Below are 72,089 nucleotides of genomic sequence, written 5' to 3' on the forward strand. Positions count from 1 at the left end.
CAAACATGACATGATGACATCACGTGACAATAACATAACAAACATGACATGATGACATCACGTGACAATAACAAAACATACATGACATGATGACGTCACGTGACAATAACAAAACATACATGACATGATGACATCACGTGACAACAACAAAACATACATGACATGATGACATCACGTGACAATAACAAAACATACATGACATGATGACGTCACGTGACAATAACAAAACACACATGACATGATGACATCACATGACAATAACAAAACATACATGACATGATGATGTCACGTGACAATAACAAAACATACATGACATGATGACATCACGTGACAATAACAAAACATACATGACATGATGATGTCACGTGACAATAACAAAACATACATGACATGATGACGTCACGTGACAATAACAAAACATACATGACATGATGACATCACGTGACAATAACATAACAAACATGACATGATGACATCACGTGACAATAACAAAACATACATGACATGATGACATCACGTGACAACAACAAAACATACATGACATGATGACGTCACGTGACAATAACAAAACACACATGACATGATGACATCACGTGACAATAACATAACAAACATGACATGATGACATCACGTGACAATAACAAAACATACATGACATGATGACATCACGTGACAACAACAAAACATACATGACATGATGACATCACGTGACAATAACAAAACACACATGACATGATGACATCACGTGACAATAACATAACAAACATGACATGATGACATCACGTGACAATAACATAACAAACATGACATGATGACATCACGTGACAATAACATAACAAACATGACATGATGACATCACGTGACAATAACATAACAAACATGACATGATGACATCACGTGACAATAACAAAACATACATGACATGATGACGTCACGTGACAATAACAAAACATACATGACATGATGACATCACGTGACAATAACAAAACACACATGACATGATGACATCACGTGACAATAACAAAACATACATGACATGATGACATCACGTGACAATAACATAACAAACATGACATGATGACATCACGTGACAATAACAAAACATACATGACATGATGACATCACGTGACAATAACAAAACATACATGACATGATGACATCACGTGACAATAACATAACAAACATGACATGATGACATCACGTGACAATAACATAACAAACATGACATGATGACATCACGTGACAATAACAAAACATACATGACATGATGACGTCACGTGACAATAACAAAACATACATGACATGATGACATCACGTGACAATAACAAAACATACATGACATGATGACGTCACGTGACAATAACAAAACACACATGACATGATGACATCACGTGACAATAACAAAACATACATGACATGATGACGTCACGTGACAATAACAAAACACACATGACATGATGACATCACGTGACAATAACAAAACATACATGACATGATGATGTCACGTGACAATAACAAAACATACATGACATGATGACATCACGTGACAATAACAAAACATACATGACATGATGATGTCACGTGACAATAACAAAACATACATGACATGATGACGTCACGTGACAATAACAAAACATACATGACATGATGACATCACGTGACAATAACATAACAAACATGACATGATGACAACAACAACAATAACAGCATAACAGACATGACAACAACATAAAAAACATGACATGTACAATTATGCGTAATCACATGTTTCTGAGCCTTTTTTTAGGATGGAGATGCATGACCATGACCACGTCAGGGTTTCTGTAAATTACCCTGGCGTAACATATATATGATGAAACATCTTAGGAGATGAGCAACAACACAGTAAAGGAGTATAGTTTGGTCTGCTGTGTGGTGTTGGACAGATGTTTGCAGCTGTGTAGCTCACAGCGCTGAGTGCAGACTGCTGAAGTGTAAATGATTTGTTGGTGTGTGTTGGGATGTTATCGACAGACTCTGGCTGGAGTGATGAGCGTGGGAGCTGCATTGAAAGAGCATTATGGCCTGTAGCTGCTTCACTTTACAATTCATTACACTTCCAAGGACAAATGACTGCTAAATAACTCTGTCTGCCTCTCTGCCCCTGTCGCTGTCTCTCTCTCTCTCTGGCTCCGATCCATCGTCATAAAGTAACAAGTGTAGAGACAACAACAAAAACAATCCCACACACACTTATTTCATATTCAATTTCTAATAGTTCTGCCTCATCTATCGTCGACAATTATGATAAAACACAAAAACAAGCAATGACAGCAGGATTGATTGTAATGTAAAAGTCAAAGGCCCTTTTCCTCTTCCATAAAACAATACAACTAGATCAAGTATTCTAGTCAATCTAAAGTATATTTTCAGTCATAAAAGATGGGCGGTCCGTGTTGTATTTCTCTCAGTATGGTTTTGGTTATCATTCTGGTGGATTGTGTCTCCAACTGAGGAAACAGCTGTTTCATCAGCACAACACCAAACACAGTAGAGATGTGGGCAGCCATTCTGAGAATGCTAAAGACTGCTTACATATTTTCAGTACAACGTTCTCCGAATATTTTGACAAACCTTTTGCAGATAAGACAAAATGTTGGCATTGTACGTTTCTGCAAACCATGATATGTTGCATGACTGTATTCATTCTTTGGGTTATTTTGGTCAGAGCTAGTGGTGCAACGGATCGGATCGGATCACGGATCAGAGTCAGATCGGATCACAGATCGGATCAGCACAAAAGAAAAAAGGGAGCAGGTATAACTTTTAGAGATCCCTGATTACGTTCGTTTTGCCACCAGTACTAATTCACTTTTTCAACCGTCGCAAAAAACATTTCAACCGCTCTGAAGTCAGTAAACCATCAAAAATGTTAAATGTTACACTTTTACTTTTTTACTTACTCTCCACTTAATCTCCACATATATTAAACTGTAATCCTGCCTGCAGTAATAAATGTGTTTCCATTGTGCATGTTCAGCTGATCTGCTGCGCACGGACTAAAAGACTCTCCACGAACGATTATTTGGAATGAATTCATTTGGAGGTGAACCAACTGAACATTGTCTTTATTATCCCACCCAAAGTTCAAAGTTCTTCCATGAACATTTCCTGGAAACCCTTTACGGACCTGTATAATAGAGTGTTACTCAATTCACTGAGCCCGAGTGGTGAGCGGAAGGTGGAGGGGATGGAAAAAGCAGAAAAGAAGGTGGAGGGGATGGAAAAGGAAGAGATGGGGAGGAGGAGGAGGAGCAGGATGGGTAGTTGGGCAGATGTTGCTTTGTTTAAAGACTGTTGTGTAATTAAGGACAGAAGAGCAGAAGCCTGACCCATTTTCTCCTTTTGATCAGCTGTCAGGGAGACAGGCAGGGGGTCTGCTGAGGGACGGCCTGTCTGTCTCTCCGTCCATCCATAAAACTTGTTGCCGTCTTGCGGACGATCTGTCTTGTTCCACATGATGTTCCACAATACACAGAGAGGAGGAGGGAGGACTAAATGAAAGAAAAGAGGGAGAAGGAGGCAGAGGAGATGAAGTGAAGGAGGACATGGAGACTAGAGGTGAGAGAATGGAGGAGGAGAGGTGGAGGAGGAGGAAGAAGAGATGAAGAAGGATGGGGAACGAGGGGGGGAGGTGAAAAACGAGGAGTTGTAAAGTGAAGATGTAGTCGAAGATCCAGATGATAGAGAAATGGTAGGACGAGGAGGTGGAGGAGGAAAGGAGGGATGAAGAAATGACCGACATGGGAGGAGGGGTTGGGGGTAAGGGAGGGGGGGACCGTAAAGGAGCAGCTGCAGGGGGAGGAGAGGAGGGAGAGGAAGAGGAGGCAGAGGAGGAAGTGATAGAGTTTGTTGTCAATCTGGAGTTGTAAGCAAAACGCTGACATCACAGCCGGTCAGTGGCTAAAAGCTCCAACCCCCCCCCCCCCCCCCCACAGAAAGATTCGTTTCATAACATCCAATTTTAAATTTTAACACTATTAGTGTCCAACAACTACAACTCCCATGAGTCTTAGCCACAAACTTGCTGTCGAAGCCTCAAAGTTTCCTCACACTTTGCCCCCATGAAGTCACTGAAACTGTCCTCAGTGTTATTACAGGTCGACTGAGATGAGAGGCCGAGAGACACTGCAAACAAATCCTACACACACACACACACACACACACACACACACACACACACACACACACACACAGACAGAGAGAGAGAGAGAGAGAGAGAGGAGGGGGGGAGAGAGAGGGGGGGGAGACAGGAATTTCAAGTGGAAAAATAATGAATTACTTTTCTATTACATTGCTGTCAGATCTTGATTTTGAAACAACACAACTGACCGCTAAATTCAGTGCTTTGTAATAGTACGTACATTAATTCAAAGGACAAATGTGTCTTCTCTTTACTGTCAACAAATCAAAACCAACAAGGCGCTGCTAGAGTCCGTCTCGCTCAGAAAGCTGTCTGTGGCTCTCTGACCCCTGTGGTTCCAAGTGAAGACATACATTTTCAAAGTGGCTCACGAATAGTTTCATTTTGTCAGTAATTTCCCAAAACAGCTGCTGGGCTGCTGGGCACTGTAGTTTTGTAATCAAACGTAACTCAGACAGGAGGAAATAGCGCTTTTGTCGGGGACTATTTTCATCAGCTCCGCACAGAGGATGAAGATGTATCAGGTGGTGGTCCTGGGCAGCAGGATACATTCGCTGGTTTGGGTCTGCACCAACACAAACAGCACATTTCAAATACACGAAAGATATATATTGTGCGTAACCTTGTGCAATTGTAGCACATGTAATTAGTCTGTTCTTGAATAGACTGCAGTGTTGTGGGCTTCATGCATGCTTGGTTAAAATGTCCACGTGGTAAACACTGAATGTGTTTGTGTGGAGAGTGAACTGTCTGGACCTGATCCACACTTTCATTTCAATGTTTAAAAGTGGCTTTAAACATGGAAGTCAAAGTTTGGGGACAGAGTTGTTTGCATAGCTGACAGTAGCACAGTGCCTGTGTGTCTGCTGAGATAATCATTAGCCTGTTGGTCTGCTCTGTGAGCCACTCTCACTGTCTGAAGGACAGTTCTCACCTTGTGTTGCTGTATTTCTTGTTTTTTTTATCATTTGTATGTTTCAGACACATTTTATTTATTATTATGATTTTTTTACAAATCTTCAATTATAATGCCGTCAGCAGAACGAAATACATTTGTTACATCTCTCAATCATTTCTCTTCTTCAAGCTGCAGCATGAGTTTTTATTATTGTTTCATACTAAACTATAAATATACTAACTACGATTACATTTTGTATTTTTGTGTTGTCGCCAAGTTCCTTTTAGGTCGTGCAATTTAAAATTGCACAACCATAATAAAAAAAGCTTGTTCAAATGTCCATTTAAAAGGATTTCCAAATGTATTTAAGCATTTAAAAAGTGAAGATTAAATTGGTAAATGTTGGGTTTATAAGCAGCGTTGTCGATGCTTTAGTAACCAGCACTGGTTTTTTTGGTGACAGAGCCGGTTCCTCCGGTGTCCTGGTGGGTCATAGAAGTCGAGGCTGAAAAAAAAGTGAATGATGCTGCAGAGCTGCAGGTTGATCAGAACGTTTCCCTCTCTCTCCTCCCTCTCCCTCTCTGTCTCTCTCTCTCTCTCCCTCTCTCTCCCTCTCTCTCTCTCTCTCTCTCTGTCCCGGGCCATCTGCTGTGTACAGAGCAGCAATATTGATCTGCAGCTTTGTGCTGGAGACCACATGCTAATCTATAGCGTTAGTGACAAACACTGCTCCGCTTTCCCTCGCATCTGTCCCACTGACAGAGTCTCTCTCTCTCTCTCTCTCTCTCTCTCTCTCTCTCTCTCTCTCTCTCTCTCTCTCTCTCTCTCTCTCTCTCTCTCTCTCTCTCTCTCTGTCTAAATGACCCAGCAGTTTTTGTGCGGGGGTCCATCTGTCCGGCTGTGCACTCTTCATCCTCCTCCTCCTCCTCCTCCTCCTGCAGTGGTTGGTTGCCGGTGAGTCCGGCTCAGTGTGTTTCGGTGTTTCAGCACGTTTGGTGTTTGATATAAATGATGATGAGTTGTCTGTGTCTGCATCCCTCCTTGTTGAGAGGAGGAGAGATGCATTTGTTGTCTTTAAGTTGGGTTTTACTGCGATATATGGAGACAATATATTCACCGTTATAGAGCTAGAGCTATCTAAATATAATAGAGACATATGTAGAGATATGTTAGAGTTTGATGGAGATATATTAAGGTGATCTTCCAAGATTTATATACACTAATACAGCTTATATACACACACACACATCATATACAGATGTACAGAGACGCATGCAGTATATTGAGAAACATTTATTTTGTTATAATACTACGATACTAATATAATGAGTTTAATCTAGAGATCCTTGTTAGACAAAATAAAGAGATATATTTTAACCTGCTGGTAAAATAGGGATTTATTGACATACACACAAAGGGATAATATGCATTCATGATTCATAGAGATACATATTTTGAGAAAGAAAAATAACATGATGAGGCTTACAATACTGGAGATACTGTATGTAATTATAATACAGCTGTTATGAAGATTTATATATATATCATTATATATATATATTATAACAGCTTAATTTATGGAGTTACCTAAATATATATAGTGATAAAAACACATTTAAATACAACACATTTAAATATATGGAACAGGGATACAAATAAGATATGTTGGTGTTTTGTATATATATATATATTTAAATATATGATGACAAGATAAAATAAGAGCTTTGTAAATGCACATACAGATACAACCCAGTGGAGATTGAAACACTGTGATTTAAAAAAGACAGATTTTAAAATGTTTTATTGAGGATGGAGAGACAAGCTGAAAATAAAATGGAATAAAAAGAGATGACACATAAATGTATTTTTTTTACATGAACGCGTGTAGATTTAGACAAATATATGGAGGGGATACAAAGACTTAGAGATAGTAGAGCAGTCTAGAGAGTGATGGATGTACTTACTATATATATACTGTAGATAGAGACACACACTTGTGTAAAATATGCAAATGTAACAATATGATAATGATAATACTGCTGTATATCTATTCTTAGTCATTTGGGACAAAACTGACAAAAGAAAAGCACACTTCCATCTTATCATCTCCCCCTTTTCTTCCTCCCCCTCCTCCTCCCTCTCTTCCTCCTTTATTCTCTTCAAGCTTTTTCAAACTTTTTTCTCGGACCTGCTGCCTCTATTGTTGCGGTCCTGTTGGCCGTGAAACCGGCTTTTAATGGGAGCACAATGGCCACGTGCGGAGTCGACCCGCTGTATTCTAATGTGACCGCACGCCATTCTCGCTGCGTTTCTCCCACTCTGAACAAACACCCATTTAACAGCCTTTCATCTCGCACCTTCATTCATTTCTATGTTAGCCGCTGTGCATTCTGGAACTGTCGCATAGCTCCAGCTAATTGCAACGAAAACAGTCTTTTAAAGATATCTGACTTTTGTGGGTTTTTGAACATGCAGATTCAATTGTTAAATGACTGACCATCCAACCAAAGGGCCTCACGAGGTGAAGGGTTAAATGACAGTCAAGGTTGACTCCTGAGAGGATTCATTATCACTCTTGGATATTACACGAAAAATGGAAGCAAGGAAAAAAAGAAGAAAAGCAAATTGCTTATAAATAAATCAAAGGATTGTTGAATTCATGAACTCGCATTATTATTTTATTGCATTCATTTTTCTAACCTATAAGGACAAAGTAACGTTTGTTGTGAAATGTTCTAAAAGTGACAAGTCGAGCAGCACAAACTTTGTAAGACACTAAAAGGACAAAACAACACAATGACCACATCCAGCACCTGCAGTGAGACGGAGATAGAACTAACATGTTGTTCGTGCTATTCATTTGTAGTAACAGTTGATGCAAATGAAAAACAACGTGAGCCGTGCAGCACCAAGCCATAAGTCATCGCAGAAATATGAATACCGCATCGTTCAATGCTCACACATTCACAACACACTCAGTAAATAAGCTCAATACATTCTCCTTTTTCTTTACTTTGTTCTTACAATTTGGGACATTAACACAAAGAGCACATTATGAAATCTGTAAATGTAAATAATTGCTTTTAAAAATGTCAGGAATTTAGAAATACTGAGGTCAGGAGTCCAAGTCCCAGGTCCCCCCCCCCCCCCCCCCCTCAGAATATTCCCCAAAATAAAGTTTGAAGTTTTCGTCTTCTTTTATTTTTTTTAAGTTAATTGTTCAATTCTTTAATTTTCTGTAAAATGATGAATTTGTGGCAAATCATTCAATGGCTTTAAATGTTTCACCATTTGAGAGTTAGAACGTAAAACTCCCCCCAAACTGTTAACAATGACACAGGACATGCCCAAGATTTAAAATTACATGATTTGCAGCTACAAACATTGAATTTAGTGACGCTAGAACTTCTTGTGTTTAAATGTTTATGATGCCATTACTCTATTTACATTGATGACACATTTTAAAATCTTAAAGAGTTCACACAAATATACGGTAAAAAAGACACAAACAGAAAAATGAACAGCGGCACAGATTAAACAATTAACAATATACAAAAACAAAAATATGAATCAATTTCCCCCCTGAACATCTGAGATGAACAGCTTTTAGTTTTTGTAATTGTCAAATTAAACAAGAAAACATGTTCTGAAATGATATTTTTAATTAGAATATTTGTTTTGTTTTTATAATTCACACCATTAAAGAGGGCTCATCGCCTTCCCTCATTAAAATCACTTCAGTCACACAGCTTGAGTTTGAGTGCACACACACACACACACACACACACACACACACACACACACACGTTATAGCAAACATCAGAGAGAGCATGGCCACAGGCAGCGGCAGCTCATGCTAATTCAGATCAATATTAGTGATACATTTCCATGTGAGCTCGGTTCTCCTCTCCGAGAAGCAGCTCGCTGATCTGAGGGCAGCTTTACCTCTCCTCTGCGCACATTCATTAACAACACTGACCACTGTGTGTGTGTGTGTGTGTGTGTGTGTGTGTGTGTGTGTGTGTGTGTGTGTGTGTGTGTGTGTGTGTGTGTGTGTGTGTGTGTGTGTGTGTGTGTGTGTGTGTTTGGACAGTGTGATACAGTATTTTCCATATGAGTGGTTGTGGACAGACCATGCTGTCGAGATCATGTCCTCTTACATTTTATTATTTAAAGGCAGATGGCAAACTCTATCTTTCAAACTTAAATGAAACAAACACACACAGAGGACGTCCACCATCGTTTCTTAAACTCTGTGTTGTGTTCACATGAATCGTGACTTGGTTGTTGTTTCCCTTTCTCGCTGCATAACATCACTCTGTTCTCAATGCTGGCAGTAAACTGTCTGACCGGGCAGCTGCTGTAACGGTACGAGACATGACTAATGATTTGTTCATCATGATACAAACTCAAACACTGCTGCCATTTATAAATCTGAAAAACAATGTCACACACACACACACACACACACACACACACACACACACACAACCAACCAAAGATTTACAGGATACATTTTGGAAAAAAAAGAAAGAAAATAATAATAATTACAATAAATAAATAAATAATAATAATGAAAATAAATGAGTGACACGAGCTTCAGTTGTTTTTGACCTCACGAACTGAGCTGAAGTCTGACAGATACAAAAATTTGTATTTTTGTGCGTTCACCATGTAAAGCATCATAAATTATGATTTATAATTCATATCTGGTTTCTCAAAGTCGGTGGTTTTCCGTGTGCAGCTTTGTGACTTTCAATGCTTTGAAGTGTAAAGTTGTGGATGCTTTAAAGATGGAAAAAAAAGTCAGCTTCAGTTTCACTGTGTTGTGTTTTGGGAACTGTTCTGTTTTAGATTCTTTCATTTTTTTTGAATGCCTGTTCCTCTTTTCTGTATTCCTCTCTCATCTCTCTGTGTTTGTGTGTCGCTGTGATCAGATATCTTCATCGGGGCTCTCTAAATAAAAGAAAGCACATTTTGATTTGTAAGGAAGAAGCCCGTTAAATGAAGCTCTGAGCTTTAAACTCATCAGATCAGAAGTCAATGTTCAATATAAACCTTTCAGTAATCTATAGCGTGACAAAAGAAAACGCTGATCTGATCCTGGAACTGTTATTATTATTTACAGTGAATTTTGTGTGTAATAATGTGGGTTCATATTTAGCCCCCCAAAAAATGGTGAAGACAAAGCAAAAGTGAAAAATGATAAAAGTTAAAGAAAATACAAAATACATCAAACTGACTGTAAATGACAAACAGGGGTACGTGAATATACGCTGGCTTGTAAGACCATGACGACACGTCAGACAGACAGCATCAGTACAAAAACATCAAAATATCTCTCAACCCAACTTGCAAAATGAACCAACCCTCCCCCCCCCCCCCCATTATGCATTTTCTGCTCAGTCGACATTATTTTACACGTCACATATATCCAAACGCCACAAAGAACAGAGCTTTATCATATACGTCCTTGTTGACAAAGTCATTTTCCCCAAATCACAGCACAGAGTCATCACTTATTAACCACAGGACCAAAGGAGGGGGGGGGGGGGTCTTCCTCCTGCTGCTCGCCCTCCTCCCCGCATGATTATTTAATGTCCTCTGGCATGTTGCTCTTTTAATCATAACATTTGATTTATTGATTTCCGAAGACGGCGTCGACAATCAGCACGACGGCTGCAGACCGAGGCCGCCTTATTTCTCTCTCTGAGTTTTCACACTTCTGATCAAAGAGAAGAAGAAGAAGAAGAAGAAGAAGAAGAAGAAGAAGAAGAAGAAGCATTAATATTTCAGATCTTCGCACAGTCGAATGGGAGACGACAGCAGATTAGCAGAGTGGTTTTTATGTGCCAGAACACATTCACACGGTGAAGTTAGAGATCGATGTTTCTCCAGCGCTTCTCATCGCAGACGATGAGCTCGGCTCCTTTCTTTGACGCTTTTTCTTCTTTGTTGGTTTAGACCCAATTAGTTGCTCTAAGACTCTGAGTCCATATATTTAGTCAGAGGGCAACACCATTTTAGACTTTTTATTTGGTTGTTTTTAAAACATTTTCTAACTCATGTGGAGTGTGTGGCTTCCCCTCTGCTTTCATTTCACTTCACACGTGAATGATCCCAGACCAGCGCTTTGGATTGAAGCTCCTTTGTATTTCTTTTCAAAAGAAACAACAAAACACACATTCATACACAATTAACATGATTTACAGAACTCTTTACTTCCATTCTTTTTTCGACTTCATTTCTTACCTGCATCTCATTTAGATTTCAGTATATTTATACTGTTTGTATTTGTCACTCTTCTTTTAGTGCAGTGACCTCGTTTCCGAGATAAAAGGCCATTTGTTTTATTATATCTCTATTTCATGTGCTGCTTCGTTTATTTTTTCATGCTCATTGTGACTCGACTTTAATGAATCGTTTTTGATTCTCCAGTTCCAGCAGTGACGTTATTGTCCCACACAGATCAATAAAGTTTCATCGTTAAACATTTGCTGCCGGATCATAACAAATCCTTTTCACAAAATAAATGACAGGTCAATAACTCTATGATATGAAATGGATAACACATTTATTGCACATTCATTTCATTCCAGGAAGATTAAAAAAAATTATATATATTCTTTAAAATTTTTTAACAGCATCATCTAATTGTTCTCAATAGTTCCACTCACCAACTTGTACAATATCAAATGTGTGAACGTTTACAAATTGTTTTGTTCAAATGAAGGATCATCCCATTCTGTGAGATGACCAGGGCCTGTTTCAAATCCAGTGTTCTTTCGTCACCAGCTGATGACATGAAGCAGCTAAAAGGGTCAGAGGTCAGAGGTCAGCCACCCCCGGCGCATGCCATCTGACCTCTCTTATTTACATACACGCTGACCTACATTCTTGTGACGGTTGTTTCTGGTCTTGTCCACGTTGACAAAAGAAAGAATTTGAATTTTATTTCAGCATCAAATATTTTCTGTAATTAACATCAAAACTAAAATGTTCATAAGATTATTTAAAAACTAATTTCTAAACATATTTCTTCATTTTATTATCTTTTTGTTGCTATGGTAATTGTGGTTGCTCATTTAAATGTCACTGTGGTCATTATTGATATTTCAGATCTACTGGTAGCAGATAGTAATTGATTAGAACTGTGTGTGAGGAGAATGATTGGTCGATGTGCAAGTGAGTAGATGATATTATAGAAACACACACACACACATACACACACATTTATTAACAGGCCATTTTTCTTTTTGAATTTAAAATGCTGTAATTTACTTTTGTTGAAATAAATCGTTGCAGCCTCATATCACAGATTTAGAGATATTTTAGTTTTTTAGTGCATTCTACTTCTTTTATTTATTTTGCATTCTATGAATCCATTCAAATCGTGAAGATCGTACATGTTTTTATTTACTTCATAAAACAAATAAAAGATACTGTTTTAAAAAAATGATAATTTCTGACAAAATTCCCTTTGACTGGTCCTCTCTGAACCCCCAAGCTGTTCAGAAGACGCTCCCTGACCTCTGACCTCTGACCACACTCCCTAAAAACTATTAGGACAGTATCGACCTGCAGGCTGTTGCTGCCTTACATCATCTCTGTTTGCATTTCAGAAAAAAGTGTGTGTACACACTCCTGTTCTTCTGTCTTTGATGTTGAATTTTAAGCAAGGACATTTCTTTATAAAGTCAGGACATTTGTGTATTTTCAGAAATTTTGACTTTTTGGTAAAGTGCGCACATTCTAAATATCGTGTGTGTGTGAGTGTCGTTCTCATGTTGTCAGATCAAAGTTTTCCACTGACAATCTTATTCTGTTGAAAAAAACAAAAAAGACAGAGCACTGTTTGACTCTGTACACAAAATATATGAACGATCACTCTTCACTGCACTCACTGCTGATGCCGCTGTCCCGACCGATGGCTAACCCTCCGGTTAGCACTGTTAGCTCTTTCAGCACTGTTCAAGTAGTTTGCACTGTTAGCACCGTTAGCTTCAAGCCACCGATTTTGTGAGCAGCTTGGAGGCAATACATATGCTCTTAATTCTGTAATGAGCGCATCAAATACTGTCCTAAACAACGGACAGCATGCTTCACTTAACATCCACTCAAAACAAGACAGGAGTCACTTTGTCAAATGGATCATTTCATTCATTTTAATGACTAAATGATTCAATAAATACAGAGTATATATATATTTTCTTTCAAGTATTGGATGAATAAAACATATTTGTTAAACTACAGCATATTGCGTATGATAGCTAAATGTGGTTTTAGTATATATTACCCTTCATAGAGTAATCTCTACAGACATGATGGAGCCAGCCTCATTAATATCATTCAAAATGCAAAAAGTACATTCTGGAAAAATGTTACCTGATACCGACTGATATTCTACATTAAAAAAATAAAAGGTGACACAAATAAAGAAAATCCACATCTTAATAACTTTAAGTCAAGTAAGTAATGTGCTCAAGTCAAAGAATAACACCATCACTAGAATTATTAAATGGTGAGTTTAACCTTCATGCCAACAATCTTTTTGTCAAAGTCCTTAAAATGTCACGTTTCAAGTCATAGGCTCATAGTCTCATTTCGGAGACGAAGAAAACAACAAACAAAAGGTGAAACAGCTGAAGTTCAGCTGCAGATTACAAAAATAGTCCCAGTTTATCATGTTTTTGTTAACAAAAGTGTTAACACACTGCAGCAAATATGTAAATACATGACAAAAGAAAGCACATGTCAGATATGATCGTTTACATTTAATACGCCTGAAAAAAAAACATGTGAGTGTTGCATGTAAAATGTGTGTGTAAAGTGAACATTTGTAGTATCAGAAACATATATCAGCTCCCACGCACAGTAGAAAAAACACAGGACCAAATATCATTGATCATTTCAAATCATTAATTCTAATCAACCACTTATCACATACTTGATACATACCTTCATACCACAAAACACACACACGTTTTTCATTGTGGACTCAACCGGGGTGAAGGAAAACTTGCCCGAAACCTTAATTTAGCCAGAATTAGGACCAATCTCAAAATAACGTTTTGTTTGATGAAAATCTCAGCACTGTCCTCACTACTTCCCTGAATAAAGGGGCTGCTGTATGATATGATACAAAACATTTGTAGTGTATGTACAAATTGGAATTGAGAATATGTGGCTTTCCCTCGTCTCACGCTGTCTTGTGTTGGACATATTAAAATCCTATGAACAGGCCAACAAAGTGAGAGTAGGACTCAAGTTCAAAATCCTTTCCTGCTGTTATCCGTTGCTCGACCAGTTTCTTAACAAAGGAAACATCTAATGCTCACATTTTTGTTTTTGAGCGGAACATTTTTTTTCAGTCATTTTAACACCAATACACTTATTGTTCTATTCTGAGAATCGGATGATGCTTAAGACCTTCGGGACACTTTAGGACATTTGTCAGATTTGCGATGCAAATGACATAAAACTAGAATCAGTCCAAATTGGGAGGGGCTGCTCCCCCTCAATATTGAAAGTATTGGATTGGCCCAGTGTGACAGGCACTGACATCAGATAAACAAAACCTCTATGACCACCAGCCGCTTTCGGCCTGGAATTGATCGGCAATTTGGAACTTTTCCAAAACTTCTCGATGACCAGTCTTCCTCTGGCAGGAGGTGTCCTGCCCTTTATGTAGCAAAGTGGAAAGTAATGCAATGTTCATACTACGAGCGACAAAGCAACACTCTACAAGTCATCTTCAACGGAGGCCTGTGACATTAACTACTAACTGACGCCCGACACACGCACGATGAATCAAGGTTGAGCTGGCTTCAGATTTCTGGTCTCCTTTGCTCCAACATTTGCTTCCCTGCCAGAAATCTCCTTCGGTCTTTAGGTCCTTAGGTTTAGGAAAAGATCATGATTTTGGGTTAAAATAAACCCTTTCTGGCATAAATCCCTTCAGGAAAACCTTCTCACCCCACACTTCCTGCACCCTCCACGGCGACGATGTATTTGGCCACGCTTGGCCATTTGGTTGGTTTGTCCCTCGTAATGTGAACATAGCATTAGAGTGTGGAGCACGAGGTGCTGGATGGGGAGTAGCGCATCCAACATTTTTCCAGGAGACCAGAGTTCCTGTTTCTGCCTTCTTGTAGATTCATAATCTGCACTCTCTCTCTCCTTGGCCCTTTTAGTTGATTATGTAATCATTGAGCAATTTAAGGATTTACAGTTTTACAATTTGAAAACAAGTACCGGTACACAATACGATTTTTGTCATTAACCCAAACAGATTCTCAAGAGATGGACTGTCCTCTGGTATCTTTTACACTTCCTATGAAAGCTAATGGATCGATTCAAATCCTCTCATACTCTGTAGAGTCCCTCACCAACGCCTTCTAGCAGCAGCAAATGTAAAAAGTAAAATAACTTTGTGTGAATGGTGAAAGTTCATTACTATGGGGAGTGGTATCGTGGCCGTTGAAGAGCTGGGTGTATTTGGTAGGTGGCTCGGTTATGAATCACAGAGTAACCCATCTAACCCCATCTCAAGACACACAACATGGGGAAAGAAATCGAAGACATTACCACAACGCAGAAGAAAGACATGGCAGCATACTGGCTGAACGTGAATCTTCCTGATAAATTGCATAGTGCTGGCTACACAACCAGCTAGCTAGCATTAGTAATCTTTACAAAATAAAATAATTTATTTCACATTTACTCAAATATATTTGAACGCAACCCACAGAGCCTTATCCTCAACTGCATTGCAGATGTTTGTTCGTGGTGCCTCTGCTTTTTTCCAACAGTGACTTTTCAGATTTGTTGCCATGGCAATGTCACCGTTCATACAGTTTACGAAGTCAGCAAACAGCCCGATACCTTCATCCGCAATTTTGACATGTATGGTCCTGTCTGTGCTTCTTCTCGTCTGTTAAAGATGTTTCATGGACACACACGCGGACTCAGTCTTCATACAGAGTACGGTTGTGCTCGATGTTGCTGTGGTAAAGTGTAAAATGTTACCAGACGTTAAATAGCCTCGGCTCTGATAGTTTATACATAAATTTACTCTTGTGCAGTGCCATAGAAGAGGTTCTACTGAAACCTCAGACTTCTCTTAGCTTTAATTGGCAAACAGTTAATGACTTGCTGGTGAAGAAAGTGGAGAATTAAGCAGCCAAAGAGACATATTTCTCCCAGGAGCTGGTGGAGACCAAAAATAGAGCTAAAAGAGAGTAAATACTGGACTTACATTCATCGGATGGACTCAAAAACAACTCAAATGATGTTAATGTTCCTCTGTGTCTGCTAGATGTTTACATAGGAAGCTTGTTTGCACTTGAGCTGCAACAGCTTTATAAGGTGATTTGTTAGTTTCAACTGCAGCTTTAACAATCAACCGACTGATATCTGTACGAGGAATCAAATGTTTTTATAGACCTGTGACTAAATGTTTATGCATGTGACTTATCTATGGTTGTTGTGTTTAAATTTTGCACTCATTGTAAGCTATTGTTCGACCACATGCCTAAATTGAATGGAGCAATGGAGCAAACACAACTGCTGCCTTGTTCTCTTTTGTACTGTTCCTGGTAGATCCAAATGTTTCAACATCCAACAGCGGAGGTGACACACCGATGGTCTGTGTTGGTGGTCACTTCAGGTACTAGTGATGCAATGAAATATGATTCAGAAAGTCCACTTTGAGTAACTGATTCATACGGGTGAAGGGTTATCAGATGCCAAAACACTGCACAGCATTTTATAACAATACGAGACAGGATTTTACAAACTATGGAAAGTTGTCAGGGTGACAATCTCTGCATTTGAATCTACAAGCAATGTGCGCTGTCAGACATCGGATCGGACGTGTTCAATTTCAACAAAAATTGCGCCAGATTCAACTTTTCAGTTTTCAGGGCCCCAATTGCATCAGGACCCAAACTGCGTCAACCTCATAGAGCTGGAGGAGGGATCTACCTTCTCTGACGCAGCGCTCACCTCAGTCTGATTTGTAGTTGCAGTCCTAAGAGTGACGAGCGATTAAAGACACCATGAAGCAATTCAAGGTTGTGATATTCTGACACAAAAGCAACATCACCCGAAAGTTCAGCCGCAGCCACCTTTTCCAAAACTGTAGTCTTCTGCGTCTTTAGATTCTTGAGCAGTAGAAAAAGAATAGACTCCTTGTTACTTGCACTGTTTCGTCAAATGTGGCTTTGGGGCTGAAAAGAGTTTAACCCATTGCACCAACCACAAATTATATTGAAGTCTTCCCTCGTCTGCCTCGTCATTTTGACAATTCTGGCCCGAGGAAGTGCTGGAGAGGAGTCCGGAAGGAGCGCCGCACCTGCTGCAGTTTGTAGCCCTAAGCACAGTGGGAGAGGGAGAGCTTCAGCAGTCCCTCCTTGTGCATCTTGTAGAGCAGTTTGAACTCGGCGGGCAGCTGGTGGGACTCCTGCCATTTGGTGGTGAACTTGGTGCCCTTCTTGTCGTAGTAGTGGTACGGCAGCTCCTTCCCCGTGTTGGGGTCCCAGCCAAAGGGCCAGAAGCCGTACAGGTGGATCTGGTCGCACATGGTGGACGCCAGCGTGTACATCAGGATGCCGGTGCTCAGGCGCTTCGGCGACAGCTGCTTGGTTTTCCAGTAGCTGTTGAGCACAAGTGAGAACAATTATACATTAACGGAACCTTAGATATTTCAACGTGGACTGTTTGATTGCATTCACACCAAATCAGGCATTGTGGCAAAAATGCCAGTTTCTTTGAACGTGGTTAGTGCACCACGCTTCTACCTGTTATTAATATTATATCTGGCTATATATGGTGGAATACGCAACACATATATATATATATATATGTATATATATATATGTATATATATATATATATATATATATATATATATATATATATATGTATATATATATATATATATATGTATATATATATATGTATATATATATATATATATATATATATATATATATATATATATATATATGTATATATCTACTGACATTGTGGTGAGGAAAGCCTTTCTGTATATTTTCGTAGCTGTCAGACATTTGCGGTTTGCAGCGTCTGTCCACACCAGGCGCCAAATTCGGGTTCTGCCGAGTGAAGCCAATACAGAAGTGTCTCAAAACTTGCATTTGGGCGACCGGCGTCACTACGTAACTCCTCTGCATTCCAAATATGGTCACTTCTCTTCATCGGTACCGAAAAAAACCAACATGGTGACGGCCGTAATCCAAGATGGCACCGGCGAAATCGGCAAACTCGAGCCTCGTAACAGCAGTCCACTAACCAATGGGTGACGTCACGATGACTACGTCCACTTCTTATAGTCTATTGTCCACACCAGGTATAAGATCCCCCCGTTTCCTTAGGTTTAGCCCATGTTAGGTTTTTAAGTAAGGTGAATTGTTACTGTCAGTCACTAAAAATCTGATAATAAACTGTTGACAGCAATGATTTCAGAATCTGAGAAAAGAACAAAACCTAATAAGACTACTGCTGATGTTTTTTATCAGGCAGTCCTGCTCCGTAGAAACACAGAGGGGGAACTCTCCAAACCGGCCTCAACAAAACCACCTCCCAAGAGTCCTCGAGGTGCTGAAAGCCGACTGAGCTGCTTGAACGCGGTAATTCTTCCAGAGCAGGTAGGTTTAATGGGATTGGTGAAGATTAGGCCGCTACTGTACGAGCGGCCTATTCTGCTGCAACAACACTAAGCACCGGATTTAAACCCCTCTCCACACACACACACACAGTCCCAGCTCTGTGCCATACCTTTCACCAAATAGCTGTTTCCTTATAATCCGGCTTTGGAGCCTAAATCTCCTCTTTGCCATATAAGAGTACAGCTCAATACAATGCAACCACACTAACTACTACAAACAGGACAGAGATACATAGGGACAAAAAACAGACATCAGAATAGAGCGAGAGAGAGACCGGTGGATACAAATGTGTAACATGTGTGCTACCTTTTATAGGAGGATACAGCTTTTATTGTTTTTGTATGATTTGTAAATATTCTGGCAGGTTGTAATATATACACAGAGGATTGTTTCTGAAGAGGAAAACATTTGCTTTGTTTCGTTGATTTTTGCATTGACCATCTTTACCAGGTGTAAATGTGTCTAATTGTGTGCAAGACGAGCAGAAAAATGACTGAGAGGTGCAGTGAACAGTTAGAATTGCACCGATTGATCGTCAGACTATCGAAACCGGACGCTTTTCAGTTGATCACTACAGGTTACTCTCACATTTCATGTTCTTTTTGCAGGTTACATTTACACGTGTGTTGCATGATAGTTTTACGTCGGCCCACAGCAGCACCGGCATCACAGCCACGCAAACCTACAGCGTGTCGCAAATTGTCACAACGGCGAGTCCAAATTAAGCGGCGGAGGAACAACCTTGAAAACATTTGGAGCGACTAACTTAATCAGGCACTTGTTGTATTGTAATTCATTGCCATCGTACTGGTCAGAGTCATCACAGTGACCAGCTCGTGTGCATGGAGTCTCTCCATAGCACAGTCCTGCTTATAACGGAGCTAACGGCTAACGTTAACGGAGGTCGACTTAGCTTGCATTATGATGAGTTCAAGTTGTATAAATGAGTATTGGGGGGAGGTGAATTATAACGCTGTCATGATGTGTTCAAATGTAATTTGTCGTCAGTTTACACAGACTTGACATTATTTTCCAGACAGGGGTGAAAAACGTTAGTCTGGAGCAGTGGTCGCCAACCCGTCGATCGCGATCGACCGGTCGATCTCGGAGACTTTCCCTGTCGCTCTCCAAAATAAAATAAAACTAAATTCAGAAACACATTGGGCCTCATTCTCGAACATTTTCTGAAGTGTCTTCTGAAATGTTTTCTTACGGACTTCGGAAGACCGACGTCAGAAAAGATCTCCGCCTGAAAATTCTTAAATCGCGTGCACCTGGATTTGCATACAGAAACGCCCCGCCAGCTCCTTATAAGGGCATGCACAATCGGCAGACTTCACAGGCAACGCGAAAGCAACTTCAGACTAGGGCTGGGCGATATGGCCTAAAAAAAAAATCTCCGATTTTTTTACAAAAAATCCGATTCACGATTTAAATCGATTTTTTTCCCCCAAAATTTTTTGCAGATGACAGAAGCTGTTGAAAACAATTTTTTCTTTTATTTTGTGATGATTTTCCCAAGTAGGTTGATAAAAATAAAGTGCAAACAAAACCTGAACATTGTAGAAAGGTGCCTGTAATATACAAAAAGTATTTGGTCACTCTTTTGTTTGCCTGAATCATTTAAATATAAAATTAAATTAAACATAACATTAAATGGCATTAAATAGTAGCCTTCCATTGTAAACAACTGTGCAAATGTAACTTTTTACAGTAAGCTTTTCTAACTGAATACACTGATACAAACACAGCATGAAATAAAATGTATATGACCCTTTAACATTCACATTTTCAAAAGTGCAACATCTGATCTAACATCAACATAACATATTTTGCACAGTAAATAAGTGCATGTAAACAAAATCAAGTGCATTCACAACATAACCAACAGTATTAAACAGTAGTGCATGTTTTTTCTAAATATTTTTTGCCAGGAAGACAAGCCTGTCTACTACCTCTGGCTTCAGGCATGCACGGTGGCATGTAACAATGCCCCCCCACACACTGAAAAGCCTCTCAGAGGGGGCACTTGTAGCTGGCACAGAGAGGTATTTCTTTGCTAAAGTACTTATCCTTGGAAAGTTAAGTTGGTGACGCTTCCACCAGTCAAGTGGATCGGTGTCTGGGTCAACCTGCTGGACCACAGGTCAGTTGTTGCGGAGTAGAATGACATCCCCTCCAGCTCCGCAGAGATCCTTTGGCGTGTACTATTGTACAGCCGAGGCAAGGCAACGTCAGAAAAATGTTTACGGCTTGGTAGCACGTACCTGGGGTCCAAAGCTTTGAGACGGTGAATAAACCCCGGCTTTTCCACGGTGTATATGGGCACCATATCTTTTGCGATATACATCGCGACTGCATCCGTGATGGCTTTCCACCGGGCACTCTTCTTCTCATGCGGAGTACAGTTGGTGAATGTCTCCAAAATGCTGGGTTGTTGTTGTGAGGTGGCGGCGGCGGCGGCGGTGACATTGTTTTAGTTTGTAAACAATGCGCGCGCACTCTACTACGGGAACCCAACGGGGGGGAGGGGTGGGGGCGATTTTCTCGATTTTCAATAAAACACATCGCCTTAAAGCACACATTCGAATTAATCGATTAAATCGATTTATCGCCCAGCCCTACTTCAGACTGATTAAAATCATGTCAAAGCGGAAAGTCCTGTCCGGATCTGGTCCTGTAGTGTTTCTCTCTGTACATTGTAATCCTAGTTTGACTTGGTTATAGTGAATGCATTGGGTGCCTTCCATTTCAGCCCATCATACAATATTTGTCATTCGTTAATTAAGATGTACTTGAAATGTGTTCTTTTATTTTTGTTATTCATGTTTTTTTTCTCCATTGAATGGTATATTTGACACTGAACTAGTTCATGTTTATCTCAGTGATAGTGTCCAAATTAGCATAAAATATCACTGGTATGTAAAAACTACACGGACAACAAAATAGATGTAAATGTTGATCAAAATCTGATTCCCTTCTGCATAAAACAAGGAAACAACTCAAAAGTTGACACTGTCAGGTCCATTCTCCATCCATTGTGTGTGGCCCCTTTAAGAATTAGGATTTGGGAGTGACGCGGATATGAAAGCTAGTTTATCCATCTTTCCTTCACAAGCAGGAAAATTATTTCTCTCTCTTTATTTGAGAAAAGGTCATATTTGTGTTGTCAAATTTCACTGTGACCCTTAAATTCTGTCTCTTGTGTTATCATATACTGAATGGATGCAAGCAGAACTACAGAGCAAAATCACACTCTTTCTGATTGAACCAATCTATGAACTGTCTGAAACAATGGATTTTTGCGGTCCTAAATAGGCCCCAAAACAATTTGCCGCGCGCTACGGCCGCAAACATGACACGCTCCCCTTGGGGCTAAGCCCCCCCTTTCTTTGAATCCCTTTTCTCTCAACGCCTCAATAGGTAGATCTTGCCTGTCACCAAGGCAGGGGTCGGGGATCTTGGGCTTAAAAAGGTTGGTGACCACTGGTCTGGAGCCTTGCTGTCGATTATAGTTCTTAGAATGAAAATCGGCCATGGAAATTGCAATGGATGCATCTCTTAACAGTTTATTTTGACTCAATACACCATCCTGCTGCTGTTAACAGTCAGCACCAAATGTGTATTAATCCACGGCTGAAAATAGTCCCCAAGAAATGCACCACTATAGCATAGGGTACACTGGACTAATGCCGTTCCTCAATTTCTTAAGGCGGCACATGGCAGACCCATGTCAATAACATCTGCCGTCTTAATAAATGACGTAGCCTGGTGTAAGTTCATTCGGATTCTCCGCTCATCATGGTGTAAATGCAAAGGCTGCTGTTAAGATGTCATTATATAATATTAATAGAGGGGGCTTTGTTGTTAATGGACCGCAGTCTTACTGGGTGTCTTACCTGTTGACATATTGCATGATGTTTCCGGGCCAGGCCAGCTGGACCTTCAGCTGACCTCGATGTTCCACGAAGAAGTCGACCAGCGTCCTCGTCACCGTGGCCGACGTGTGGAAGAAAAACGCTGGGATCCACAGTATGACGCCGTCGAGCTTCTTCAGGCTCAGGAAGAAGTTGTTCCTGTCCTGCACAGTCAGCAAATTGTTGTAGTATTTCTCCAGGATGCTGGGGTTAAAGGTCGTCATGTTGGTCCGCCGCCCGACGTCCTTCTTAAAGATCTCGGTCGGTGCAAAGTTGCATCGGAAGACAAAGTCAAACTTCTCGATCTGGGTGCCGCAGCGCGAGCCGGTGAGGATGCCGCTGTTGCCGACCACGGCGCAGACGTTGTAGTGCTTGTTGAGGATCGGCGAGACCTCGGGGAGGAGCGAGCGGAAGTTCTCACCGATGGAGAAGACGTACTTGTGGCTGGAGTAGTCGTAGTGCATCAGCTGTCCGATTCGGACTGAGTCTCTTATCAGTGTGAAGTTGTGGGGGATGTCGATGTATTCAGCGATCTCGTTTCTGCAAGACATTTTTGTGGACACAATAATAGCAACACCTCCACAGTATAATGCTGTTGGATTGGACAGTAGATGGACAAAATACTATGAACCCTCCTCCTGAACATAAAGCAATGCAATGCATGAACACCACTGGTATACTACAGGTGTTGATGTTAATATGTCCACCTCCTGCTAGTTTTAAAAAACAAAAACAGTTCTTAAATGAATAGATATCAAAGTTAAAGGCACAGTTCACCAGAATTACACAAAAATAAACATAAACCAATAACTTTTAGTACAATGTTAGTACATTTTTGTGATAACTGCATCTGAATTATACAGTATGCACGACTAAATGCGTGACCCTTTAACATTAAACACAATCTTTCAGAATTGCAGAAAGAACTGCTGAGCCACAAAAATAGATTTAGAAATATTTACTTTTTTAAAAGTATGACTGCTCTTTAATGTTGCTTATCAATGAATTTAAGCTTAATTTACAGCTCTGCTCATTGTATGGTACAGTCACAACTTCAGACGAGACATTTGGCACAGTAACCAAGACAGAATGTCAACATGATAATGACAAACAGTAGATTAAAGGAAAAACAAACCTATGGGGGGTTTAGACCCAGTGATGAAAGACCTCATGAACTATAAACAGTTAAACCAGTTAATGCCATTTGTGCAGTTAAATCTGCATTAAACATGATTAATGTGCAGATTAAGCAGACTGTCGATGTCGATGCAGTTGTTCTCTTGTATTGTTGCTGATATTGTTCTTCACCCTTTGGCCCCAACAAACCTGATAAAACCCCATTTTGTGACATTAAAATACATCAGAGTGAGCATTTTAATGCTCTCTCTCATCTGATGGTCAGTTTATCTGAACGTGATCTCAGCTCCCTGGTTGCACAAAATATATTTCTTCTTCTACCAGGACTTCCACTTGACTCTGATGTGATTTGACTTCAAGCTCGTAAGCAAAGACATCCAAGCCGCAACAATGAACAAATACATAAGACAGCGGACCTGAGACTTGATTTGAGACTTGCTTGGACATGACAAAAGGCTTGACTAAAAACTTGGCTGGGACGTAACACTTACTCTAGCTTTGATAAGACTCAATTCTTGACATATATTTGTCTCGACTGACTTTGACTTGACTTGGACTTGTCTCAACTTGACTTGAGAATTAACTTGGACATGTCTCAGCTGACTTGAAACAATACTTGGACTGGTCCCAGCTAACTTGAGACTTGACTTGGACCAGCCCTCAACAATGGCGACTTGAGTTATGATGACTGGGTTTATCAAGACTGAATACTTGACATTTACATGTCTTGACTGGCTTGAGACTTGACTTCGACTTGTGTCAGCTGACTTGAGACTTGACTTGGACCAGCCCTCAAGAACTGTAGACTTGAGTTAAGACTTCGTCAAGACTAAAGACTTGGCATGTACTTGTCTATGACTTGAGACTTGACTTGGACTTGTTTCCAACTACTTTAAAACCAGTGCTTATAGTCACTACAGCTGTTTGGGAAACAATCTCCTGATCGTGTCTCAGTTTCAGTGGTTTGACTTTCCAAATTAAACTTTCGTGCTTATTGTATAAAATAAGACATTTTTTACAATATGTTCACACAACATATATTATTCTCGAATTCAATAATATTTCCACCACTAGTGCTCACTGCTGTGAGCATTGGAGGCCTTTGGGGAACAGCCAAAGAAACTCCACCACAGACAGAGTAACCTACTTCAGCTGTAGAAAAGCAGAACTGTTGTAGGTCCATTTCGAGGCGTTCTGCATGTCCTCGCTGAGAGCGCTGGTCAGAGGAGTGAAAGCTGGATCCAGATACTTCAACGCCAGCTGGGAGCTACACAGACGAGGAAGAGGAAGAGGAAGGGGAGACACTGAGGTTAACCCAGTCCTGAGGTGTTCAGAGGAGGTCGGCTTCATCCACTTGCACTTTAGAATGTTTTGAGGAGCATTATAGCTCTTTTAAAACAAGGTGTGTAGGTAATGAAAAAAATATCCTCATTTACCTGCATTGCAATGCATTAAAAGTAATTTGTCTGACAGGCCAAGAAATACAAGCAGTCAAGTTATAAACAAGCCAATACCCTAGAAATCTTATTGTAATTATTTGGAGTTGTGCGCAAACATAATACATAAATCTTGAGCAAATTGACTCCAAATCTGAGATAGGATTGTAACCTTTGTTTGCATCCAAGCAGCAGCAATGATGCTATTGTGTTTTGTTTCTTTAGGAAACCAGCTGCAGTGAAAAACAGATTCAGACACTTTGATTTACACTATCAGCTCAGTGTAAACGCAGCCTCTTGTCTAGAATCAAATCAAAGGTAGAAGGTAAGCAATGTGGCAAAAACTGTTGCAGGAATTCTGTCCATCTTAGCAAGTTGTCATAGTTCCTTTGAGACTCTGTATGTAGAGTGAAACAGATCCCCAACAACCAAATTTGGTTTAATTTCCCTTCACTTTCGAGATAGTTTTAAAACAACCGCCCACATCTTGAAAGGCGACCATGTTTACTGCATTTTAAGACATTTAAACTCCGATCCAATGACGTCACCTTGTTGGTAAATTTGATCTCATTTAAAGACTGAACATGAGGTTGACCTACTTGATAAGATGAACACTGTTTGTTTTTTGCAGTGCAAGAAGCATCAACTCTTCAAATGCTGTAAGTGAAAATATAAAAACTGAGACTTAACCAGATTACCAGTCTATTAATTAACTTTCTAACCTAATTGAAATGTGTCAGATTTTTGCATGGAAACCTTGACATTTTGAATGCATTTGACTCTTTCTTGTCTGTGCTGCGGTTTACTGGTAGCATTCCTCTAAACACAACATTCTCCGTCTTACCCAAAGTCAAATGAGAAAGTGGACATTGGTTTCATCGCAACAAAGAAAGGTCCAGGATGTGTTTAGCTTAGCTTAGCACAAAGAGTGGAAGCAGAGGAAAACTGATCCACCTTTCAACAACTGCAAAAGCTGTATGATTTACTTGCATCTTGTTTGTTGAGCTGGCGTAGAACTATTATGTTGAAAATGAAACCTTGTGGTTTTAGCAGCAGTTAGGTATTTGTTGACCAACAGGTGTTGGGTACAATGACTGAACATAGTATCTCAAAAGTCCTGTCCTTATGGTGGAGTCACCAAGGTCTGTCTCAACTCTAGCAAAACCAAAACCCAGCCAACAACCGGATGGATTGGTGACTAGCTTGTTAGCTGACAAACCGAGATATCTGAAAGACCCAACATCAGCAGGTCGATTGTGCAGCAAACATTGACGAGCTGGTTCTACAGTTAGGCTTGCAGTTTTCACCTTCCTCAAGTCTTTGTGGAAAACGATCTTCGCATCTGACTCTGGAAAAGACGGACAAAGAGGAGTTCCTACAATGCAAAGTGGGTTTAAACAGAGATCTTGCCTTTTTAATACCAATCTTCTGCCTTTGATTAACATCAAAATGTCAAGGATTCAGGACAAGACTTAGCTATGGCAGACACAGCTGGTCAAATAGTATTTGCGAGTCAGCTTGGTTCATCTTGCTTGAAGAGTGAAGTTGGTGGAATTTACTCAATCAGGACAGTTCAGACAGCGTCGAAGGTTTGATCACTGAGGAGGCTCGTTCAAACATTCTGTGATTTATACTGTCCTGCATGCTAAACCCCACCTCTGTGATGCCCAAACCTCAAGACAAACTTTAAAAAGTATGTGTAAATACTGTTTGACCTGGATCTGATGGCAGTCAGACCTCCAGCAGCTCATTTTTGCTATTGCACTGTTCGCCATCTTTGACGCCAGTGAGGCTAAGCCAGAGAGGTGCAGCGCTGAATCCGGACCAGCATAATGTACTGTAGCTACCGACTTGAATTTGCCAGAAGACTACAGTGGGAATACTAAAGTTGAGCACATTGCAGTTGGGAAAGATCTCTCTTTGTATCAAGACTTGGAACTGGATTTTTGTATTAATGCAGGACATTTCAATCAACACGTTCTCACTCCCAACTCATCAAACACCGACACAACGTCAGTGGCCCTCCACTTCAAACTATGATGCTCTAGTTACCCCTCTCGCGTCAGTTTTGGACGCGTCAGGGACGGAGAGTCAGTTTCCACTCGGGACATGCATAGTGTCTTTTCAAAAATAAACTTCCAATGTGGGTTTACTTAGTATTTAACTTTACTTATGCAAAAAAACTACTTAGGCTATGGAAACAAAAGCACTTGCTTGGGCTTTAAGTACACAAGTTACTTTATAAACGTACGGTCAGAGAAGTCCACCTTGACTTAGTTTCACACGGAACATGAACAGCTGTCTCCTGGGTGAAAGTCCTGTGTTCGTTTGACGTGTCCGACCTACAGGCAGAATTTCCCGCTCTTTATACTACATCAGTTGCTCTGACCATCCAATAATTTCCTTCAAACAACTGTATTTTTCAGGTTTCTCACCAAAAAACGTATTTTGCAATAGGTTTACATTGGAGTTTGTTTAAAAGCGGAGTGCATCTCATACAGATACGGTGCATCGGTGTAATTAACCACTTGTTAACCAAGCTGCCATTTTGACGAATTGGGAGTAAGAACGTGTTGTTTCAATATATTTAGGATTTTTAAATATGCTGCATATTTATTTTTAGCCTTCATATGTACACGTTATTATCTTGCATGCAGAAGATAATAACCAAGATTAAGATTTATAAACTAAATTTTGGAGGCCTTTGGGGACTTCGTTACTAATCCCCAAATATACAGATGATTCATGTTAGTATCAAGGAATAGAACCTTGAATAAAAAAAAATAAAAACTTGTGTCAAAGATCATTAAAAACGTATTTACTACTGCAATGTACTGGAATAATCTAATGCAATCATCATATATGTATATCACATATTTATTTTTTTAACTCTTAGTATTCCTCTTAATTCTTTATTTCATGCTGTTTCAAAACCAACACCACAAAATAGATAGATTGTAGATAGATAGAAAGATAGATCAAGCTGCCATGAAAAATTATGAATATTAAAATGAAGGAAAATGAAAGACAGAGTACATCCTTGTCTTTTGAATTCAAAAGTCAGCACTCTGTATTCACCTCAGGTCAGGTTTGCGAGGCGGCCTCTCGCTGCAGGAGGAATGTAACACAAAAACAAAAAAAATAAACTCTCTTATCTTCATCATCACCAGTGACTTTAAAATGACATTTACGGACAGAGAGGAAAACCTAAAAGACTTTATAGTAGGCTGTAAAATACTTACTTGATTTTACATTATTGTAACAACACTTATTGTAATATAACAGCTCGAATGGCGGCCATTTGAGTTTTTGGCCCTTTTTTGTTGCAATTACAAAGTACTGCCAAAATAAAAATGCAATTATTTCGAAAATCAAGCTTAGTAGAAGACATGTTTGGTCACTGGCTGAGTGAATACAATGTGATGGTGAACTAGCAAAAGCAGATTTTCAGTCACAGTAGGTTTATAAAACATAATGTATTTTCATAGTCGCACATTTGTTTATCTCGACCATCAGAGGGCTAAGTTATACTGCAAAAACTATTTGAATGGTAGTGTATGAACGTGCAAAAAATTCCCGAAGAAGGTTTTTGCAACAGTAGGTCTGGAATATCGTGACATTAACAAAATTGATTGGCACAAACAAAATTGCTACAGACATTCGTGGTTCCCAGAGCATGAATCCTGATGACTTTTGAGATCCTCTGACTTTTTATCTGGCACCACAATCAGTTCAACAAATGTGGTTTAAAGCTTTCACTTACAAACCCTCGCTAAATGTTTGGTATTTTAAAGCTATGCTAGCATTGTGGATGGCAATGTTGTTCTGTCAGTTGGTCAAGATGGAAATATGTCAACGACTCGATGAATGGCCATGAAATTTGGTTTAGACATTCATGGTTCCAAGAGGCTGAATCCTGTTGACTTTGGTGATCCCCTTTCCTCTAGCGCCGCTATGAAGTTGATGGTTTTCGGAAAATATCTGTTTGACAACTGTTTTATGAATTGCCATGAATTACCATTTGGTTCAGACATCATCTTAATTGTAATGATTTGAAAACCTTTCATGAAGCCCCATCATTAAATCTGAATGTTAATTTCACCAATACTTTTGTTTCATTAATTAGTGATTCTGTTCTTTAATTCCCTGTAAAAAGACATTCCTGTTGGCCTCACCTGTACTTTGTGCAGATGCTAACGTGGAAATCCGACCTTTAGAGTCCAGTGGAAATGTGGGCCTGATGGTGTCGCTAGATTACAGGTCAGGGGGTCACCGAGATCATTTGGAACATATTCTTTTTAATTGTATTCTGGCCAAACTCATTTGTCAGAGGAAAGACTGACCATCAAATGGACCCTCCATCAACTGGCTGCACCACATTCAGAGCAAAACCAAAAATCCACCTTTCTCTTGATCATGAACTCTCATTCTACACGACCACAGCAGGAAACTTGTCCGTTGAAGTTGTTTTCCTTCAAAATGCTGCCCTCCTTCGCATCTAACTCACTCTGAGCGTAACCTTGGCCCCGCGGTGACGGCGAGCCAGGAGGAAAATGATTACAAGCGGGAAGAAAATGAATGCGGCTCTTATGCTGTAAATCAGATCCAAGGTCTGCTCGCTGGCGTCCAGAACCTTCAACAGAACGACACCGTTTCAAGCATCACCCTCCAGACCTGACCGAACAAGGCAAGAACGACGAAGATTTACAGAATGATTTTACGTGCAGGTGTGCAACAGTGGCCCTACTGAAATCTGTTTAAAAGTTTAGTTTATATTTTAAGATGAATAATTGATTTGCAAAATGTGAAAACCTCATAAATGTTTCCATGTGACCAGACGGAAAAATAATTGCGGAGCACAATCAAACACTATCACCCAAGTCCACTATATTCTCATTTTCCTAGTATATATGTCACCGTTGTTTGCAGGAAGTAATACAACAGATGTCAATCAATGCATGACTTTGAAATTGAGTCGTGAGGAGCGTCTCGGTAGCCTAGTGGTAAGAGCTTGTTCCTCTAAAGCAGGCATTCTCAACTGGTGGATGTGCTCCATGGCAGATGTTCAGGGAAAGACCCATCGAACCTTTCCAACATAAAGGACTGTGGGACAGCATGAATCAGCACCATGCACTACTATGTTTGATTTTAACACTTCCTGACATTTACTGCCCTCGAATTGATGAAATCATATGCGAGGAACACAAAAGGACAATACCGACTGTGCAGCATCCATAAAAGCGAGTTCTTTTGGATCAGCTTCATGACCCGGCTAATCGAGAAATTCATCCAAAAGGGACAGGTTGGATTTTGTCTTCAAGTGAACGTCATTGGTGTGTGTAACTGAAGTTGTGTTGCTAATGTTGATACAGTGTTGCATCTCGTTGAACTGGTTGCATTTTGTTCCCCCACACTTGTTGTATTTTGTTGTTATTGCTATAACTATAACTATTCTCATGCTGATGCTGCCAAATGAGGGAAGGTGTTGCTTTTACGCCTAACACTGACTTTTACCACACGTTTCTCTGGGCTATGGCGCGTCTCATGCCTAAAATGCCCAAAACGTTGTTTTTGAAAGGCTAAATGCCAACAAATATGGATTGAAGCAGAACATTTCATGATATAAAAACATATGTTTTGGAGTTAATGTTGCAGTGGCATATTGAGAATGGAGGGAAGGGCTTTTTAAAACATCCCTCAGGCGTTTTTGGCTATTATAGCCAATTATCTAGCTGTCTGTGGTTGTTGTTTTTCAGGCCTGTTGGCTGGACTTTGCCTGTGGCTAATCTGAGTTTTATGGCGTTGTATAGGTAATGTTAATGCAAAATACATTTATCAATCTCCCTTTCTTGCTCGCTCACTCGCTCGCTAAATATACTGCGTATGTGCAGGCATGGGAACCAAGTCCCCAGGAAGAGCACCAGGCTTTGAAGTAGAGGCCAAACAGTGGAATTTCAACTTCCGGGTCCGTCACATGATGCCATGTGGCCCAAAATGACTGTTCCCCATAGACCTATATTAGGAAAGAGACGTCTATAAATAAAGGATAATTATTGTTGAGGTAAATTAATAGCTTTTATTTAAATCATTAGGTCCTAAATGTTGTAAAATACACAAATAACTGAATCCAGAGTTATTTTCCTTCCTCCCATTGATGAGTTCCAGAACAATGCTGGACCGAGGGCTGGAAGGCGGGATTAAAGGAAACGCTAGTGAGCTTGCTTTATGGGCCCCATAATGCAGAAGATCGCTGGAAGATCTGAGTATTTTTCCCTGAATTTTATACTCAGAAGTCGAACTTATTCTTTTGGCCTCTTGCACCAATGAGCATCTTTCATAGGAACCAACGGGGCCCTGCCTCTGATACTGTGTTCAGTTCTCTTTAATATCTAGGTTCCAACCATGGATGTATAAAGGTAGCCTATAAGCGGCCGGGCAGTTCTTGTGCAGTAGTAATAGAATCCTGCCGGCGCCACTGTCTTGAGACCCGGTAGACTATTTTTGTTAGTGATAGTTAGTTTTTTTGAGGAGGTACTAAAGGCCCAGTTCTAATGGACACTTAAGGCTGAATTAACCTGAGCAACTGTAAAAAGTTTAGTTTTTCAGTATCGAAGAAGTTTAAACAAATGTATTAATACATTTGTATTCATTAAATCCTTTCGAAAACATTACTTCATAAAAGGCATAAAATAATTGTAAACATGGCAGCGAATGGACTCAAAGAGACGGAGGAGTTGTGAGTGAACCAGCTGATCTACTTCACAGCTGTAGGATTAAGTGACAGACGCCCACACTTCACAGAAAACACACTGACATGTACTGCATGTACTGTAGACCAGTTTATCAGGGCAAAGCTCCTCATTTAAAAAACAAATCAGCCAATCAGTGTCATCCACCACTGACATGACAGTTACAGGCGTGATACAGAGTGAAGCCAATGCGGAAGTGTCTTAAAACTTGCATTCTCTCTGCTGACCAGCAGGCTCCGAAATGTCAGTCCACAAACCGATGGGTGACGTGAAGATGACTACGTCCACGACTTATATACAGTCTATGGACAGATAGGGTGTCTGATTATACTCTATATTTATGACAAAATATCAGAAAATATGAACCTGAACTGATCCTGCGGAGACATATTTCAATCTTTTTAATAACCGTAAGTGCTTCATTCAACAATAAGCAAAGCATCAGCTGCTTCATCTTCTCTTTAAAACAAAGTCTTGTGGAGGAAGCTGCTGATGATTTGAGGTTATTAGTTCTGCACAAAATGTTACTGTCTGCCTTGTTAGATTATTATATTCTCCATATCGGATGATATTTTAATCATAAAGAAGTCATGAATTCAGATATATATTTACTATGTTATATTGAATTAGTTGTCTAGCTCAACTAGGCTGAGGGTTTAGGCATCTGTATAACCAGGGCCCATCATCTCATCACCTGTTTGTGCTCATTGAAACTTGGTCACGTTATTTAGCACTACAGGGATGCACCCCGAAAACCAGAGTATCGATAAGGTCCGGAGTTAATGTCTCTACTTCAGATGTTATGGAGTGAGATCTTCGCTGAAAAAAGCAGCGTTGCAAACCTCTCTCTCTGTCTTCTTTACTCTGACACATACACCGCCTCACAGCATGAGACACCAGCCCAGTCGCACGGCACTTCGTAAAATAGTCACGAAATTTAGAACAAAAAGATCCAAAGTGTGGCTCAGTTTTCTACTGTTTGTACTTTACATTAGAAGACAGTCATTGAACAGACGCTTTTATCCAAAGCGACTTACAATTCAGATTCTATCACACTCATACACCGTAGGCACAGCTACGGGAGCAATTTTGGGGTTAAGTGTCTTGCTCAAGGACACATCGACATGCAACCGGCGGAGCCGAGGATCGAACCGCCGATCCTCTGATTGAAGGACGGCCCTGCTCTCCTGCTCTCCACTCCATCCTCACTGCAGGTAACGTTCGTGATGCCATACGGAGTTTGATCATAAGAACAGGCTAATAAGTGAAAGCCGTCGCTGAACTAATTGTTTAGCTGCGACTGTTTTTTAAGGATTTGGAAACTTTTTGTAGATTGTCGGGCTGAGTCTGCAACCATGACCAAGACCAAGACCTTTCCCTAACCTTACCCGTAACATGAAACACTGTTCCCAAACTATTCTTTTCTGGGGACCCACTTTTTAAAAATGACAAAACCGCCGAGACTAGATTCACGACAGGTCTCGTCTATGAATCATGAGAAGAGCGAATTTAAGACGTAAATGAACGTTCCTAACCATCTTTACTGCCATTCACACGTCACCTTATATTATCTTGACGAGGTGAACTGGCCAAGTTGAAGATATACGCGTCACAACGTTGTTTTATGCACGAGAGATTAAAATGTGCACGAGAAATACTTCATAAATGAGACAGAATGAATGCATTCAAGCAGAGCTAACAGGCTATCTCGTTCTTCTCATCAGATCAACAAACAGAATGTACGCTAACCTTTCATGTTACATCCAATGCTATCATGATCGGAACAATGCAAACATTCAGGCTTCCTCGTGCTGCTCAAAGGTTAACTGCGGATATAAACGTTAAATTAAAAAAAGACGATGAAAGACATTTATTTGGCGACCGTAATAAAATCTCCTGCGACCCACCTGAGGGCCCAGACCCAGTGTTTGGGAAAGATTGTCGTCAAATATAAGAAACTGTTTTTAAAACATTATCTTTGGACGTAAAGGTTTTGCAAAAATGATCTAATGTCAGTGTTCTGTCTGGCTGTAGGGTTGCACAAAGTTGGAAGCACATTATTTTGGCTAATACATCATCATTGTATGCTGCAGCATCACCATAGAAGACTACTGGAACAGTGGCTCCCAAACCATTAAAAACAGCCCCGGAACAAAAGCACACTTAATTATGTCGATACGGGTGTTTGGCCCTATAGTGTGTAAATGATGAGAGTAAGTATTTTAATACTTCATGGTCCGAATTAACCAAACGACAGGCAAAGCACAGCAGCAGAGTCTGAGAGCTGCCGGGCCTCACACAGGGGCCTCCATCTGAGGCGGATCACTGCTGCACCTCTTCTGGAGGCAAAGTTTACGTGTTTAATGGTTACACTGCTCCACTCTTCCAGCACAAACTGAGAGAGGAGCATTCATCTGGGAAACTATATGTAAAAAAACAAACAACAACAGTAAGGAACATCATCTATGAGGATTTAAGACAATCAATGAAATGGCACATTAGAAGGCTGCATACACTCTAGGTCACATTGAGCTGTTTCTTTCTACAGTGTCAGCATGTACACACCTGAAAGCACTAAAAATACATTCCAAAAACTCAGCTCTATAGCCGCCCCCCCTCCTCCGGAACTCACCGAAACCCCGCGTGGAACATGGACATCCTGGGTCCTCCGTTCGGTCCGTATCTGGGGGTGCTGAGCAGAAAGTCCTTCTTGATGGACACGTAGCTGATGAGCGACAGGATGAGCAGCGCCACGCTGAACATGACGAGCCCCAGCGCGCTGACGATCCGCACCATCCTGCCTCTCTGCGGACACCGGACCCCCCGGGCCAGAGGAGGATCACCGGGCGGCCAGGACGAGGAGACGGCGACGACGACGACGCGCGCTTCACGTGGATTTCAGAGTCCATGCGGGGAGGGGGAAGAGGAGGTGAAGGAGGAGATGCGGTGGCGCGGCAGCGGCGACGCATGGGCGGCGAACAGAGGGCGCAGAAATGCAAAAGGCCGCACAGGCGAACATGGACGCGCGAACCGCGGATTTATCGACGCGTTTCAACGGAGGCCACGGAGGCTACGGAGTCCACGGCTGGAGCCAGGAGCGGAGAGCGGGTGGCCGCGTGTTTTTGCAGCCGATTTCATGACCTAAGAATAATGAGGCGAGGAGGTTGCGACGCGTCAGCGGAAGAAAACGACGCACGCAGGAAGAACGGAGTGTGACGCACTGGCGAGTCCGCGTATCGCAGAATGGAGAGCAGAGGATGGAGGAGGAGGATGATGAGGAGGATGATGAGGAGGAGGAGGGGGGGGGGGTCTAAGAGGTTTTTTCTTTTTCTGCAGGCTCAGATCACAGCCGGTGTCATATCCTCCAGGCTGCGAAGTGACGCGGCGACACGCGGCTTCCTGTAGGGAGGAGAAGATGGTGGCGCCCGGCGGATGCTGCTCCCTTTCCTCATCTGTATCCTCGGCGCCTCTCTCGCCCTGACTCTCCCCCTCCTCCTCCACGTCCTCTCTCCGGTAGTCTAATTAAAGAAAGCGGCGCGTGTCGCTTTAAGTTGACGCAGCTCTTGTATCGCGGTAATCAGATGAACGGCAGCATCCGAGGCGGAGCTCTGCGTCCTGATGGAGGCAGAGGGGGGGGGGGGGGGGGGGGGGGGGGGGCTATATGTTGTTTCCTGTGCAATATGTGTATAAAGTACCCAAAAGCCATACTTGAGTAAAAGTAAAGATACCTTACTGGAAAACTCCAGTAAAAGTAAAAGTCACCTATTAGAATACTACTTGAGTAAAAGTCTTAAAGTATCTGATATTTATTGTACTTAAGTATCAAAAGTAATTTTCTGATATTAAATGTACTTAAGTATTGAAAGTAAAAGTACAAGTAAATGCTGTTAATAAAAAAGCAAAGGGTCAGAATGTTGAGAATGATGAAGTTTATTCTTTTCAGTGCTGTGGCACCATGACCAAGGACATGGAGCTGTGTTGAACATAATTGGGTTGGCTGTGATCCATCCAGGAGCAACAATGTTCAACATAATATATTGTACATAAGTATACTTTTGCATCTTCTATGAACTTATCATCATAATTCTCCGAAAAGCAATATGACACTATGAAGGAGTTGTAACAGTGCGTTTATAAGTCTGCTCATTAGACTAGAGGATGTAGAGGACCAATGCATAATATTATGTTCAGCAAAACATATCCACTTGATGCATCAGGTCAGTGCTTAGAGAAAGGACGCCTGCCTTGTAAACTCCTATGGGCCTGATTTGAACACAATAGACAAAGGTTTTGCTCAAGCTGAATCTGCAATTGGGCGACTGCTACCATCATAACTCCATCTGATCATCCACAACATGACTCAAATATCAAAACATGATCAATACTAAAGCAGCACCCAAAGTAACAACCCAACCATTACTGGAAACTGAAAAATGTCCTGTTCATCTTCAAAAGATAATTCTAGAATGTAAAGAAGTTACATTGTATTACAATGTAACTTCTTTACATTATATTAGAATGTAAAGACGTCTCTCTCTTTATACAATGATATCAATTCATCCCCGTTTTATTGATATCTTACGAAACGTTACTCCTCATTTTTCGTGCGTTTTTCCTGCAAAAGTCCAGCAACATGAGTCTGTTTTGGCTTGTTACATGCATACTGTCTTTTCAAAATAAACTTCCATCTTCACAGGAAACAACTAAGGTTTAGGCGATGAAACTACTTAGTTAGGTTTAGGAAAAGATGGTGGTTTGCGTTAAAATATCTACGGAAGTGGCGTTGCTTAAGTACGGAAGTCACGTCACAAATAAATCAACATTGGCTTCTCGTTTCACACACGGCACAAACTGCGGCCTCCTGGAGGAAACACAGTGTTAGTTTGACCCGTCCACCTCTCCTCATCCCACCCGTCCTGAGTGGAATGCTACTCATGTAGTCGCCCGCTAGCTTATAGCATGTAGCATCCTGGGCATCACTGGGAATCACAACACCGCGGCTTTGAGAGCACTTGTTTGCAATTGTGCATTAACGTGATGAACCAATGATTTAACTTGCTGCTAGGACCACTGATTCACCAAACCTGCTTGCTTGCAGTCTGTGTTCCACCACAGTCCCCGACGCTGCTCTCATGATTCATTTTGTTTCTAAAGATAGATTTGATTTTGTAGCGAGTAACGAAGGTTTCAGGGGAAATGTATCGGAGTCAAAGTATCGGTTTTCTTTGCAAAATGTAGTGAAGTAAAAGTAAAAGTCAACAGAAATATAAGTAGTAAAGTAAAGTACAGATATCCAAAAAAATGACTTAAGTACAGTAACTAAGTATTTATACTTCGTTACTGTACACCACTGGCAATATGTATATCCATATGTTCAACATTAGATGTTTGTTTTTTTTACAATATTTGACTTTAAAATAATATTGAATCAATGGTCAATTCAACTTCAGTGTAAAGTTATTTCACTCTTACAAATGACAAGATATTGAATAGTGTTTCATGACAGTAATGCTGTCATTTATGCTATTTGTATCAGTTCATTGCTGCACATGCACATCGCGTACATGTTTTATGTATTTGTTTATGATTACCAAATGCTTTGTAAACCTCTAAGGACCAGGCATTTGTCACGTTGCAAACATATCCTGCTCACTAAGTCGGGGTTCATTTTGCAACAATGACCAGGTCAATATACATTACCCCTTACATATATCAGCAGACAAATGTTTATTTTATATACTTTTGATTATTGTAATTATTGAGGTCCTGAGGGATTGTTGTTCATCAGGTCAGAGCACTGTGATACTGAATTCTCCTATTCCAGCAATTCCATTCTATGCTCCACACTTTGTCGCAGCATTGTGGGATTACAGATATAAGTGATGGATTCAACGTAGTAATCTCAATCATTGCCGAGCATTTTACACCAAATGTAAAACGGACAGCAAGATGGACACATGAAGACATCAGAGAGACGGGCTTCCATGGCTGCTGATATATCAACAGAGACCTTTCTACACGGGCTTAAGGCCTGATAGGACCAACACACACACACACACACACACACACACACACACACACACTAAGGTATCGAAAGGCTGTCAAACAGACATACAGATTAAGATCCTAATGCTGCTCTTGCTACCACAAACACACACACACACACACACACACACACAGTAGCAGTCCCTTTTTTCACAGTTAGTGTTGCAGTTTTTCTCCAGTGTTTCCAATTGATGCAGAAAACGCAGTTAAAGTCATGAAATGATGTAATATCTCAGCTACAAGTGTGACAGTAACAGGACTTTACTGGCAGTAGATGTGTGGAGGAAAAAGGTGTTGATTTGTGGAGATTGAGTTGTTGAACAAAGTGTGAATATGATAGTTTTCTTTGCTGGAGACTGTCTTACAGTGGGCATTTTGACTGGTCATAATTGTATGTGTGATAACTCCAGCTATGTCCCTGATCCAGATCCACACAAGTAGGTTTTGAGTGCGTACCTCACTTTGTTGCACTCCATACAAACAGCCAACGAGTTTAATACCAGACAGATTTGGCATCATTGTTATAATGCAGTGCTGCTGTCAGAGACATGGGTCCAGAGGACACGGTATCGGCTAAGCGCCTACAACTACAACTAATTAAGTTACACACAATAACTAAACAAAAACTTATTCATATTATATAAAAGCAGGGACTTTTTAAAGAGAAGATGGAAGGACAGAGAACAAAAACTAGACCAAAGAAAAGAGAAACAAAAGAAAGAAAGAAAGAGGAAAGGGTTTGGGAATCAGTGTGGGAGATGAGTGTAGATAGACGAGAAGTAAAATGATACTGAAAGCAACGAGGGAGGCGATGAGGAGAGATCGGGGATGAAGATATTGGCGTATCAGCTTCGGATTGATAAAACAGGCCATCAGGATTTATTTTTTCTTCAGAGAGCAGCTGACCCTGTAATGATGCTTCCTCATCCCGCTTAGCCCTAAAGAGTCACCAGCTGATGTCATACTGTCACTTCTGTCATGTATGTAATCCAGCAATGCAGATAGTTTCATTGTTATCTGGGTTTGAAATATCTACCATTGAGAGTTCTGCCTCCACCCAGTACGGTGAAGAGAAGCAGAAAGTTATTTAAGCTGCTCAAAAATTTTTACAAAAAAATAAAATAATATAAATTTATATATGCTGTGAAACTCAACATGGAGACTGAGGAGAGTTCCTCACTGGCTCCCCTTCACTTCTCATCACTTCACTCACACTGGATCTTAAACTTCACTGGAATCCCTGCACTTTATTTCACTTTATTTTTTATTTCACTTCACCTCATTGCGATATGCTTACCTTTACTTCATTTCTCTGCATCACACGGAACTAATACCAACGCTGCATATTTCCTCTTTTTTCACTTTACTTTATTGCACCTCATTGTAATGCACTACATTGCTCGTCTCTTTACTGCATCACACTTTACTTCACAGCGCTCAATTGCACTTTATTTTTATTGCACCTCACTTTACCTGCCTGCACTTCACCCAGGCGGCAACCTCCAGTTCTGTGAAGTGAAGCCGATGCAGAAGTGTATTAAAACCTGCATTCTCTCTACTGACCAGCAGGGGGCGACTCCTCCGGTTGTATAGAAGTCTATGAGAAAATGACACTACTTCTCACTTGATTTATTACCTCAGTAAACATTGTAAACATGAGTTTATGGTCTCAATCTCTAGTTTCAAGTCTTCTTCAATACAGCATGATGTTCATTTAGTAAGTTATGGTCCATTTAGAGTCAAATAGAGCATAAAGCAGGGGATGCTTTAGGGCGGGGCTACTGTGATTGACAGGTCGCTGCTGCTACCAGAGACGTATACGAGCCGTCTTTACGTCACGCATCCACATTCCAAATATGGTAACTTCCTTTCATCGGTTGCAAAAAAGCAAAGATGGCGACGGCCGTAATCACCGAACTTCATAACGGCAGTCCACAAAGCAACGCTGACGATGTGCAGATTACGCTGGTCATCTACTGTCTTATACGCCTGTTTCATTTGGAAAACTTCACCTGTTCCAAAGCATTACGTGTTTTTACTCCCTCCACCCTTGGTTTTATGTGAATCTACAGTTGTACTTCATTTTTTTTAAGTGAACGGGGGTCTGGAAGCAGCTTCTGATTCAAAATTAGACAGTCAAACCTGTGAAGTATTTTTGGGGCAGAGCGAGGAGACAAATGTAAAGTAGGGTAGAGCTTCACTGCTGCCCCAGTTAAATAAATAGGATTCATTTCTTTATTTATTTTTATCTGGAGCTATGCTGAGAATCAGCTTGTCATCAATACTCATCTAGTAACTTGAGTGACTTGAGCGTTCAAGATTCAAGATGTGGAACCACTGGACTAAACGCCGAACTGTACATTAAAGTAGTTCATAGTTACCCCACCCCAATCAGCTGGAAGAGTAAAATGCTATGTACACAGTGACAGTATCGGTGCAGTCTTGACACAGAAGGTTTGCTTGTGGTTGACATTGTGAGACTGTCACGGTTAACATTGTAACACATGAATAACGTTCTAACACATGAATAACGTTCTAACACATGAATAACGTTCTAACACAGGGTTAACGTTCTAATACATGGTTAACATTGTAACACATGAATAACGTTCTAACACATGAATAACGTTCTAACACATGAATAACGTTCTAACACAGGGTTAACGTTCTAATACATGGTTAACATTGTAACACATGAATAACGTTCTAACACATGAATAACGTTCTAACACATGAATAACGTTCTAACACATGAATAACGTTCTAACACATGAATAACGTTCTAACACATGAATAACGTTCTAACACATGAATAACGTTCTAACACAGGGTTAACGTTCTAATACATGGTTAACATTGTAAAACGGTCGCGGTTAACGTTGTAACACGTGAATAACGTTCTAACACAGGGTTAACGTTCTAATACATGGTTAACATTGTAACACATGAATAACGTTCTAACACATGAATAACGTTCTAACACATGAATAACGTTCTAACACATGAATAACGTTCTAACACATGAATAACGTTCTAACACATGAATAACGTTCTAACACATGAATAACGTTCTAACACATGAATAACGTTCTAACACATGAATAACGTTCTAACACATGAATAACGTTCTAACACATGAATAACGTTCTAACACATGAATAACGTTCTAACACATGAATAACGTTCTAACACATGAATAACGTTCTAACACAGGGTTAACGTTCTAATACATGGTTAACATTGTAAAACGGTCGCGGTTAACGTTGTAACACGTGAATAACGTTCTAACACAGGGTTAACGTTCTAATACATGGTTAACATTGTAACACATGAATAACGTTCTAACACATGAATAACGTTCTAACACATGAATAACGTTCTAACACATGAATAACGTTCTAACACATGAATAACGTTCTAACACATGAATAACGTTCTAACACATGAATAACGTTCTAACACATGAATAACGTTCTAACACATGAATAACGTTCTAACACAGGGTTAACGTTCTAATACATGGTTAACATTGTAACACATGAATAACGTTCTAACACATGAATAACGTTCTAACACATGAATAACGTTCTAACACAGGGTTAACGTTCTAATACATGGTTAACATTGTAACACATGAATAACGTTCTAACACATGAATAACGTTCTAACACATGAATAACGTTCTAACACATGAATAACGTTCTAACACATGAATAACGTTCTAACACATGAATAACGTTCTAACACATGAATAACGTTCTAACACATGAATAACGTTCTAACACATGAATAACGTTCTAACACAGGGTTAACGTTCTAATATGTGGTTAACGTTCTAATACATGGTTAACATTGTAAAACGGTCGCGGTTAACGTTGTAACACGTGATTAACATTTGAAAACTTTCCAACGGTGTCATACATTGTGAAACAGTCAAGGTTCATTTTGTAACACAATATTAACTTTGTAAAAGGTCGGGGATGAACGTTATAACACATGGGTAACGTTGTGAAACGGTGGCCATCAGGATTAGGCAACAACAAGTGGTCAGGATTTGAAAAAACATCATGTCTTGAGTGTGTGCTTTTTGCGTAACTTAAGCTACGGACATAAACTCATGTGACTCAAAGACGTAGCATCGCGTGACAGAACATCGTCAACATAAATAACTAACCTTTTGGTTTCACACGGGACACAAACGCCAACCCTTAGTGGACTTTCTTACAGTTTATACTACGTCAGTCGCTCGGAGCGCATGAAAATGACGCTGATGGGTTTACTTTGGAGTTAGTTGAAAGAATGGTGCGTCTCATACAACCACGAAAGAGCGTCTGTATCAAGACACTGGGGGGGGGCACTGGGCACTGCCCAGGCATCTGTACTTGACTTCCTTGGAGATCAGGTTGGCAATATAGTCAGGTTAAAATGTGATAAAATAAGGAGGTTGAGCCGTGAAGGGGTCTCTGCAACAAGCAGTAGCATTAGCCAGCAAGTCCTGTGGCATGTTTGTTGACAAGTCAGCCAGCCTCACTCACTGATTTGCTAATTGAATTCATTTGAATGCAGAGATCTGTGGATCCGACGTCATGATCGTATCCACATACAGAGCACATGTTAAAACCAGGTGTAAATAGGGCCTCTCTTTTGCCATACTATCAACAAGGACGAAATCATCAAATATACATTTTTTGTATTTGTTTCAAAACACATATAAACTTCTACTGTGAGAGGATGACGTGCAGTGTTCCTTTTGTTCCCGCTCAGCCGCAGCAGTCCACTGAGCACTTCCAATCAAACCAGAATGAGCTCATGAATCAGGTTGATCAGATTTTCATGCGAACTCTGTGATATGAAACCAATCAGAGGAGCTCACATCTCATGAAAGAGTCAATTAATAATCAATAGTCATTAGAGCAGAGGGAGGAGGGTGGACGATCAGAGGCTGCAGCTCCGCCTGAGCTCGAGGAGCGTGAAATTACTGCACTTTATGTACTGTACACACACACAGACACACACACACACACACACACATACAGAGACAAGCGCTCATAACAAGATGTGGGGAAGCCCCAAGCCCCCAAACTTTAACCTGCCATGCAGTCGCCAAATGTAAAAGGTATAAAAACATTGTCTTTGGAATGCATAATGCCCCGTGGTTAACGTTGTTATAGGTTTAAGCATGAAAACTACTTGTCCATCAGCACTGTAGTCGTTCACTCTCCAGCGGTTGGTCAGCTCGGTTCTTCTCAGAGCGGCAGACAGTGGAGATGACTCTGGTGACGACACTGCCGTCCAACTCCACGTCCCAGACACAGTTCCTGGAGTCGGCCCTCAGGGCCCCGAGCTCCCCCCTCTCTGGAAGAGCCAGGGTCAGCAGGTTTGGAGGAGAAGAGCTCGAGCCTGTAGCCGGCACCATCGCCGCCGAGGAGACGTTGTGGTTTTTTTCCTTCCGGCTCGTGTCAGGAAAGGGGTCGGCCGTCCAGATCGAACGGAAATATCTTTTGAATGGAATCAAAGGGAAGCCCTTGGAACCTGTGACGAGGCTGTGCTGCAGGCTGAGGACGGTGTCGTCCATGGAGTCAATGTTGGGACCGCTCAGTGGACGGTTCCTCAAGTTTGTGACAATCAATTGAAGAACTGGTCCTGGCCTCTGCAGCCCAACTAAATGGGTCATGACATGATCGCATGAAATAAAACCTGAACATTAATGACCTGATAGTTCACTTTACTGCAGGATTTATTGTGAAGAACCTTATTTACATGTTCGATTATTAATTTGGTTCAAGCCCAGAAAACAATTAAGTGAGCTTGTCTTTGTATTGTTATTGTTAAAAGTACATTTATAAAACACAACATAACATCATGACAATACAACAGAATGAATGAAAAATGTCAATTCTGTTCACCACATTATCATCATCGTGGATTCTGAGGGAGTTTTTTAATTTTTTTAATTTGATGTTTGTACCCTCAGTAGTTTTAGGAGAATTCTTCCTCTCTGACATCTTTCTCAGGTTCTTTTTGCAGGTCTCTGTCAAAGTTCATTCTCCCTTATAACACATGAGTGTATAACATCAGCTACCGTAATATTCTATCCTGCAATATTATAGTTTAAATATCTGTTCTGTTTTCAGCAGCTAGTCGTAGAGTTGTCGTAAAACTTTGTATTGCTCAAAGGTAGATTATAAAGTTATATACTGCCCAAATGTTACCTTGTAAAATTTCGTTTTTGGGAAGAAGATATTTTTAAAGCAACATGAAAACAAGGACCTCTTTAACATTAGCTCACAGCATTATGGTCTGTTTGACTCAAAATGGATCATAACTTACTAAATGAACATCATGCTGTATTGAAGAAGACTTGAAACTCGAGATTGAGACCATAAACTCATGTTTACAATGTTTACTGAGGTAATAAATCAAGAGAGAAGTAGAGTCATTTTCTCATAGACTTCTATACAACCAGACTTGTTTTTGCAACCAGAGGAGTCGCCCCCTGCTGAGAGAATGTACGTTTTAAGAAACTTCACCATTGGCTTCACTCTGCAGCACCGGAGGTTGCCGCCTGCTTACCAGACATATTTAACCACTGATGCCTATAGTTTCCTGAATCAGAGCATCTTTTAACGCTTTTTTAAAACGCACTGGTATCGGTACTCTGTATCGGCTGATACACTATCGGGGAAGGAAAAATGGTATTGGAACATCTCCAGGTTTGTCATTTATTTTGAAGCGTGGATGTGAGTTGAGGTGGAACTGAAGCAGGTGAATAACAGACAGCGGCTATAAATGAAGCCTCCGCTGAGGTCACATTGAGGAATCCAGTTTCCACATTTCATAATGCATCATCCCAACCTCCAGATTAAAGCTGTTCCTCCCTGAAAATGAGCTCTCTCTCTCTGTGAGTGTGTGTGTGTGCGTGAGTGTGTGTGTGCGTGTGTGTGTGTGTGTGTGTAAATGGAGAAGGTTGCAGTGCTTTGTTATGTCCACTGTATCGATGGAGGACAGCAGACAGACTCTACATCACTCAGAGTTCAGACAGTGACCTGCAATGGACTGAGCCCTCTATATGTGTGTGTGTGTGTGTGTGTGTGTGTGTTCGTGCGTGTGTGTACATGTGCGTTCAGACAGTGAAGGACTGTGCTACAAAGCCAAATAGGCCAGTCCTGGTCAGAGCCCTTCACAGACGGAGTTGGATCATGTTGCGGCTTTAAGAACCTGTCTGTCACCTCAATCATCGCTTCGTCACAGTGATCTAAATTCCCCGACGTGAAAATGCCAAAAGTGTGTGCAAAAATTCTGCTCAGGAACAATATGAAGTGTTCCTCTTCCTTTTCTCCCCCTTGACAAAAGAATAAAAGCGTTCCGTTCTGGCAAACGGAGGCTTGCAAGGCGCTATAGGTGCAACCGCACAGTAGATCAGGACGGTCTCATAAGTACATGCAAAATGAACAAGAGAGCTTTTCTGATTAACAGCTTTTTTATCGGCCCTTTCAACCACCTCGATTTTCTTTCGGACCTCCTCCCATTAATATCCACACACCTTTAGAAAATCCACACAAGATGAGCTCCTCTGACTGGTATGAGCCAATGTTAATATCACGCATTCTAATTCCACTATGCATCTCGACCTGGACCATTAACAGTAAGACGACTCTTATTTAGACTCAGTTTAGACTAAAAGGCCTTTTGTTCCTCTTACATGTACTGTTATTCATCAATCTAAATTGTTTTGGTGTGAGTTGCAAAGTGTCTGAGATATCAGGTCAGGAAAAGTGCGGGCTCAATAAGATGGAGGGCCGAAATACAGAGAAAGTTGTGTTTTCAAAAATGATATTCACACCAAGACCATGTTTATGTGTAGCATATTCACATGGAAAGCTGTATTTCCGTTTCTTCTTCCAAATCAAAGTTGTAGCTTTGTGTGATGACGATCCTTTTTGGAGTTGTGTTATTTCCTCTAAAGTTTGAAATAAAGCTTTGAAAATGTGAAACAAATGTAAAATAATTCACTGACCATGAGTATATGGACTCCGAGTTAATCGTTAAAATATGTTTTGATATCCTGGAAAAAGCTCACATATGGTACATAAATATTTTTACCTCATTAAAAATTGTAATTTTCTGTTAGAAGATCGAGACCATTCAATTTAAATCGCTGTTTCATATGTGGGCTCTTACACTGTTACTCTAAATGGTGATATTATATGTTTTAAAAACAACTTATGCTGCATTTTTGTGGCATTGGAATAATCGGAAAAATGAGTTCCAGGTACTTACTGGTGCAGTAACCGACCGGGGCCATAATCACAAATAAATTACAACACATCGATTTTGTGGCGTCCATGTTTTACGTCCACATTACGACTTAAATCTCATGAATACACAGACGTTGGAAGACATTGGTGTGTTCAGACCAACAACTTCCCAACTCGGGAAATGGGACCATCCGAGATGGGCACATCCTGGCAACTGTACAGGTATGAGTCCGTTGGCTGAACTCTGAGTCTGTAAGGCTCTGGTCTGAGTCCATTAGCTGAACCCTGCCTATGCATGGCTCTGGTCTGAGACTGGCGGCTACATGTCCAGAGGCTGAAAGGTCAATTCCTTTCTATTTCAGACTAGAGAAAAGATAAATGGGAGAATTAGGTGAAAGGAGATGTGCTGCAAAAACATACACTCCCCTCCCTCCCTCTACTCCTCCATCACCCATCCCTCCATCCCTCCATCCCTTCATTCCCTCACTGCTAGCCTTTTCCCCTTTTCTCTCCCTCTTTTTCTCTTTTTTGCTTCATCTTTTTCTCCATCCCTCACTCAATCCATACCTTATGGTCTCTCTCTCTCCATCCCGACCGCTTTCTATCTTTTTATCGCTCTCACTCCTCTCCAAAGAAAGTCTTCCATCCCTCACTCACTCACTCTCTCTCTCTCTCTCTCTCTCCCTTCTGGACCTCTATCATACATCTTTTTTCTCTTCTTTCCCCTTTTCACTGATCCACCATACCTGGGCAAGAGAGAGAGAGAGAGAGAGAGAGAGAGAGAGAGAGAGAGAGAGAGCAGCTGTTGCTAGGCAACCCCAGCTGACCAACGAGGTGTGGCAAAGTGAAGGGGGGAGAAGAGGAGGGGGATTGTGGGGGAGGAGATGGAGGACTGGGAAGGAGGGAGAGAAGGGAGGAAGAGAAATAGCACAAGTGTAACAGAGAGAAAGAGAACGCAAGAGAAGAGTAAAGAAGGAGAAATAAAGGAGAAGGCCTCAGTTCACATGTGTGTCTTTAACAATGTACTGCTGTCATCGAGCTGAACGCCACAAACAAATTAAGTTTATGTTTAATCAATCACGGTCATAACAATAATATGCATTTCACTAGCTTAGGCCCCCACCTTGGCCGGAGCGAGCCTTCGTCGGTTGTTTGGAGTGTGAGGAATGGTTGATGGAGATTTGGCCTGGTGCGGTTTGGGGGAGGCTTAGCTGCGGATCCACTGCGGCTCCCGGGTCTTGCAGACCCCCGATCTCCATGGGATAAGAGCATGATGACTATGGGGGGAGATAACCATTAACAAGAGGGCAGGAGGGTGGGGTTCAGAAAACGTGAGTGTGCCGAGGCTTAGAGTGGGTAGGTATTTATAGGAGTGTGGCCGGAAGTGGGCGAGTGGCTGAGATGTGGTCCTGCTCCTGAAATTCAGTTAAGTTTTATCTCCAATTCACTAGCTTAAGCCCCCACCTCGGCCGGAGCGAGCCTTCGTCGGTTGTTTGGAGTGTTGAGGAATGGTTTATGGAGATTTGGCCTGGTGCGGTTTGGGGGAGGCTTAGCTGCGGATCCACTGCGACTCCCGGGCCTTGCAGAACCCCTAAATAAGTCTGTGCGCTGGTCGGCAAGATCGAGTGAGGATTTGTGGGTCTAAAGACGACGTTGGACATGACCGAACCGATGTTGGACGGGTGTCTGCAGGAGGGCTGAACTTCTGGAATGGGAAACGAGAAGCCATGGCATTGCGGTGGCCCAGACGTGAGCTGCATCGAGGACGCGCCCTTGGCGGACGGGTGTCGCAGCGTCGTTTGATGATTGGGTAACCGACTGCTGGTTGTCAGGAGTTTAAGGAATGGACTTGCTGGCCCATCCGCGGCCCCACGTGATGCTGTGGCTACTATTGGTCCAATTTCATAGCATGGGGGGGGGAACGACTTGGCATCTGCTTGCAAGATCCGAGGCTGGTCTACGGCAAACGTCGGCCGTCGTGGAAAACCCCCAAAAGACGGCAGAGGGAGCGGCATCGTTGTTGGCCAATTGTGTGGGTCCATCGCTGGAAGCTTTTTTTTCTTTTTTCTCTTTCTCTCCCTTTCTTCTTCCTTTTCTTCTTTCTTTATTTTCTCTCTTCCTCTCCTTCTTTCTCTCTTTCTTCTCTGCTTTGCTGTCTTTCCTTCCTCTCTTTCTCTCTCTCTTCTTTTCTCTCTCTTCTCTCTTCCTTCTTTCCTCTCTTCTTTTTCTCTCTCTCTGCGATTCGTTGTTGCTTGCTGCGTCCAGTGGTTGCGTTGTTGCGTTCAGTGGTTGCGTTGTTGCGTTCAGTGTTTGCGTTGTTGCGTTCAGTGGTTGCGTTGTTGCGCTTAGAGAGGGGGACAGCTTAGAGAGGGGGACAGAGGCAAGAAGACCTGGCAACCCGGTGCCAGGAATCTGCATAGTGGGAAGAGCATGCGTAGTAGGAAAAGCAGGATAGGGGAGGGGGACAGAGGAGAGGGAACCTGGCAACCCGGTGCCAGGAATCTGCATAGAAAAAGCAGGATAGAGGAGGGGGACGGAGGAAAGAAGACCTGGCAACCCGGTGCCTAGGTACGGCAGAAGAAAGGTGGTGTAAGAGAACAGTAAAGGGACAGCTTAGAGGGGGGGGACAGCTTAGAGAGGGAGACGGAGGAAAGAAGACCTGGCAACCCGGTGCCTAGGTACGGGCAGAAGAAAGGTGGTGTAAGAGAACAGTGAAGGGACAGCTTAGAGAGGGGGACAGAGGCAAGAAGACCTGGCAACCCAGTGCCAGGAATCTGCCTAGAGGGAAGAGTATGCGTAGTAGGAAAAGCAGGATAGGGGAGGGGGACAGAGGAGAGGGAACCTGGCAACCCGGTGCCAGGAATCTCTTAGAGGGGGGGACAGCTTAGAAAGGGGGACGGAGGAAAGAAGACCTGGCAACCCGGTGCCAGGAATCTGCATAGAGGGAAGAGTATGCGTAGTAGGAAAATCAGGATAGGGGAGGGGGACAGAGGAGAGGGAACCTGGCAACCCGGTGCCGACAGCTTAGAGGGGCGGGGACAGCTTAGAAAGGGGGACAGAGGAAAGAAGACCTGGCAACCCGGTGCCGACAGCTTAGAGGGGGGGGGACAGCTTAGAAAGGGGGACAGAGGAAAGAAGACCTGGCAACCCGGTGCCTGGGTATAGGCAGAAGAAGGGTGGTGTAGGGGAACGGTGAAGGGACGGACGGGTGAATCTGGCCAAAAGGTGGGATGGAATACTGTGGAAATGGAAGGGAGGAAGATAGAGTCGGCATCTCTCGTCTTTGAGCGCTGCGTGCCGGGCAGCCAGAGTCGTCGGAGGCTCGTTCCCGAGCTGGGTCTGGAGCGAGCGAAGAAGGAGAGAGCTGGATTTACGTTTCCGTTGTCTACGTCAGGAGGTAGCGGGTCTCCCTCTGCCGCCGAGATGTGAGTAACAGGAGGACGGCCGTGAGTCCGACTCTTCGTATTGTCAGATCTCTTCGTATTGTCAAATCCTGGCGGGTGGATGCAGCTGGTCGGCGAGGTGGAGATCGCGGGTTTGGCTGCCCGGACCCTCTCGATGGCGGTTGGCGGCGTCCTTTGCGTGGTGTTCCGGTTGCCGTGGTGTTCCGGTTGCGAGTGCAGAAAACTCGAGTGTGCCGAGGCTTAGAGTGGGTAGGTATTTATAGGAGCGTGGCAGGAAGTGGGCGAGTGGCTGAGGTGTGGTCCTGCTCCTGAAATTCAGCTAAGTTTTATCTCCAATAATAATCTGCTGGAGGACAGACAGTAATACAAAGAACAACTTGACATCCTTAGCATGTCAGCAGAAACAGAAACACAGTAGTAGGTCCCATTGAGGAATACAGTTTAAATAGTTTACACGTAGTACAATTAGTTTCACTTTATTTTAAACATTAGTGTAAAGCAAACACAGGACTTTCACACAGGAGACCGTAGTTCGTGTGTCACGTAAAAACCAAGTCCACGTAAAATTATTTTGTTTTAGTTTTGTTTTGAACATATAGTACTAAACTAACGCTGTTACTTCAACAACGAGAATTATTTTACATAACAAACATACAAAACATCCTAAACCTAACCTAGTTGTGTTCCCTACGTAAAGCATTTCTACTGAAATTTAAGCATTTTAAGCCACCGGCAGAGCTACAAGTGAGAACAGACAACAACGAAACCGAGAGGAAACGAGTGAGAGACGTGTGTAGACCACATTTATGGACCCTAGTAAACCTTTACGTGTAAGTGTTGATTTTTAAGTAAATTTGATGTGAGAGAGATAGAGCAAGACTGCAGCGCTGTAACTACGTCTGAAAAATAAAACTTCTAAAACTTTCCACGTACTGTGTCTGTTTGAGTTCATAGAGGAAGATTTTAGCGACGATCTTAAGTATCAAACACGACCTTTCATTATTAAAGGCTACTTTATTACTCTGTCGTATTTTTTAAAACTAAGCAACCAATCTACTTCCTGTTTACATCGACACCCACTCGCATGCCCACTGTACGTGAAGAGTCACGTGATATTCATTTTAAGGCATTTTAGTGTGGACGGAGATCATTTCGAAAACGATGCTAATGGAAAAAATAATTAGAATACTTTTTGATTCTGTTTAGGCCAGCAGAGAAGGCTTCGCTGGCCCTCACGGCCCACCACTGGTGAAATGAATGAGCAAGTTCCATATTAGGAGTAGTTGTAGCAGAGTTATAGATACAAATGTCTCCCTTCCTTCTCCCCCTCCTCTGCCTCCCTCTGTCTGTCCCTGTCTGTCTCCTTCATTAAACCTGAGGCTCCCAGACACCAGAACCTGCCAGTTTTACTGATCAGTCTGTCTCTAAACAGTATTGATCCGTCCTCATACCAGCTGCCATTGATCTGATCTGTTAGGATGATTTTACCCCATGAGATGAACACTGTAAAATATGATAAGCCCTACAAATCATTTCACTCCATCTTACCCTGTATTCATAGCAGAAGGGACTGTCAGTGATTTGTAAGCAGTGCAGGATCTGTTGTCAGACGCAGCTCTTCGCAGTGCTGCGGCCCCTAAAGGTGCTGAAAGGCCAGAGAACAGCCAAACTGTATCCACCACTCTACAGGTTACTGACTGCAAGGTTATTTCAGGCATCAAAGTAAAAAAGTCCCTTTCATGTTCTCATATAGGCTACACTGTAAGGCGCTGATGACACGAGGTGTGTCGATACAAGCGTGGCCGCTTCCAAAATGCCTCGGCAAAGTGCCGGGGGAAAAACAGCGTGATGCTGCACGCACAAACAAGCAATCAAATGTGATTGACGGGAAAGATGTGGTCTCTCTCTCTCTCTCTCTCTTTCAAAGACAGGAGCCTACATGAAACTATCACGACATGAATTGCCATGTCATGCGCAGCATACCAAAGGAGAACAATGGTTTTGCAGGTCACAAATTTTCTAAATGGACCATAATTTACTAAATGAACATCATGCTGTATTGAAGAAGACTTGAAACTAGAGATTGAGACCATAAACTCACGTTTACAATGTTTACTGATTTAATAACTCAAGTGAGAAGTAGAGTCATTTTCTCATAGACTTCTATACAATCTGACATCTTTTGCAACCGGAGAAGTCGCCCCCTGATGGTCATTAGAGAGAATGCAAGTTTTAAGACACATCCGCATTGGCTTCACTCTGCAAAACCTTGTTAAAACCCTTTCAGAGCCTGCAGCAGACAACATGTCAGATGAATGAATATCTAATACTGTACTGTACTATACTGTATTATATACTGTATTGAGATCTGAGCATTGACTCTGGGTGCTACATTTCTTACAGTGCTCCCAGCTCATCAGGTGGAATACACAGGGACAGTCCATGAGGCAGAGTGACACTGACTCGGTTCATTTCAGAAAATGTAATCTGGAATGTTTGATTACGAGATGATGAAGGTGAAAATGAAAGTAAACGTGATTAAAGGAAAGAGAGTGAGTGACAGAGGAGTGTAAAGGAGGACTAGACAGTGGCTGAGATACAGCACAAGAAACAGAGAGGAGACTAAGTCATTCCATAATTCACATTTTTACATCTGATTCATGTCTATCGGGTATTACTCAGAATCCCAGAAGAAATCTTTTCATAATAGAAGATGCAATCTCAACCTGCTGGTGGCGCTAAAATGTCAGGGCAGCAGTACGGTGAAAGTTGTTATCATAGAGCCATGGGGGATATCCCTGAGTGTTTGTGCCAATCCATCCTGTAGACCAGGGATTCCCAAAGTGGGGTGCGCGCACCCCTGGGGGTGCGCGAGCTGCCTCTAGGGGGTGCGCGAGAGGAAAAGTGTAATGGCGGTGCAGTCCTGTCTCCTAAAAATTACGTTCCCCCAAAACTAAAATGCATTCTCAATTACGTTTTACCACGAACGTATTTTCTCCCTGATTACGTTTGTGTTTGACGTACAAATACGCTTCTCATCAACATATCTTTGCTGTACTCTAGTCTTTATTATTTTTCTGTGATCTGCCTCGCCTCTACCCCGCCACCCACAAGTTATTGACCCGCGGCCTGTTCCGAGGGCTGAAGACCTGACGATCGGGTGCCTCACGGCGGGGCGGCTGGAGACCTCGCGTCCCAGCGCCAACGAGTGAGCGCCCGCCACTCGGCACCATAAAACCAAGTCCCGGATTTCACCCGGGGACATTCTGGAGGTATTGTGACCGGGTGATGTGCCTCGTTGCTGGGGAGGTATGAGCCGAGAGTAGCGGGGTGTTATGGAGGTATATATTACAACTCGGTGTTGTTCCCGTGCGTGGATGAGCGCATTTCTGCCGGAGACAGGCGGCGTGTTGTGGTAGTATTCTGACCGCGTAATAGGGAGAAGGAGAGGGAAAAATGTTAAAGAGATGGTGGAATGTATGATTGGAGAGAGAGAAGCGAAAAAGTTGGACGTGATCCCGATGTCCAACAACACTGTCGCGCGCATCGATGCTTTGTCCGAAGACATCCTGGCTACATTAGTCGGTCGCGTGAAGAAGAGTGAGTTTTACTCTCTGCAAGTAGACGAGCCTACAGATGTGGCCAATCTGGCCAATCGTCCGTTACCTTCGTAACGTTACGTCCGTTACCTTTTCGAAGGCACGGTGCAGGAAGAGTTTGTGTTTTTTATCTTGTAAACAAACGCCACGCGCGAGCAAACTGTTCTCTCATTAGTCCAATTTTTATGCGGCTCTGTTGCTTTTTTTTTTTTAAGGTGTGTGTGTGGGGGGGGGGGGGGCTGGGGGTGCGTGAACCCGGTCGGGATGTAGAAGGGGGTGCGTGGCCTAAAAAGTTTGGGAACCGCTGCTGTAGACGGTGGCGTTTTTAGTTGGGAGAAATGATGGGGCAATGACTACTTCAGACAGATGCAAAACTGGAAAATTTTACACAATTTCATAATTTGACGTAATTTGCTACTTCACATTAAACATGCTTGAGATGTTAGCCTTGTTGCTTCTTGAAAATCTTAACCAGGTACCGCTTCTTCAAGCTAGCAGGCATTTCATTCCTGGAAACCACTGTGATTAGTTTTACCAGCTGTTAACCTGCAGCCGGTGGGCACCAAGAGTTTTGATCCGAAGGTTTTCTTCAGAAGGCAGTCTTTCAATTTTGGGTGCCATATCATTGTTCCGACGGCCCTTTACTCCAAACCCCAATAGTCCGGAAAAAATGGCCCATTGGACTGAAAGAAGCATTTGTCCGACATGTCCCAAAAACCAACATGCAAACTCTCCCTGCAGTGTACAGGCCTACATGGCTAATTATTATCCAAAAGGACATATTTTTGGCGAAAGCATGACCCATCCTACTCTTCCTCTGGTTGGCTTACCCTGACATTCTTAAACTAAACCTAACTAATCTCACTCCTCATGCCTAAACAGACAAAGGCGACGGGTAATAAAAGGCAGAGTAAGGCAGGCATTCGGACATATAGGCTTTTGGTCCAATAGGACATTTTTCTGACTATTGGGGCTTCAGAATAATGGGCAGCCACCAACATTATTCATGGTGACCAGTTACTATCCCCCTTAAATGAAATACTAACTTCTGACAACTACGAGCAAATGACAACAACTTGGCAAACAGCCAATTGAATTGCAGTGGGGCAACGAGCAATCAGGCCCACTTGGTATCCAATTGGGGCATGCATATTGTTGTTTTAGCACATTCATGGACGTGTGGCTATCCACCCCTAGTGGCCTCCCAAGCAAACACAATTAAAACACCATCTTTAAACTATTACATGCAACCACTGACTTAAACAGTTAAATACTGATAAATAATGGCAGAAACCAAGGATTTTTACGTTATGCATTAATCCAGACTTACATTCATTTCTAAGTTGCCCATGACCATTAAAACTACACCTCTTGCCACAAATGACCCAATTAAAATCACTTGTCGTGTGTGCCAAGCATGTAGGAGAACCACAGAGGCCCAAGTGAAAACCTAAATGGCCTATCTGGAGCCAGTGTTTGTTTTTTGTCAATTCTGGGCCACTGTAGAAACATTGCAGTGCAAAACTAATAAAATAAATTGTCAATAAGCATTTTGAAACTTTGAACTGGATGTCGTCTGTTGCAAATTTGAATATAATATAAAGATTATGATTGTTAAGCTTCGTATTTGATATGTCCTCCAGTGGTCTTCCTCTGCGTCCACTGAGGCCGATTGAGCCTGGGGCTTAAACAACAGAGACTGTGGACCGTAGGATGAATGAGAAACACATATTAATCATCTTCAGAGGAAATGACCTGTAAAAATGACAATCAATATCCATCCAAATATTAGCTCACACACACCATCACTGCTCTGACTTTCAGACTGAATTGTTAAATCATTGACTCCAACTCAGCAGCACATTTTAGTGGATATCAGTTAAGAGTGTGTTTTTCTGTTGACACACACACACTCTTGTAGCTGCTTTGTAACTTCACAGTTTAACAAGTTAAAGCATCGATATCCTGACTGTTGACTGACTGTTGCTATCACTGTCTCCTTTAGAACAATGGGCAATGGTTGATGTATTCCGAGTTCCTCTGGCAGCTTGACACTGAGGATGCAACATTCCCTCTGGTGGCCATATGTGAGGTCCTTGGCGCTATAAACATCTGATTATTTTGGAGCGTTATCCATCTAAATGTAAGTAAGTGACATGGTTCATTTATGTCTGTTTTTTGTGGGGACTGATCATTTTTCCAATGAACCATCTGATTTTGTGTTCTGTCAATGTTTGCTTGGTCCCTAGCTAGCTATCTAACAATCTGCTCAGCTAATTATCAGAATACATCGATTTGATACAAACATATGACTGATGAAAACAGCAAAAACCTTTCATCCATCTTGTGGCTACTGTTGCAGCTATACGGTGGATAACACTTGTTTTGAGATTGCAATCTGTGTTCATCCCTTTCAAATGACCCCTATCACACTAACACACACAAGGAATGAATGGTGAATGCTTGGTGTGAATGCGAGTGAATGCTTGGTGTTGGTCGGAGGGGCCGTTGTGCACAAATTAGTTGCCACGCTTCCGTCAGTCTGCCCCAGGGCAGCTGTGGCTACAGACGTAGCTTACCATCACCGGTATGACTGGGCGAATGGTGTGCATGGAACCTTGTAAAGCGTCTTTGAGTACTAAGAAAAGCGCTATATAAAATAAAGAATTATTATACCAGTCGTCACGTGATCCATTGTTGATATCGAGGTATTGATCATAGCTGCTTTGAGATTAGAAACACGTGAAGTTTGTTAACTTTTTTCTTAATATTACAGTATTTGCTTTAATCAGTCAGCTAACGTAGATGAACGTTGTAAAAGATCTGATGAGATCAGTTACGACGCTGACTTTCTGTCTTCTCTGTCTCTGGCTGTGATAGTTATTCAGTGTCTGAAGACAGTCAATCCCCAATCTAGCTGTGCTTCTGTTGTCCCTCAGTATAAATTAGTGATCAGTAGTGATGAGTGGATATGAAATGCTAACTGGGTTGTTAGCATCCTGTGATCCTTTATCAAAAAGTTAACATTAACCTGAAGACAAGGATTAGTTCTCGTACCCAGTAAAGGCGAACACATGGACATGACATTTCCTCTCCTCTCGTGGCCTCCTTTTTTCTCCTCTCCTCCTCCTCTCCTCTCCTCCTCCTCCTCCTCCTCCTCCTCCTGAGATGTGGTAATATGTAGAGATGATGACCTATTGATTTCTGCTCGAGGAATGTTTGACAAGCAGCCGGCAGCTGGAAACACTCAGGTTGTAATCTCACTTGTTCAGTAATTAGCAGTTGACTTATTACACTGAGGCTGAGTTCTGTGATGCTGCAGGGCTTCAGGCAGCGGCTGACTGATGCTTTTGTTTTATTTCATTCTGTGCTATTTTTGTGTTTTTTTTATATTTGAGATGCAATTCCATTGCTTCAATTTGAGCCTTTTCCCACAGTGAACTTACTTCTGTCTTTTGTCGATGCATTTTATTTTATGAGCATTGTATGCATCTTGAGCTCCATGACATGGGTTCATTTATTGAATGGCTACATTTCGGTCAAGCGATTATCGCATGATTAAGGTTGCATGACTAAAACATACCCGTTCAATAAATGTACCACAACTGTCGACGTGCGTACATTCATTTTATTAAGGGAGTAAGTAGAGGACTTCGTCTCGTACTTCAAGTCAGCATTTCAATATATATGTATTTACTGTAGACCACGACCCGAACAACAACAAAGTGCTACGAGCTGAAAAAGTTCAAAAGCCTTTAATCAGATGGCTATTTCTTGGTGAAATACTAACAAACATAAACAATGCTCGTACATGTTAAGGCAGACAGCTCTCTTCATTAAAAATGTGATCATGCTTTAGTTGCTAAGAACAGATATTGTAGGAAAACAAATTACAAATGTCAGTTATTGTTTCACAAAGAATTCTGAGTGAACATTTTGCACACATGTTTATTAAGACTAAGAGCCATGCTCACTGCTCTGTCAGACAGCTGTGCTTCGGAAGTTGTTACATTTTGCTCAGAACAATGAATGTGTCCTTCATAAAGAGTATCTCAGGGGATCACTAAAGTCATCGGATACATTTGATATTGGATGATATATATCATATATTGTATTATATATACTGATGAACACTTAAATAGGGTCCAACCTCATCAAACTGAATCATTGGAGTCTGTTCAAATGAACGTCTCCTCTATTAACAATTTTAGGTTTTGTATATGGTTTATGAAACTGCATTAAAATAAAAGGCTGGCAAGTTAATCTTTTGAAGGTACAATAGAATGTGTGCTTTATACACAGGTGTCTGTGATGGATTATAATGTAGATATTCTGAGGTTCTGAAGGGATTTGAGATGAGACTGAGCTGTGAAGATGAACATTGTAGTGACAATCAGAGTCACACCAGCGGCATGCTCACCATTACTAATGAATATCTGATTCTGTTCGCCGAAAGTCCAGAGACACACACACACACACACACACACGCAGGACCGAGGTTACAGGGTAATTCTGCTGTTACAAAGATAATTGATATGCGTTGTACTGAACAATCAGAGTTGATTGTTGAGCAGATACAATCACTTTGATTAGAGGACAGCACTAGATATTAAGACCCTGTCTGGAGAGATAGAAATGCCACTGTCAACACACACACACACACACACACACACACATAGACGCACACACATACAAATACTCCATATGACAGACAGGCTTTAAAACTTGCATCTAAAGATTCTTTTCTTTTTTTCCCATTTTGAAGTTTTTCCTGTCATATTCTATGCATCTCCTGATGTCACTGCTGAACACGAGCCAATGGGAAGGCTGGATTCAACCAGAGGAAAAGCCTGAGCATGCAATATGTATCTGTATATTTAATGAGGAAAAATGCATGTGTCAATGCAGAATTAAAGGGATAGTTTGGATGTTTTGAAGTGGGGTTCAATGAGGTACTTTACCTTCAGTAGATGGCGGTCGTCGCCTCCAAACCTATTTCAGAAACCTAAAAAAGAATTCAGTAAAAAATCTGATACGCCGAGAGTCAAATCCCTTCCCCCAGCTCCCCTAAGTTAGATTGACCCCCCTTTCTTCACGGAAACAGTTCAATGGCAAACAGGATACACGTCGAACACATGTTTGAATGGAAATAACCGGGAATTTATCCGTTCTCTTCACGAAATCAGCTCACAGTGAGGTGCATTTATGATTATTGTTGATAAAGCGGTTTGTGGTTCTGGTGCTTGTTGGCTCATAGCTCTGTAATGGTTTCAGAGAGACATTCTGAAGATATCTCTGGAATCTGTTGAATTCTCTCGCTTTCTGATGTATTGGTGGTCCGTGTTAGCTTTTAGCTCTGTGTTCCTAGCTTTGTCCGGAGTGCGTAGCTCGCCGAGTCATGGCGAAAAATACGTGATATTGTGGTAAATCTTCAGGTTGATTATATTAGTTGTGTAGAATTGTGTTTGGAGTGTGTAAAATGGCTTGCATGATATTGTTGCCCAGACTCTCTTCTTTAACTGGGTGTATAACATGTGTGTAACATTCATTACATTTGTTTCTGAAAAGTGTATTCTACGACACTCTCTTCGCTAAACTTTCTCGCTGGAACCCCAAATGGTCCTCGCTCGGTACCCAAAGGATGACATGGACACAGCATGACCAATACCAGGGCTATGAAACTGAAGCAGCTAAATGGAACTCAGCCATTGTTCATTTTATTGTTTCGTACTTGTGCTTATCCTTCTATGACATGCCAGAACGGCCTACTGTGCTGAATTAGCCTGATCATTGCACTGAAGTTCGTTTTGCTTCCTCAGATTTATTGTTATTGACAGTGTGTTCGTGTTAACTCACGAGTGTGCTGGTGCGTAGACAGGAGACAGGTATACGCCGTTAACGCACCACTGGTCAGAGGGATTTATTCTGCACCTGCCTAAAAATAGCCACAGACACGTATGAGTGCACATCTGGCAGAGTATGACCACAGTCAATCATGCTACAGTCTTTCATCTAATGCGTGGCCTGAATTGAGGACCAACGTCAGTTATGGAGTTCCACAAGGTTCTGTGCTTGGACCAATCTTGTTCACCTTATATATGCTTCCTTTAGGCAATATTATCAGAAAACACTCTATAACCTTTCATTGTTATGCAGATGATACTCAATTATATATATCGATCAAACCAGACGAAACCAACCAGCTTGCTAAACTGCAAGCGTGTCTTAAGGACATAAAAACCTGGATGACCTGCAACTTCCTGATGTTAAACTCAGACAAAACTGAAGTTATTCTACTAGGCCCAGAACACCTCCGAAATCAGTTATCGAATGATATAGTTTCTCTAGATGGCATTGCGCTGGCATCCAGCAGCACCGTCAAGAATCTTGGAGTTACCTTTGATCAGGATTTGTCTTTCAACTCTCAGATAAAACTTATTTCTAGGACTGCCTTTTTTCACCTACGTAATATTTCAAAAATCAGGCACATCCTATCTCAAAGCGATGCAGAGAAATTAGTTCATGCATTTGTTACCTCTAGACTAGATTACTGCAATTCCTTATTTTCAGGCTGCTCTAATAAGTCTCTTAAATCTCTCCAGTTGATCCAGAATGCTGCAGCTCGTGTACTAACAAGAACTAAGAGGAGAGATCATATTACTCCTGTATTAGCTTCTCTGCACTGGCTCCCTGTAAAATCTAGAATAGAATTTAAAATCCTTTTACTTACCTACAAAGCCCGAACTGGTCAGGCTCCATCATATCTTAAAGAGCTTATAGTACCATACTGCCCTACTAGAGAGTTGCGATCCAGTGATTCAGGGTTACTTGTGGTTCCTAGAGTCTTAAAAAGTAGGTCGGGAGCCAGAGCCTTCAGTTATCAGGCTCCTCTTCTGTGGAACCAGCTTCTCGTTTCAGTCCGGGGGGCAGACACACTCACCACATTTAAGAGTAGGCTTAAGACGTTCCTCTTTGATAGTGCTTATAGTTAGGGCTGGCTCTGGCTTGCCTTGTACCGGCCCATGGACAAACTGGTAGAGGCAAAAACTACAGGGGGACCTCCTACACTGAGCACCTCTCTCCTCCTCTTCTTCACCTCCGTCTGTATGCATTGATGTCCCATTAATGCTCATTACTAACTTTACTTCTTCCCCAGAGTATTTGTGCTTTCTCGCCTCACAGGATGACCGCAGTTTTATCTGGACACTGGTTCTTCAACCAGCCATGGCCCTGCTGACACCTACTACGATCTTCATTATTAACATTATTAATCCGATTACCGATACCATTAATGCACAGTACTGATTTTGTCTCTTCCCCGGAGTCCTTGTGCTTCCTCTCCTCACAGGTTTCCATGGAGCTTGGTTTCATCTGGACCCTGGTCCTTCCTCCTACCATGGCCCTGCTGACTCCAACTGCTAATATCACTTTTATTATTACTCACATTACTATTTCATACTACCGATACCATGAATGCACATTATTGACCTGCTTCTTCACCAGAGTCTCTGTGCTTTCTCGCCTCACAGGTTCCTGTTTATCCGGGTTTACCTGGACCAGGTCTTGCCTCCTGTCATGGCTGTGTCATACATTGAATGTGCTGTAATTACATTGAATGTGTTGTAATTCACTATCCTGTTCTACACATGACATCATTGCACGTCTGTCCATCCTGGGAGAGGGATCCCTCCTCTATTGCTCTCCCACAGGTTTCTTCCTCTTTCCTCCCCGTTAAAGGGGTTTTTGGGGAGTTTTTCCTGTTCTGATGTGAGGGTCCCGGGACAAGAAGATGTCAAACGTGTACATATTGTAAAGCCCTCTGAGGCAAATTTGTAATTTGTGATTTTTGGGCTATACAAAAATAAATTGAATTGAATTGAATTGAATTGAATTGAATTAAACAAAAGAGACCCGATCCCTTGACTTGATCCTTTAAGGCAATATATTGTGCAGAGTAAACAGCACCAGGAGATATCTGAGATGCACTGTATGCGTCTTCTACCGGCGGATGCTGCGTACAGTAGGAATGGTTATCATTCTCCAAAGACTTTGTGTCCGGTCCATGTCCCTTCTGTGTCTGCTGCTTTTGGACTGAGCTGCAGTGTCCGGACTTTTTACTTGACAGAAGGTGTTAACAAGAGCCGTGATTATATCCGGGACATCCGGTCACATCAGTGTCTTGACTACAAAAGTATTTTTTTACCCTACTGTAAGGGGAGCCAGCGTCAGTTTGTCCTACTCTGGGGCATAAATATATGCGGTGCAGGCAGCGCGGTAGCACAGGGGACTTGTGGGGTTGGTCGGGGGCCCATAGAAAGATCGGCCCCTTCAACGATGTGTTGCACAGAGAACTTCCCTTGTGAATGATTGAGATCGCCAAACAGGAAATAGGCTTGTGTTCAAAGAAAACTGGAATGAATAAATCAGAGTGTTGTTTGAAGTCAGAAGCGATGTTCCCGGCTACGACGGGGGGGGTTTTAACGGGCAGTAACCAAAGGGAGCACCATTGATCTGTCTTCCATTACATTTTAGAATCAGTTCTTTATCACTCACTTTTAAAGCACAACTTGGACTGGCCCCAGAGTACATAATTGAACTCTTAACACCCTAAGAGCCTTAATGTGATCTAAGATCAACTGGTTTTGTGACTGGAGTAGGTCAGGCTTCTCCTGTCAGGGCTCCTGAACTCTGGAATGCACCTTGTGTAGAGATGCGATCATCGAAATCTGTATCCACTGTGCGTTCAAAAAAATGAATTATTTTTAGGATGCCATTTTTATAAGGATGATCTTTTTTACAAGGTGAAGATGCTATGTGTCTGTATATACGATATATTTATATGTGGTGAATCGTGTGCACAGAGCATGCGTATATGTATGTTCACATCTTTGTGTCAAGGCATTTATCTTTAAATGTATGGATATTTATATTTTACTGTTATTTATCAACAGTTGCATTCTTTTTTTTATTGTCCTGCATCACTTTGTAACACCTTTTTAGTAAAATGCTAAATAAATATAGTTGTTATTATTATTATTATAAGCAAACCCATCTCCCTCATGGTTTTCATTTTTGGGGGTAAAATAGTCAGTTTATAACAAAATGTTATGCTACTTTACATAAACTATAAAAACTATAAATAAACTATCCTTTGTGTGTGTGTGTGTGTGTGTGTGTGTGTGTGTGTGTGTGTGTTTGTCTTTGTATCCCGGTGGGGACTTTGACCTGACTGCACACAGACCCATGGGGACTCGTGTCACCGTGGGGACAAAAACTGAGGTCCCCACCGGCAAACCCCTCCTACAAGCTTCAGAACAGTGTCTAGACATGCCCCATGTAGTTTTCTCAGAAGTCCCCTGGAAACCATTTTCAAGAAAAAAATGTGTGTGTGTGTGTATGAATGCTCCCCTAGTGTATACACACTAGTACTGCAGTCCCCATGAGGTAGGCTGTTCTTGAAGTGTGTATCGCTGTTTGTCCACTCTCTATTGCCCCCTATTGGTCAAAAGTAGTATTACAGTTTGGGAATACACTTTAAATGTGTCTTTTTGACCAAAGATAAGCATGAATGAAATGCTACATTTGATAAAAAATAAATATATGTATAAATAAATAAATAAATACACAAATACTTAATATTAATATTGATATTATTTATATTGCTATAGTTTTTTAAAAATTTGCATGAAAACAACGATAACCATAATGTATATTGTCTATATATTTCTCATGTAAAATGCCTGTTTTAAGTTTCTTCCATACAATTGTAATGATATTTTACCACAATTCATTATCTCATCATTGATATTATTGACAATAACAACAACAATTATAATAATAGTCTATATTTGATTTATTTTGCCATGTCAGAGGTGTAAGATCAATAAGGTCTTGTTTTGTTGCACTGCTTTTTTAAAACTAACTTTTAAACAGTGCTCACTGTTCAATGACAATGATATTGATGATAACAGACAAATGCAGGTTTAGAGTTGTATCCATAAACATAAAATAGGAGTAGAAAAGACATTTTCCTTTAAATCAATACAGCAGGATGGTTTGAGGGGCGGCTATTTTCTTGTGTACACTTACTATTGCAATCGTTATATTAGGCTAATCTCCGTGTAAACTACATATGACAAGTTGCGGACTCACTGAGGAGAGGTTTTGCAGTAATGACTGAAAAGACAAGGGGAGTAGTAACATCACAAAGCATAGAGAGTCGCAACTTAATGCTTCATCCACACACTCTTGTACAGCGTGGGAAAGCACATTGATATAGCCAGATGCCGTTCTTGAAGTCGGAGAAAAATAAGTCCCATTACTCCCATTATTCATTCACTTGTTGGCGTGTGTGTGGGCTGGTGTCAGCAATGTCTTGCTCCTTATTTATTTATGTTTTATGATTTTGGACTCTACAAAATTAATTGAATTATTTATTTATTATATCTTTAAGCATGTTATAGCATTCTGTGTCAGTTTTTGATTTGATTGTTCTATTATTATACTATTCAAATGCTATGCATCTTCTATAGTAGGTCTATAATACGCCAACTGAAACAGTATAGGGTTACGGTGGTGTGCTTATATATTTACCCATAGTGTTAATACTTAAAGTGCTTTCCTGTTATTTGTAGCCTATAGTATCACTCTAAAACATATTTTACTGTACGATGCCTTCAGCCTGAAATCAACAGGGTGTGAGCTATTTATTCAGGTTTTAGGAGCAGCATATCAGACAGGATATATTACGCAGCAGGATAAAGAGTCGTGAATTTCTACATTGAATAAAATATACTAGGATAGTTTGGGTTTGGTTGTCCTCCAAGGATATTTGAATATTTTTTACTTAAAGTATGCAATTTGACATCATTTTGGACCACTATTACGACCATAGATAACGCTGCAAAAGCTAAAAAATAAACTTTCTGTATAGGGAGTTAGGGCGAGGGACTGTTAGACCCAGCGATGCTGCTGGCCACCAGCCCGCTGTTGTGACCATCTTCTGTAACTAGTGAAGCATTTAAGCATAGTGGAATTAGCAAGCTAGCTAACTAGCCAGTTGTCTAGTTTGCTAGCCAGCTTGCTAATTTAACAATGCTTGAATGCTTCCCTATTTACAGAAAATTAGCCACCCAAGTTGCTACTCATCTGGCTGGTGCTGAAAGTGGGCCCTTCTACATTTCACTCTTTGGTGTACCATGATTTATTTTTCGCACCAGCAGTTCTCACAAGCAGCTGCGAGCTCATAATGCTTTTCTGACCTCTTCATATCAGTTTCTCTGGCTGAATCATGATGGCAATTCATAACAGTGCAGTGCCAGTGTTTTTGCACCGTGCTTAAGTATGCTTAGTATGATTTTACAGGGCAAACATTTCCAGAAGAAACAAAAGGTCAGACAAAGCCTGTGATACATGTAAATAATGGAATAACTCCCTGCCTGCTCAGGAGAAAGATAAGCTACCTAGCTCAGTAGCTAGCCATCTGTCTCTGGAGCTAAGTCTGCTATCTTCCAAGCTGCAACAACACTTAGCCACACAGACGTGCGTTGTCATTATAACAACTAACTCTTCAATAGACCACGGAAAACCGTTAAATGTATTTCTATGGTGGCACCCCTTGTAGCTAGCAAAGCTCATTGTAAGTTGTTTTGTAACAACTAGCTATTACTTTACTAGCTCTTACTTTGAATATTCCCGTGGTGACCTTCTGATCTAATGCATGGAATCTGAGGATAAAACTCTCTTGCGCACAACACTATATATATACTATAGGAAGAACTTGGAGCAACATTGCATTGGGGTAAGGATAAAAACCCTGACTTTTTGTCCCGCCCTTCCGGACTGCCGAGTTACGATTTTCCAAAGTTCTGTACAGTTTCCCGTAGTGATTTATGGCATTTTGCATTCATTTGGCTTAAATAGACGTTCAGTTAATACCTAGAAAGCAATGGGCTAGCATGCTGACAATTTCACAGTAATTAAATCTTTCCACATAGATTGAGTGGTATGAAAATCAATGGGAAATTCCGTACACCTTTCCTGTAGTAATTTATGGCATTTTGACTTTATCTTGACTTTATTTGGCCTAATTTCCCCAGAAAAGAATGGGCTAGGAGGCTGACATTTTCACAGAAATTCAAGGTTTGCCCATTCATTAAATGGTATGAAAATCAAGTGGAAATTCCAAACACTTTCTCCATAGTGAACTATGGATTTGTGACCTAAGTTGGCCTAAATTCGCATAGAGAACAACGGGCTAGGACCCTGACATTTTCACAGCCAGTCGACCTTTGCCCACAGATTAAATAGTGCGAATATCAATTGGAAATGGACTGTGTTTATTTCACCCAACAGAAAGGATTCGAACCAAATGACACTTATCTTCCCAAGTGGCCGAAAGCCAGTTTACACCAGTCTTTTCTCTAACTTTTTATACTTTAAAACGGGGTAGAGTTTTGAATCCTTTTCTCCTTCAAAGAGGGGCTCGTCACCATTACATACCTATAATCTGGACGTCGTAACTGCAAATTAAGGTCCCCAAAAACAGCCACAAAGGGCTTAATTGGGGCCTTAATCCCTTATATTAGTGGATTTTTTGACATATGCAAGAATGGCCATAACTTCTCAAATATGGATCCCAGAACCCACATATTGTGGACACACATTGTGGACTAGGCCTACAATAGGATCACCTGAATAAAATCCCTCTAGATTATCTAGAAAATATTTTTGCCTGTATCAAACTCCGACTTCAGCATGGGGTACACGTCCCTAAACTGTACACCCTGTCGCACTCTTGGTGAGATTAGACCAACTTTTACTTCTGAAGATGTCAGAGCCCTGCTTTTTTAATATGTTGTAGACAAGCCCCAATGAGGCACATTCAAGTTGGATGGGACTCCCTAGCACTTAGCATGCCTGCGCGGGAAGAGGGGCAGTTGGCCTACATTTGAATGGGGCATTTTGAACGATAAAATGAATGGAAAGTGATTACCCAAACGGCCCATCCTTCAACTAGTCATAACTTCTCACAACATGGTTGAATTTGATGGGATATTATGAACTGGGTAAACTGGGTGAGATGGGTGAACTGGGTGAGATGGGTGAACTGGGTGAACTGGATGAGATGGGTGAACTATGGATTTGTCACCGAACTCTGCCCAAATTCCCATAGAAAGCAATGGGCTAGGACCCTGAAAATTGAACGGTCAGTCGACCTTTGGCCGATGACCATGTGGTATGAAAATCAAGGGGAAATTCCAAACACTTTTCCCATAGTGAATTATGGATTTCTCACCGAACTCGGCCCAAATTCCCATAGAAGGCAATGGGCTAGGACCCTGAAAATTGAACGGTCAGTCGACCTTTGGCCAATGACCATGTGGTATGAAAATCAAGGGGAAATTCCAAACACTTTTCCCACAGTGAATTATGGATTTCTCACCGAACTCGGCCCAAATTCCCATAGAAAGCAATGGGCTATGACCCTGAAAATTGAACGGTCAGTTGACCTTTGGCCAATGACCATGTGGTATGAAAATCAAGGGGAAATTACAAACACTTTTCCCATAGTGAATTATGGATTTCTCACCGAACTCGGCCCAAATTCCCATAGAAAGCAATGGGCTAGGACCCTGAAAGTTTAACAGTCAGTCGACCTTTGGCCAAAGACCATGTGGTATGAAAATCAAGGGGAAATTCCATACACTTTCTGCGATGATACACTTTCTGCTATGGTAAACTCCGTACACGTAGAAATTACGGCCTTTTGACTCAATTCTGCCTAAAGACACCTAGAAAACAATGGGCTAGGAGGCTGACGTTTTCACATTAAGTCAACCTCTGCCCCAAGATGAAATGGTCTGAATATCAACGGGAAATTCTGTACAGTTTTCCCATAGTGATTCATGGCATTTAGCATTTATTTGGCTTAAATAGACGTTCAGTTAATACCCCTAGAAAGCAATGGGGTAGCACGCTGAAATTTTCACAGTCAGTCGGCCCTTGGCCACAAACCACGTGGTATGAAAATCAATAGGAAATTCGGTACACTTTTCCCGTAGTAATATATGGCATTTTTCTTAATTTTAAAGTTATTTGGCCTAATTACCCCATAAAACAATGGGCTAGGACCGTGAAATTTTCACAGTCATTCCATCTTTGCCCCATCGTTAAATGGTATAAAACTCAATGGGACATTCCAAACACTTTTCCCATAGTGAACTATGGATGTCTCTACCCAGATGACACTTATGTTCCGACATGGCCTTCAACAGTCTTTTCTCTCAAAATGTCCACTTTAATTTAAAGTAGAGATTTGATTCATTTTCTCCTTCAAAGAGGGGCTCGTCACCATTACACACCTATAATCTGGGCCTCGTAGCTGCAAGTTAAGGTCCCCAAAAACAGCCCCAAAAGTCAAAATTGAGGCATATGACCTCATCTTTCGGCCTGTTTTGGCAAGTGAGAAACGGGCCATTAAATCGTAGTGAAAGGTTGGAACTGCCTGATTTTTGCATAAATCAGTCGCCTGTGATAAGGTGATGCAGGATCTAAAGCGAGATATCTGTAGAACCTTGGGAAAGCTAACTTCCGGTAGCAGCATGCTAACGACTTGAATCCAATTGAACCTTGAAGAGGGTCCTGTTTTGTCCATCATATGTGAATTTCATCAAAGAAGGCCATTGACAAGTGTTTTAAAATTGATCAATATTAAAAAGTGGTCACAATCCAGATTTTACCAGTCTTTTCTCAAACTTTTTATACTTTAAAAAGGGGTAGGGTTTTAAATCCCTTTCTGCCTCAAAGAGGGGCTCATCACCATTACACACCTATAATCTGGGCCTCATAGCTGCAAGTTAAGGTCCCCAAAAACAGCCACAAAGGGCTTAATTGGGCTCAATTGGGGCCTTATTCACTTATATTTTGGCATATGCAAGAATGGCCATAATTTCTCAAATATGGGTCCTAGAACCCCCAGATTGTGCACACACATTGTGGACAAGGCCTACAATAGGACCACCTGGAAAAAATCCCTCTAGATTATCCAGAACTGATTTTTGCCTGTATCAAACTCAGACTTCAGCATGGGGTACATGTCCCTAAGCTGTACACCCTGTCGTACTCTTGATGAGATCAGACCATCTTTTACTTCGGAAGATGTCAGAGCCCTGTTTTTTTAATATGTTGTAGACAGGCCCCAATGAGGCACATTCAAGTTGGATGGTACTCCCTAGCACTTAGCATGCCTGCGCGGGAGGAGGGAATTGGCCTACATTTGAATGGGGGATTTTGCCAGGATAAAATTAATGGAAAGTGATGACCAACTGCCCCATCCTTCAAATAATCATAACTTCTCACAACATGGTTGAATTTGATGGGAAATTGCTTGGCAACATTCCCCTTGATGACTTGAATAGGAAAATATTGCGGAAAAATCTGCAGACCCTCTGGAATGCTATCTCCTGTTAGCAGCATGCTAATGACTTGAATCTAATTGTACCTTGAAGAGGGTCCTCTTGTGTCCATCATATGTGAACTTTAGCATAAAAAGCCATTTACAAGTGTTTTTATTGCACCCAACAGAAACAGCAACATGTACACATCATTAACAGTCTTTTCATAATATGTTAGTTAAATACACATATAAATACTTCTGTTGAATACAATGGCTTGTAAATAGTTGTAGTTTCTATTTTATGAATATCAATGGTTGTATAATTTTTTAACAGTTCAAAAATGCTTCTATTACTTAACTTCATTAGAAATGCTTGTTTCATTTCAATGTCCTTTTTTAATTGAATTTTTTTTTACATACTTTATACTAAATTCTAGTTGAGCAATAAAGTCTCAACTTAAGCAGGTATTTTATGTAATCCTTCCGTTTTAGTAATTACTATTACCTGTCTAAGTTATTAACAACGGCTGCAGACCAGGCCGAGCCTCAGAGCTCCCTCATGCTGATCGTGACCGAAGGAGTGGGGGATGGGTGAGGTTACGGTGGGGACAGTCAATGTCATGTTCTGTGTAAAGTACCTTAAGTTTCATTGCTGACATTACACAAAACCTGACGTTTACCATCATCATGGGGACCATGGCGTGGCCCCTCCCCCATCAGTGCATGCGCCCGTGGAGAGGTGACTCACTGCCTCAGACTGTCGAGCGGCTCCACACACATGTAACTTGACGGGCTAGCTGTGGAACCTGGATGGAAATGGTAAGTTTTTAATTATTATCCTTGCTCCTAATGTTGGTACATGTACTGCCATATAAAAAGAGCTGTTGCAATGTCCTGGAAGTTAACCGAGATGGACAGCTAATATTAGCTAACACTAAGCTAACATGTGCAGCTAGCATGTGCAGCTAACAGAGCTGTGAGTGGAGCTGGGTCTGGATAAAGGTGGAGGTGGGTCTGGATAAAGGTGGAGGTCTGAACAGACGTGAGTGCAGCTTCCTGCTGTCACAGTGTTTTAACACATTGATATTCAGGCTAAATGTAGCCTCTGCTCCAAGGAGATGAACTACAGCAACAAGGGCTCACATGTCCTCTCATCACACTGTTCACTGTTTCGGGCTTGTCACCTTTTTCACTCATGAGTTTGCAGGTATGCGATCTGAGACCAGCCTACCGTTAACGGAAGGCTGGACAACTAATTACAGTTAACTACAAATGGATAATTTACACATCGTGGGGCTTTTTTACAGTCACAAAATGATATTTAGATATTGTTTAGAATTTATATTTTATCATCATTATCTTTTCCCACAGAACGTGAATATTATGCTCAACAAAGAGACATATTTGACATATTGAGTCAAGGTTAACTTTAAAAAAAAGTATTTCTTCACATGTAAGCAGATATTGTAATTCAAATAACCATGGGTATTGAAGTAGAATATTTAGCCTCATACTTTCAGAAATAAGTAGATCACCTTACTATAATGCAGCCTATAAGACCAGAACAAATTACTTTTAATTTCAGTCAAAATGTAATAATAGCAGCTCAGGCAACAATTTTAATTACACAAAATTCTACCACTGCAGCTTGAAATACTGAGAAAGTCTTTTGTAATAGTGGAGAATATTATACTGAATACTTCAGGGAGTCTATTGGTTTCAATCCCAAACTGATCATACTCTCAGGGTTTAAATCATATAACTATTTAAAAATAGTCTAGACGCAAATGAAACACATTTTGACCCATCAAAGATGATGTTGAAGTTATTAGTTCATCGTAAACCATATTAACATTTCTATCCTCTAATATATTTGCAGGCGCTGATGTGACAGATGGCTTTAACCCTGAACAGACCAACGAGGTAGGATATGTCATCTTCTTTGGGTTCTTAATTGACAGTTAACCTGCTCGACTGTGAATGTCGAACAGAAATCAAAACAATGCTAGAGTAATTCATTTCTTACAGACTACAGCTAGTTAATCACACATATTAGACTTCCATTATTACGACAGTGTTTCCCACAAGGAGAAATTAAATAGTTTGCACTGCAGCCACTTATTCATGTCTGATGAAATATAAGTTGTAGTATTTGTTGTTTGGTTGTGTATTATTTTATTTATGTAAAACAGTGTCGATTGGTAGGTAGGTAGGTAGACTGGTAGGTCGACTGATAGGTAGGCAGACTGGTAGGTTGGGAGCCTGTCTAAACATTACAAAAAAATTATTTGTTTTTCAGGAAGAACACCAGCGGTCCAGTGACAATACCGATATTCTTGACCCCACTCCAGCTGATGTCGATGAGGACACAAGTGTTCCAGAGCTCATGAGAACCGACAGTGGAGTTGTAAGTTTATTTGCAAAACTTCACATTCTAACATGAAAAGGGCCATGACATCTGTCAGTTTACAGGAATCAGGGTAATATTTTCAGAGGCTGTGATGATTATTGAAAGCGGTAATGTGAAGTGCCACTACGAGACAAAGCACAAGTCTTTTGAGCTAACGTCTCGCATCTCAAATAAAGGCACAGGAAAATAAACCTAAGAGCCCAGCACTCAATTTCTTTTCTAAACATGTTGCCTAGTTTTAGTCTATTGTTTTGTCTTGACATTTATTATTGTTAAATGCTTGTGATTTTACAATGAAGAATATCCAAGTCTAATCCTTTCTTTTTTTAAGCTCAACAGACAAATGCTCAGAGACAAAAGAGAACCTCTATCAAGTTCTGAGTACAGTGATGAGGATGATCCACATCCAGCCAAAGGTAATATTTCGAGTAAATGTGAGGATTGTGAAAATTTCTGATAAAATATTTCTCTTGGAAAGAAAGCACACACTGTCCAGGTACATTGCTAGCCTTAATCATTTGCATGCCTTTTACCTTGCCTGTATTATTTATTGATTTATTTCCAATCACTTTCCCTAATACAGTTTCCTTAAAATACCACATGAGTGTTTATTCTGTGGGCACCAACAGATTGTAGACACTATTTGATTGGATGTATGAAATTAATTGAAAGTCTGTTATTCTCAGTTTTGCTTGTGTTTTAATAGGTAGTTTGGATGAAAAGATGCTGGTTGGAGAGGCCTCTGGTCAATCACACACAAAAAAAGGTAATCTTTTCAAAGTTTTTCAGTTTCTCACCTAGGATCAAGTTATTAAGTGAGTCCACTGACATGAGAATACATTTTATAGATTCCCTATCCAAAATAGAAATAAACTAATAAACTATCATGTATCGTTATGTAGTATGTAACTTAGTTAATACGTGTATTAAGTAGTTCAAATGAGCTCCACCTTTACCAGCTGCAA

The 72,089-nt window shown here is 41.2% G+C and overlaps 1 protein-coding gene and 1 long non-coding RNA gene across 2 annotated transcripts in view; one reads left to right on the forward strand and one right to left on the reverse strand.

The window, feature by feature from the left end:
- Positions 1-17,454: 17,454 nt before the first annotated feature.
- st8sia3 (ST8 alpha-N-acetyl-neuraminide alpha-2,8-sialyltransferase 3) lies at positions 17,455-34,867 on the reverse strand (the record flags this gene model as incomplete). The annotated part of the gene is made up of 5 exons (XM_079289918.1): positions 34,644-34,867; positions 28,341-28,370; positions 24,974-25,093; positions 22,672-23,229; positions 17,455-17,737 (listed from the first exon to the last, which is right to left on the reverse strand). Exons 1-5 carry the CDS (start codon positions 34,805-34,807, stop codon positions 17,455-17,457), a joined length of 1,155 nt encoding a protein of 384 aa, XP_079146044.1. The 5' UTR covers positions 34,808-34,867.
- A 36,141-nt stretch (positions 34,868-71,008) lies between these two features.
- The window catches only part of LOC306792576, a 2,736-nt gene continuing 1,655 nt past the window's right edge, over positions 71,009-72,089 (forward strand). Inside the window, exons 1-3 of the long non-coding RNA XR_013772823.1 lie at positions 71,009-71,121; positions 71,456-71,540; positions 71,831-71,890. This is a non-coding gene — a long non-coding RNA (uncharacterized lncRNA). The remainder of the gene's footprint in view (positions 71,122-71,455; positions 71,541-71,830; positions 71,891-72,089) is intronic.

Source organism: Melanostigma gelatinosum (genome assembly GCF_949748355.1).
Source record: "Melanostigma gelatinosum genome assembly, chromosome: 18".
Taxonomy (NCBI): domain Eukaryota; kingdom Metazoa; phylum Chordata; class Actinopteri; order Perciformes; family Zoarcidae; genus Melanostigma; species Melanostigma gelatinosum.